The sequence below is a fragment of the Falco biarmicus genome, chromosome 15 (genome assembly GCF_023638135.1).
Source record: "Falco biarmicus isolate bFalBia1 chromosome 15, bFalBia1.pri, whole genome shotgun sequence".
Classification (NCBI taxonomy): Eukaryota; Metazoa; Chordata; class Aves; order Falconiformes; family Falconidae; genus Falco; species Falco biarmicus.
This window is the reverse complement of record NC_079302.1, coordinates 16,136,862-16,208,492: the sequence shown is the minus strand read 5'-3', so window position 1 is coordinate 16,208,492 and position 71,631 is coordinate 16,136,862. Positions and strand designations below refer to the sequence as shown.

The following is a 71,631-nucleotide window of genomic DNA, read 5'->3' as shown; positions in this document are numbered from 1 at the left end:
TCTGAATGGGCTTGGAGGACTGAGGGCCATGCATTTAATCTTCACTGGGGCCTTTCTCCCTCGTTTTGCCACTCTTTGGCCACACCAGCCACCTTATGAATATGGGAGTCTGAGATTTAGAAAATGGGTACCCAGCTTGAAGCCTAGACCCCACAACAAAACATTTTCTACCTTTTCAGAAGCATATAGAAGGCTGAGACAAATAATAATTTAGTTTGTTTGTGCTAAGGGCTAGGCCAAATGAAAGATCTAACCCATGCTTCCACACCTTAAGTGGGTGCAAACTGCACCAATTCAATGCAGAACACAGGATTGCTGGAGTTTCCTGTGCTCCTGTACACTTACCCATATCAGAAGTGACTAGTTCTGCGTGAACGTACGAAGAGACTGCACATTACGTAGCTCCTGAAGTGCAGTATGATTTTGTTTATTAAGGTAGAATTCAGAATGGCCCAGACTGAGCTCTTCTGCCTTAGGTGCAACTCCCTCTGATTACGGGCTGGTGGTAGAGTGTACCTAGTGCCTGCAGTTCTCAGTTCCTCACAAGTGCGATTCAACGAGGTATCTGAAGCACCACTAGCTCCATGAAGTACTTTACCAAATAGGGTCCTGAAAGACATCAGTTCCTTAAATGCCAGTTTGGCCTGCTGAGGGAGCAGTGGTTTCAATCCGCATCTGATGAGAGGATTCAAATTGTCGGTTCAGTGGGAGATTCTTTCTGTTGTAGGGATGCAGAGCTCGGAGGACCTCACTCATGCTCAGTGGTCTTGTAATTCAATGTTACACACTTGATAAGCACTGCTTTGCAAGCCTCAAGGCTAATTTACATGTTACCACCAAAATATCTGATTTTTATTTTGCTCGTAAAAATACTGTACAGGCATCATTGCATGTCATTGCAAATGGTTTGTATCAGTGATGCTTGGGTGACTCTCAACATTACTAAAAGCTGTACATAATTACTGCTAAAAAGCCCCATACAGAACCAATAATACTTCCTCTACAATAGCTATTTTATGACTAAGATGGCTTTCCTGATGTGACTGACAATGCTAGGATCACAAATGAGCAGCCTGCCAGCAAATAAAGAATAGCTTTTTGGGGAAACAAAGTAGTTTGATTCAATTATGGCATTACATGTGTAATTAAAGTGTATGTCACTTTTCCAAGAGCTGCCCGTAATTCAAAAGTGTAAGACAGGGTGGGAGGAAGGAGAGAAAGTAGATAGGAGCTCGTTCTAAGAATGGTGATAGGTATGATGCCAATATAAGGTATTTACTTGTGCATTTAAATGCTTTATGTTGTAAAAGTTGCTTTTATTGATTTGGGCCACATAACTCATGTTAGTTTTCATATGATGCATGAGTGAAAAGAGAAGAAACTTCTCAAGGGTCTGGGATCCATTTAGCACATAGACCATTATCAGTTTCTCGTTCTAAGGAGGTCATTCCACAGGTAACATTTCAGTGCAGGCATATCAGATGGACTGAACTGCCTTTTCTTACAATTCACTGTTTCTTTAATACCTATTTGACTGACTTCAAAGCAATGCTAAAGCACTGCACCATTTATTGGAATATATTAATAATAATACATTAGAGTTTCATTCACTAGATTCCAGCTCTTAGAAGAATAAACAACCTTGTGCAGATGCAGAAAAAAGAAATATTAGATGACTTACCCACAGTCTGCAGCAGGTGAGTGGAAGAATTAGAAATAGAACCTCTGGCCTCTGGCCTTTCCTCCAAATCATCTCTTCTGTGTTTGTGCCACAGTAAAATGATTTTGCATATGTCCTGTCTCAGAAATATGAAAAATATATGCAATATGCAAAGCAGCCAATTGCGCTGCCTTTTGGAATATATCATCATTTATGAAAGGTGCATCCTTAAGTCTAAACAGATTGTGTGCAATTAATTGCAAACTGTCAAAGAGACTACAGCACTTTACTGCCAATTTGTAAGTAAAACCTAGTATGCAAAAGGGCTTAGGCAAGTGAGGTGAGTTTCTGTGGATAAAGGAAAGGCAATGCGCAAATGCAGTGCAACATAATTTTTACACTCCAGCCTTTAAGAATTTTGCTGACCCTATAAGAAAGCAGTGTGGTGCAGAGTCATTGAATGCAGCCAGGCTCTTCCATAGGTAATATTTTACATAGCCCAAATGAAGAAATCCCAGCTTACTTGAAAAGCTAAAAGAATAAAGAGAGTCATCAAGTGCAAAAAGAAAAATATATTTTTAATTGAAATCTTGCTAAAACACATTAGCACTTTTGTACCCTAAAGATGTGCCGAATGATGGTGGTAACGTGTGGATTGTTCCAAATACAGGGGACTGCAAACAAAGCAGATTCCCTCTAAGTCCTGATTCTGACCCTCAAATGATCTTTGTTATAAATATGCTCATCCTGGTGGCTGGCCAATACCTGACTCGATTCCTTATCCAGTGCTGTCTAGCTCCCTTTGTATCACTGCTGTTACCATCCTATATCTCATTGTTCCCCTCCATAATATTCAATAAATACAATATGTTTGGTGCCACGGCTGATCTGCTGAAGCACTCAGTGACCGGCCCAGTGACTCAGGCTTAGTCTCAGCTTCAAAAGAAAAATGATGATGCCTGTCTTTCTAGGTTTGAACCCCTCTGGTGAAGAGCATTCTCAAATGTAATACAGACCTTCAGTAATTACTGAAACAGCAGTTTGTCACAAGCTGCTGGCGGCACTGACAGACAATCTGCTTGTGGGTATAGTTAGAGAAAGGAATATGTAAGAAAATATTTGTGACAGGCTTAACTTGGAAAATTTTGTGTGTGTATGTGGAGGCAGCGTAGATGGAGAATTAGGTACCCATATTCATCAACAGTTCGTTCCACCTCTCTGATATTTAATATATATGCAAAAATTACTCCAGTATAAATGGGAATTTGGCCCAAGTAGTAGTCACAACTACATGAAGTGCAATTTGTATCTCCGCTGAAGTTCACGCACAGCAGTTCCCAGAACAAGTAGATTTGGCCCTTGGGAAAGAGTAGAACTGCCTATACATCGCAGTCACCCTCTACACTGGTGCCACTGAGGGGGTCCTTGCGATGCTCAGTAAATAAAAAAATCCCTTCTCCATTCCCCTGAGCCTTGTAGCAGGCACAGAGCTTACTGCAACATACAGGCGCTTCCCTGTGCTCCGTGAACCTGAAAAAAATGGAAATCTGTAAGTCCACTCTTCGTGTGAAGCAGCTCTCTTTATTCTTTTTCTCCCCTTATCTTGTAGTGCAAATGCAAGTCCCAGAAATGGCATAAAACATCTGAATCCCGGGATGGTGAGGGAAATTCAAGGTTGAGAGAAGATGAAAGAAAAAAATGGACTCTCTGCCTGATAGGCTTTGGATGGAGCTTTGCAGGGAATCGGGACTCCAAAGGATGCTGTGGCAGGGGGGGACCTGCCCACACAGGGGGAATGCAGACCCAGCTTGCTGCAAAACCAGAGATCTGGCAGTGAGAGGAGGGAATGTGCTGCTTGACCCAAGCCAAAATAATAATGATGACACTTTGTTTCACAGCTTAGTACTGAAACAATTTTGCTCCAATTAGTAAACTGAAGACATTTTGTTTTCTCTGAGATACATTGTCTTCTCCCCAAACTAAATTATTATACTTCCTTTCAGGATTGTTGTTGAACTAGATTGCACTTGGCTCTAGGTACAGAAGGTTTCCTTCGGAAATCATTACCGAGTTTATGGCACAAACAGCTATGTCCTTCCAGCCTTTATAAATCCATGTGTCCACAGCCCCTCGTTTGTTATTTTGTTTGTTGCAGTGCTGGAGCCTGCTCACATTTCACCAGCAAAGGCTCTCGTCTCCAGCTATCATCCTTTCCCTCTCGTGTCACTCAAGCCCCGTGCCTTGCAGCCTGCCTGCCGCCGAGGTCAGAGCAGAGCCGCTGGCGCTGGCTCCTGCCAGGGGCCCGACACACCAGGCACCCGCTCGGCCCCCCAGGACCTACTGGTGCCAGCACAAACTGGGCTCCCCAGCGCTGCCGGCAGCCAAAGGGGATTTTGCCTGGATGAGTACTGGAGGATGGGGCTCTCATTGAGCCACAAACAACTCTAGATACCGGTAGCATTCAGAAGATGGAAATTAGCTATATTACAATTTCAGTAAGCAGCAGATGAACACCATATGTAGGGACCCCCCCTTTCTGAACAGCTAACCCATACATGGTGAGAATGTGGTGAGCCTCGGAACAGTCCAGCTTTAGCCCTTGATCATGTTCATTAGTTATTTTGATGTGATGAATGCAAGAGATGACTATATATAAAAAGTAGAGTTCAATAAGCTGTATGGAACAGTGCTTGTATGTTGGCTTACAGGTTTATCCTACAGTTACTAGGCTCATCGTTTCTAGCTGTAAGTCATGAGAATTTGGTTGGTACTCAGGGTTTTGCCCTCCCTTTCCCCTCTCTCTGCCACTGAAGTCATCATTTTCAGCTGAAAATTTTTAAGCATTATCTTTACCTGTAGTTGCCAGTGTCTGTAAGAGCTCGACTCCATTCCTCTTACCGCTGCCTCTGCAGGTGCTCCTGGAAGGCGAGGAGGAGACCTCCACCGCCTGTGCCTCTTGCCATGTGACGCTGCAGTTCCCTGGCTCTGGTGAGGTACCAGCGTGCCGAGCTGAGCAGCACTGACACTATCCTGTGATACTAACATGTACGTCATGTAATGCTTGTTTGTCACAAATGTTTTGGAGGGCAGAATAGGGAGTGAGAACGGGGAGAGCCTATTGTCTTCTTTGGAGACAGCCTTCCTCCTCTGTCGTCCCTTGACATCTACCCCTCACAACAGGCTTGTGCGCTTCTCTCCCCTGCAAAGGCCCTACTCCTTTTAGAAAAGGCTTCCAGAAGGATACCAACAGCACTGAAATCCCACTCGGTCTGCTTGGTTTTTACCAGCCCTCCTCTATTGCCCTGCAAGAACAGAGAAGAATATTTTCCCTGCTCTCTGGAGTGAAGTCCTCCATTACCTTGTCATGAAAGAAGACAGGCTGTTTGGTAGCTAAGGAAAAATGCTGACTTTAAACCTGAGATAAGGCTCTATCATTTACACTAATGAGCTCACTGGTGGGGATTTTGTAAAATTTTATGATAAAAAGTAGCTGTAGTCAGTGTTTGATGGAATTTAGTATTTTACTTTTTTGCTGAAAATACACATAACTACTAATAATTTTCCCATCTAAACCTAGAGAGAAATAAATACAGCGAGAATTGTCCCAGTAGAAGTTCAAAGATCTTGTAAGTAATCCATTATTTTAAAGATTTATTCTTTAACCACAGGTTGGTCTAAATTCTGCTATAGACACATTTAACTGGTTGAATAACAAATTAGTTACTCAGAAGGAAGAGCCCTTAATGAAATATTAATATCAGGATTTTAATTGCTGGCAACTTATGGTTAAAAGTTAACCCCCTAGATCCGATATTCATCACTGCCCTGTCAGATTTTGATTTCCGATGGAAGCACGCTCTGGGATGCACGCTGGGGTGCCCTGTAATAGTTTCTGTGCCAGGTACCACATATGTCCAATATGTGGAATGAAAAAGGGGAGGTATCTGATAGCCTTTGTTATCATACAGTGTCAGAGCAGTAAATGACAAGTGTTAAGAAAATCTCCCAGGTACTGTAGATTACAAGGACCTAGACCGTTCTCTTCAGAACCAGAATAAATGAGTGTGGCTGGAAAGGGTAACCCTGCTACTATAAAACTAGAAAAAATGGAAAAAAGCAAAGGGGTGAGAGTAAGCAGAGAGGAATAGAGATGTCTCCATCTGAAAAGCTGGAAAACACTCAAGTTTGGCATCCATGCGAGACATGAATGAAATTCCAACTTGTTTTCTCTCCCACTCTGTTATTTTTGCAGCCTACCCACTCCATTTGAGGTGTTTAAACTCCACAGAGTCCCTAGTCCAATGCCTGGAAAAGCTGGCCAGAGATGCAATACAATGCATGGACTTCATTGTGTGTGACCACTCACTGCTGTGTGCAGACAAGAAATAAGCCCTTCCGAGATATTCCATGTGCTGGTCGCACGCCTGCAGCCTTGTTTTCTACCCAGGGGCAGGTGTGTTTCTGCAGGTGCCTCAGCCACCTCATCCTCCTAACAGTCATGGTTTTGACTCATCACTTTGATAGCAATTTGGGAAGGGGTGCTGGGCTGTATGGTAGGCGCAAATCCCAGAGCAGGAATAGCAGAACAGTAAGCATTGAACGTGGAGACTGGGATGTGGGTTTACTGCTGCTGAAAAGAAAAGGACAGACAAAAGTAAGAAAGTCTGTAGCAGGTAGGAGAAAAATGTATGGAAGGTTTACAAGAGGGACAGCTGGTTTATGGGCTGTTACTGATGTAGTTTCTAACTGCAGGCACTGGGAATACAGGAAAAAAAAGACAGACCAACAAAGAGGATCAGTGTGGAAGACTGCAGAGTGGCTGGGAAACTGGTCTTGCATGCGAGTGATCACAATTACTATCATCTTTCAAGAACAAATTATATTTTTCACAAAAAATATTGTCAAATCCATAGCTCTTCTATCTTTGTCTTGATATGGCTCATCACAAGAGCTAATTTTCCTGGTACCTAAAAGTTTGTGTCTGCTCATCTCCTTCCTGGCTAGCATCCCTCCATTCTATACCCATCGTTTCGTACCTAATACAGAAGTGCTGAAGTGTTGCTACTTCTTTTTGAGAAGAGCAGCCGCTAGAGGGAAGGATGAACACGGAGAAGTTCCCCACAGCACCTCTGGTGCTTCCTCCGTAAGTAAAAAAATTTCAGAATTTTACCTAGCATTTGTAAGGGGCCTGGTTTATCCTTTCAGAGAAAATATATTGAATGACATTATTTTTAGTATTGCAGTTTCACCGTATCTCCTGAAACACAGCCAAAATTACGGGCCAGGAAAAAAAAAATCATTGGCTAAATTACTCAGAGAAGATTGGATTACCTGTTCAAACAGAGCTCTTAATTCTGCACATAAATAGAATCCACAAATACATGAGTACTGCAGTAGAAGATAAAGCCAGCCAACAGCCCCTAATAAGCCCTAATTATTAGGAGTTTCAGTTAACATTTGGACAGCTTTGGTCTTAATTCTTTTAAGTCTGAAGAGGCAGTGTGACCGAGGTGGCCACATTTACAATTACAGCGAGCACACACGCTGTTCCAACCCATGCTGGCTTTAGCTGAGTTCTCTGGCAGCTTGGGTTGGGATTTTGCCCTGTTAAAATATAATTACCTATCTGAATGGTGACTAATTTCCAATTTGAGTTATTTATTTGTAAGAAAGCACTTGTTTTGATAAAAGTCTATAACAAGAAAACCAAATGAGGCTCCTGACCTTGGCATCATCACTCACTTAGAAATTTTTTGTATCTGAAAGAAAACCTGCTAATATCCCATCCAAGTAATGAATTAACTTGCATGTTACCAGTAAATACAACAACAGAGATCTATCTGTAAAGCAGACAGCTTTTAAGATGAGACTGAAATTCAATGTTACTTCAAAAAAAAATGAAAAAGAAAAAGAAAAAAGAAAAGCTTGACAGCACTATACTACATATGGACAATTATGGTTCTGTACACCAGAATGTTTAGTAGTTGTCTTAAGGATGGTTTTCAAATATCCTTAGCAGTGAGCTAATATTCTTTCCCAGTGTAAAAGTTACCTTATTTTATATATATATATATATGGGAGATTAGAAGTCAAATACTGTATTGCAGGCACTCAATAAAAAGCAGCAGTCGTCATCCACATTATCTTAATAAAATGTGTTGTTCTTCAAAATACACAAACCCCAATTTCTGTGCAGCCCAATGAACCTTCAAGGTAGACAATTTTATATTCATGTACTGCTGCAATCCCCACTTTGGTTAAGATTGTGTAACAGTTTCCCCTTTGATCTTCTGTTTGCAGCTACCCATATCCATCAAAAATGCCCACTTCTAAGACTGAGATTTGCCACGACTGCAAACTGGAAAAGGTGAGGTTTTATTTCAACATTTTATCACAATCTTCTTTTTGAACAATTCAAAACACATGAAGGTACAGAGAAAACCCTAAGCTTATTTTGTTTGATATTCTCTGGCTAGAAGTGAGATTGAAAGTAAAAATCAGAACTATTTTTCTGTAGGAAGGAGTGTGTGATTAATTTTGGGAAGCAATCTGGTTTCGTTTGATCAAATAAAATTACAGAACATTTGGACGTGAACATACACAAATAATCACCTGGCAGTTATTCTCAGGTGCCCACCTTGGAGTGCATATGCACTCTTTGGGTGCCCATGCTCCTGATGAGTTTTACCCTCAGTGATGCCATCTTTCTCCTGCAAGCACAAGTGATCACAAGATCTCTTTGGATCCCTGGTGGTGTCCTCCCCTGGCACCTGAACCAGCCTGCCTGTACCATTCTCTGTCCTTTCTCTGCTGTGTATGACCTGCGCTGACAAGACTGTGGCACGAAAGTCTCTGCGGCCTTTCTTATTCTACAGGGTGTGGAACGTTACAGATAATTTCGGCTGGATGGCACCTTAACAGTTCATCTGCTCCTGCTGTGCACACTCTCACTGAACTCAGTCTGCTCTTTGAGATACCTTAATTGCTTGCTGTGGAAGCTGAAGGTGACACCATAAGCAAATCACCATAAATACATGCAAACCTCTCTTACAACAGCAAATCAGATGGTTGTAGATAGTGCACAGTGTGAATCAGCAAGAGCAGTTTTGCTCTAAATCTCATTCTCGCACATCTTCAGACTTTGTACAGAATCCCAGCAGATGCTTGGGAAGACAAGTATCTTAAGTTTATATGGGCATATATAAATCCCTGAATTGCTTTTTGCTGTTTATACTTTATAAACTAATACAGCAGTGAACAAACTGCATTTTCAGAACTGTGAACAAACTGCATTTCATATAAGTTATCCAGTTACGGGCCAGACCTTGCATTTCTTACTCAAGAAGGATTAAATCAAAAGGCAAGTAGTCTGTGAAAAGGTGGTTTTATACACAGCTAGCTAACCTCTTGATAAATTATTCTCTCAAAGGAAAAATAAAGGTTTCCAGTAGATTTCTCAGTACTTGTTTTCAGAGCAACTTACACTGGCCCCTCTTAGAGGCTTTCTTCCTAAGTGAAGCTAAAGTTAAATGTCTAGTGAGACTGAGTTTCTAAGGATAATTTTCCTAAAATAGGATTAAGGCTCACCAACAGTGTAATGCAGGGCAGGTAATGTTGCTGCTGCTCGTGATTTAAACTGCTCTGTGGCTAAACTGTATTTTGGTTTCTACAGATAACAGTTCAATACCTCCGAGCTTCAAACTTGCTTCTGTAAGAGGTAAAAACCAGGTTATTTTGGTCTCTCCATATTTTTTTTTCTGGAACAAAATAAACAACCCTCTCATCATCTGAGCAGAATAGTAACCAGTCCTGAAGCAGTTCTTCAGAGACTTGTGAGGATCATTCCATTACATTTTTTCCCTCCAGATTATTTCCAGGTTGTTTGTTATGGTTGGGTTTTGGTTTTTTTTTTTTTTTTTGCTTTAAGCATGGGTGAAACATTAGGGGAGTCCTAGAAACTAATAGTCTGTGTGGTTGATCTGTCAACATCAACATCATGGCTAGTTACTGTGCAATGGACATTTTCTCCATATCCACAAAAGTATTTCTTAAAAGCAAATGTCAAACAAATGAAGAGCTCTGCTTGACAAATAACATTAATTTCAGTCTAGTATCTATGACATCTATTGCAGTTTGTTAATACCTTGAAAGCGTTCCCCTTGTATCTGAATAACAATTGCCCTGCTGTATCTCAATGACATTGATTAACAAGGCAGTTTGTAATTAGACCGGGTAATGTAATTCCTGGCCCTCTGTAAACATCTGGATTTGCAAATCTGCACTCCTAGCTTGGGAGCTTTCTGCCACACATCACTAATTATGCTGCGTTCTTATATATCAGTGCCTACATCCTCCTGCTGAGCATCTCTTCTTTGTTCCCAGTACGAGTCAGAGGCTGTTGTCAATACAGAGAAAATCAACATAACTGCCTAACGCTGCATGTGATATTTAATGAAAATGAAGTAATGTCTAATTTGCATGGCTGGTGTTAGTTCATTAAAGCCAGAACTGCTGAAGCTGAGTGCTACAGTGCTAGTCAAGTGCGCAAGACTGATTGTCCATGGCAACGATAGTGTCTGGCACAGAAAACTTTGCATCCCTCCCTGCCTGCCTGCCCGCCTCCTGTGTGAGGAAGAGGGCTTCTGGTAAAAGTGGGAGACTTGTTCGTTTTTTCAGGCCCATCTGTTCTTGTTCTTTCTGTGAGCTCTGTCCATCAGAGCCTGCGAAGCGGTCAAGGCAGCTGGGGGCGGAAGGCCCACCCTGCCTCCTGGCAGGGGGGCCACCACACAGCATCCAGGACAACTTCCAGCTCGGAAAGGAAACCCCTCCTGGATTCAAAGCTACAAATAACAAGCTCCGTAGCACAAGAGGATTGACTCCTTGTCATGCACAAGAAGTGTCTTAAAAGAGAAATATATGAGTAGTTTTTACATAAACAAGAGCCCTGTATGTTGAAGGACTACACAGTCAAGCACAGAACATACAAGGGCAGAGCTGTGCTCCTTCAGCTCCCATCTCCCCATGTCACTTCACCAATGCTGACAAGGATGCAAAATGCTCATTTTTGCCGATTTTTATTTGTTTAGCCTTACGAGCACCCCTTAGAAATACTTAGGAATATTTATTCTATTTTTTAAATAGTTTCTGATTCTGACCTTGGACCCAGTTAAGAAGGCCAGCAGTGATAATACATAATACATCATAAGCGTAAGTCTTAAAAGTAAAACCTAACACGCCTTCTAGTTGTGGCTCCACCCACTCAGTTTATCTTATTTTCTACTTCTCAGAAGTGCTGTTTTTTCTATTTTATTATCACTCCAGCTCCTTTCTGACCACTTTCCTTCCCCTTTACCCAATTTGCCACTGCACTGGTTTCCAGTCTGCTTCACTGCTGAATGTCTAAAATAAAGTGTGTGGGGGGGTGGGTGGTCCTTGCCATGTCCTGTCCCCTCACAACCAGCCAGAGCCAAGCCACTGGCAACCGCCGATCCTTCACCTGCTGCTGCCCCAGCAACTTAACAGACATGCATTTAACTTAGCGGGGCAGTCACAGGAATAAAGTTTTATTTGTAGAAGAGAGCAGTTTGCCAGGTAAAGTCTTACGAATCACACAATCAGAACAGCACAGTAACATAAAGCCTTTACCAAAATTCATAATTATTTGCACCGGAGCCCAGTTTTGGATGGTAGTCAATTTTCCAGAGAAGATGCTACAAACTCCGTATAAGTTTTTCTCTCTGAATATAAGTTTAGTTTTGCAAACAAGAGCTGCCAGTTAGAGAAGTATTTTGCTCCAGTGCTTTGTTTCTAACGGTTTATCGGTAAAGCTCTTCTCTTGCAATCCCGGGTTATGATTTTTTGATAGCACATCCAGAAGGAACACGGGTCCGATGTCCACCAAGAGAAAGCCATCAGCACCCTGGGAAGTGCCAGCGGCCTTAGAATTCTAAGCGCGCTGCGGGCCGCAGCCACCGGGGCAGGGCGCGGAGCACCGGCCGGGCAGACGCCGGGGGCGTGACCGGCCGCACCGGCCGCGGGCCCCGGGGAAGGCTCGCTGCGCTTTGAAAGTTTCCTGCCCCGTGAGCCCGGCCGGAGCCGCAGCGCTCGGTTCCTCCCCCGGGGCGCGAGCGAGGCGGCGGAGGAGACTCGGCCACGCCGGCAAGGGAGCGACCTGCGGCGGGGAGGGCCGGGGCCGGGCCCGCCCCTGCTCGGAGCGCACCCGGTGGCGCCCCTCCCGCCCGCGGCCGGCGGCCGGTCCCCGTCGCGCCGCGCGGCCGCCCGCGCGCTTCCAGCCTTCCCCGCCCAGGCGCGAAGCGGGGCCGCAGCGGCGGGCCGCCCCCCGGGCCCCCGGCCGGGTTTCGCCGCTCCCGGCCGCCCGGCCTGCCGCGGGCCTCGCCGCTCCGCTCCCCGTCCCCGCCGCGCCGTCCCGGCCCCGCGCGGTGCCGCCGCGCCCCGGCGCTCCTACCTGCGCGGTGCGGTGCGGTGCGGTGCGGGCGGCTGTTCGGCACCTGCTCCCGCGCCCGCGCCCGCGCCGCCTAACAAAAGCGGCGGCGTCAGGTGGCGGCGGGCGGACTGCGCGGCCATTGGCGGCGGCGGCGCGCGGCGGGCGCCGGTTGGGCCGGGCGCGGCGGAGGCGGGCGCGGGGCGCTGACGCCAGCGCGGGGCCGGTGGGGAGGCGGGGCCGCGCCCCGCGCCGTCTTTGTGCTCGCCGGCAGCCCCGGCAGCGCCGCCGCCTCCCGCCGCCTCCGTCAGCCCCGCGCGGCGCGGCGGGCGGCTCCGCACCGCACCGCACCGCACCGCACCGCTCCACAGCGCTCCGCTCGGCCCCGCACCGCCCTGCCCCGCCCCGCCGCGCTCCGCGCCGCGCTATGAGTGCCGGCGCTCCCGTGCCTCCTCGCCGCCGCTTCCCACCCGGCGGGGCGCTCTCGGCCCCGCTCTGAAAGCGCGGCCGGGCAGGGAGCGAGCGGAGCGGAGCCCAGACGTGCCGCCCGGCGCGGAGCGGCGCGGAGCGAAGGGAGCGCGGCGCCATGCGGGGCCCGGGGCTGGGGCTGGGGCTGGGGCTGCTGCTGGGCGCGGCGTGGCTGGCGTGCGGGCAGAACGAGACGGAGCCCATCGTGCTGGAGGGGAAGTGCCTCGTGGTGTGCGACTCCAACCCCACCTCCGACCCCACCGGCACGGCGCTCGGCATCTCCGTGCGCTCCGGCAGCGCCAAGGTCGCCTTCTCCGCCATCCGCAGCACCAACCACGAGCCCTCCGAGATGAGCAACCGCACCATGATCATCTACTTCGACCAGGTGGGGCGGGCGCAGCGGGGCTCCGGGCGCGCCGCCGCGGGAGAAGTTGCCGGGGACAGTGGCGGGGCCGGGCCGGGGACGCGCCGCCCCGCGGGGCCCGGCACGGGGGACGGGGGTGGGCGCTGGGGACCGGGGGCGGCCGCGGGGCAGCGGGGCTGGGCGGCGGCGGGGGCCCCGCCGAGGTGCTGACGGTGCCCTTCCCTTCCAGGTACTAGTGAATATCGGCAGCAACTTCGACTCGGAGCGGAGCACTTTCATCTCGCCCAGGAAAGGCATTTACAGTTTCAATTTTCACGTGGTGAAAGTGTACAACAGGCAAACCATCCAGGTCAGCCGCCAGCGCCGCGCTCCGCGGGCACGGCGGGAGGGAGCGGCCCGGGTCCGCGGCCCGGCGGGGGCGGGCGGCGGGGCGGGCACCTGCCCCCCGGCCGCCGCCGGGAGCACCGACCTCCCGGCGCTTCCCCGCCCGAGGGGACGGAGCCCAGAGGGCCGCGCAGCCCCCTGGGCCTCCGCCCGGCCCCGGCCCGCCTAAGCCGTCCCGGGACGGGAGGGCAGGGCCCGCGGGCTGCCCCGAGCCGAGCGGCGCGTCCCTGCGCGGAGCCCTGGGTGCCGCGGCCCCCGTGGGCTGGACGCCCACGCCCGGGTGGCAGAAGCCTTCCGATGGATCTGGGGGACAGGGAGGCGGCCACGGCACGGATACTGTAATGAATATAGCTCCGTGGGTATGCGGCTGCCCTATACGCGCCATTTGTCTGTGGTTCAGTGCATACGCGCCTCCAGGTAGGGACGATAAATTACCGGCCCGAAGCCAGGTAGCACGACCTAGATGGGAAATGTGTCTGCGCAGCGATGCACGTTGCAAAGGTGAATGCACAGCTGTATAGCACCCTTCTGGTGTAAGCGGCTTCACACACCTGGGTTGGGCAGGTAGTGCATTATTAATGTGGGGTATGCAGTCCCGGGATCATTAATGTGAGCCAAGCGGAGCTTATTGACTGTACCGTGGCATATTGTCTTTGCCGCCTAACAAAGGAAAACTACCTCTTGAATACACTTCAAACGCTCTGACTCTGGCGGCTGTGGCTCTGCTCCTCGCTGTCTCTGAGGTTTCGCATAAAGCCATCTTTCAATAAGTACGAGCAGACCTCTTTTCATAGCCTGAAAACACAGGCACCCTATTGAAATCTTCAAAATAGGATCAATGTCCTGTTTTATATGCACCGGGTGTTTTGATGTGTTTGTCTAAAACAGCAGTGAAAGGCTTCTTCCTTTGGAGTACATACCTTAGCTGGGTTCAGATTGATACTTCATTTTTATGGGGCTGGAGTTTCAGCTGTCAAAAGAGGCCTTTTCTTAACTAAGCGTTTCGCCTGCCAGGCGAGCCCCAGCGGTGTCGTTTTCTGACTCTAATTGACGGAGAGCTTTGTTTTATCTTGCTCTTTAGGTGAGTTTGATGCTAAATGGGTGGCCAGTGATTTCTGCCTTTGCAGGGGACCAAGATGTGACCCGAGAAGCTGCTAGCAATGGAGTCCTGATTCAGATGGAAAAAGGAGACAGAGCTTATCTAAAACTGGAGAGAGGAAACTTGATGGGTGGCTGGAAGTATTCAACATTCTCTGGATTTCTAGTGTTCCCGCTTTAAATCACTTCTCGTCCAAGGAAAGGGAGAGATCTCGTACAAATTCCTGAGTCCTAGCTGGGTTTAAAGAGTCGTGGACAGCAGACTTTTTACATTCAAATATTAAAGAAGCTAAATCCTGCTTAGGTTTGTGTACACCTGCTTTGAAGAATTACTACTTATTTTTCTTGTGTTGCAGCCAACAGGCGGGAGACACTATAATTGATCAAATCCCCATTTATATTCTTCTCTCTCCTCCCACAAAATTAGTTCCCATCTCCGTGTCACTGGTGTAATCTGCCATTGTTCCCCCATGGTTTCTGCCACAGACGAGTAGACTTTAGATATTTCCATTGTCCTTTACAGCATATTTTGTAGTTTTGTTTTTAAAACATGTTAATCTTGACTCTTTCTCTGAGTTTAACTTTTAAAAACAACAAAAAACAAAAAGCAAAGTATTTTTGAATACATGGATGCCATGATGGAAGGGAAAATGCAATTCTTGCTGTGTACTGGCTGGCAAAAGGAAAAATTTCTACATGAAGAACTATTCACAGCCAAGGCTGACCAGAGTATTTCAATATTTCTATGTAATTCTGAGTGATTGTGAAATTTAAGGCTGCTAAATGTTTTGATGCTTGTTTTGCTCTTGTACAATGTGGCCCAACTAAATGCCAGGAAGTATATTGAACTTTTACTATTACTCTGTAATATATGTGTGAATATCGAAAATTAATTTTTGCTTTAATTCAATAAAGTTTAAATGGGACTTTTATTTTTCTTAACCGGAAATAAGGTTTCTCAATAGAGGGAGGCAGGGGGAGAAGGCTCGGCGTGGCCCCGGGGCTGCGGCAGTGGGGAAGGACCGTGGCGGGGGGTCCCGGGGGCGGCCGCAGGGCCCCGCGCAGCCCCCGCCTGCCCTGCGCGGGGCCCCGCCGGTCAGCGCGGGCGCGCAACCCCCGCGGGCGGTGCCGGCAGCCCGAGCGGATCGTCGCTAGGAAGTTTCCCGCCGCCTCTTCTATCCGCTTCTTTATAGCATTTATCTGTATTATATTCTATAAACCAGATCGCATTTTATACGGCCGTCTAAAAATACCTGACAATGTATACTTTGATGCTAGTATTATTTATTTGCTAGTATTATTTTGTTTACGGTCTTTTAAAGATGTAAATGCTATAATTTTGCAGTACTAAAAAGAGATTACTACTTTTATTAAAAGGTGCGTACGAGGATTTCGATTGTATCTAAACTTTAATGTCAAACAAACCGGTGAAACGACCCCCCGGGCTGCGCGCGGCCGCCCCGCGCCCTGGCTGCGGCACCGGCCGAGTCGCACGAGCCCCCGGCTCCGGGAGGGATTTAATGAGCTCCGAGGGGGGAGGGGAGGGTTAACACGAGCACAATAAGCAGCGCTCCTCGCTTTATTCACAGGTTGTGCCCTGGGAAGGGGCCGGCAGGGCCGCCTCACGGGCCCGGCCCTCCGCGCCGCGTTGCGCGGGGGCGGCCGGCGGGGAGCGGAGCGGGGCCGGCCCGGGCTCTGCCTACGCCGGGGGCGGCCGCGGCACCGCCGGTCCAGGCGAGAGGCACCAGCCGCGCGTCAGCACCTGCCCCTCAGTCGCCTGCGGGGCCAGAACGCCCTGTCCCCCCCGCGGCTGCCGACTGGCGCACGTCGCGATTCGTGGCCGCGCAGCAGCGGGGAAGGCGCGGGCCGGCCCCGCCAGCCGCCCGCCGGGAGCCCGGCACCTGCGGCCGCGGGCCAGGAGCCGGGCGGGGAAACGGCTGAGATTCACGAAGAAGGGTTTAATAACGGGCTGCCTTCACCTGGAGTCATAACCTGCTCGAGACAGCCCGCACCTCGGGTCCTCCGGGCTGCAGGCTCCCCTCTCAGTACCAGGCACTTTAATGCGACTTTCCCCTGCAGCCTGCCCGGGCTGCCGCCCCCCGCCCGGCCCCGCCGCCCCGGCAGCGCTCCCCACGGGCCGCGGGCATGGGGAAGCCGCTCCCGCCCCCCGTGACCACGGCGAGGGGGCAAAGTGAGCCAAAAAAACCCCAAAAAACAAAACCCACCAACAAACAAACAAACAAACGCAAGGGGAAACAAAAACTACCGGGCTGCAGGAGAAACGACGGCTGCCCTGTGCCCTCAGCCGCCCCGAGCGCCGGGCTGCGGCCCCGGCCGGCCCACCGCGGGGATGCCCCGGCAAGCGCCGCAGGTGCAGGGCTGAGGGTGCTGATGCATGTCCTTGTTTGGTTTTTTCCCCCTCCCTTAACGCGAAGCAAATAAACCCCCCACCTTTCGCTTAAAGTTTTCCCCTGGTTGTGAGTGTCTCATTAATATTGTGCAGCTGGAAATGGTATTATCCTCAGTCGCAGCAAATCGCTGCTCTGCGGCTGTTAAAAAACGCCGCCGCGGCTGCCCGAAGAAACGCCGTCTGTTCCGCGCCCGCGCAGCCAGCCCCTTCAGCCCTGCGCACCGCGCTGCTCTCGGGCGGAGCCGGGCCGCGGCCAGGGGATACCGGCCCCGCGGCCGCCTCGGGGAGGTAAAGCCGCCACAGCGCGCTCGGCCGGGCCCGGGAGTCCCCGCCCCGGCCCCGCAGCTCGCTCCCGCCCCGGCTGCCCGGGGGGGAGGGCGCGTCCCGCTGCCTGCCCGCACCGCCCGGAGCTGGCGTGGCGGCGGGGAGCGCGTCCGGGCTGCCGCCGGGTGACGGGCTTCGGCGACGGGCTGTGACTGACCCAACTCCCTCAGCCCCGTCCCTGCGCCCCGCGGCCAGAGGCGTGGGGCCGGCCCTGGGAGCGGAGGGCCGCGACGCACCCTGGCGTCCGGCGGCGGGGAGCCGTTACCGCGGCGCCTCCCGGGGGTCGGGGGAGCAGCACCGGGCCGTGCCCCCGGGCACAGAGGGAGCGCTGCCCGTGCTCGTAGCCATCTCCACGCGTGGCCGGTGCTTTCGCCCCGTGTTTAAGGTGGGAAACCGTGACACGAGCGTTTCGTTTTGGCGGGCTCGGCGATCGCCGAGGGACGGGGCCGCCCGGCGGGCGGGGCTCACGTGCTGCCGCCAGGCGAGGCGCCGCCATTTTGCTCGGCGGCTGCCGCCGGGCCTCGGGAGCCGTGGGCACCTCGGGGGTTTTGCAGGAGGAGAATGGCCTCCGAGGGGACGGGCACGCCGAAGGAAACGGGACCCGGGTGCAAGCAGCCGCCGGCGTGGTGTGGGTAAGCGTGCCAGGCCGGTTCTGCCAGCCCGCCCGTGGATGCACTCGCTTGGCTGCTGAGGCGGCCCCGCAGGCCGGGCCGCCATTTTGAGTAGGCAAAGCCAGCCACGGCCTCTGGGCCCGCAGCGGCTCTGGGCACTGCCAGCTGGGTGCTGTGGGGGCAGGAGAAGGTGAGGGACCGGCAGGGCCACGGCTGCCCTTGGCTTTGCTTGGCAGCCTCACCGTGACTGGTGAGCTGTGGGCAGTAGCCACTACAGGCGGTGGCGTGGGCCCGGTGGCCTGTCCCGCCTGCAGCACAGCGGCTCCTGCCAGGCTCCCTGCCACCGAGGGGTCCCTCGTGGGGGGACCATGTGCCCTCAGGGCTCTGGCGGCCCCGTACCCAGCCCCCGCAGCTGCGGTACTGCTGAGCCCGCTCCTGGGCATGCGCCCGAGCTTCCCCCAGATGTGAGCAGCTACTGCTCTGTATGCAGCTTTAATGTGTTTTTCAGTTGATGTAGGTAATGTCTGATTGAATTTATTGCTGATTAGCGTTGAGCATCGGTTTACACAACAAGAAATTATGTTTCGTTCAGTTCATTAGCATGACTAGTGTTTGGTTTATGAGCATATCACTAATGGTAATGACCAGAGTTGATTGATTTCTAATGTGAATATAATTACACAATGTAGGGGAATTAGAGGAAAAAAATCCACATTTTTAATTGTTGGGTTTTTAGGGAGTGCGTGTGGGGGTGATGGGGTAGGAAGGGAGAGAAGCAAGCCAACTAACTCGCTTCTGCACAAGCAATGTGAATGTAAAGATTAATAACTCCAGCAGGAGACAGCGAGTTTGGCCCTAAAGAAGGGAAAGTCAAATGCAGTTAATTCTGGGAATAGCTAATGCACACTCTGCAGAACATAATTTCCCCTCTTCTAGCCCCCCGGTACGGCTCGAAGCCCAGTAAGTTCGCTTGGAAGAGCCGCTCCCGAGGAGCCAGCAGAGGCAGGGCTTCGTGCATGGCCGGGCAGCCGGCTCCCTCCAGCCCCCGGCTGCGCGGCGGGCTCGGCGCGGCGGCAGAGCCGCTGCCGGGCGGAGGGGAGGGCTGCGCGGCTGCCGGGGTCACAGCGAGCCGCTCGCTCTGCTGCGGGATCTTGGGCGGCAGCGGCTGTGCCGCCCCTGGCGGGGAGCGCCTCGCCTGACCCGCTGCCGCGATCCGTTTTGGGAGGGGGAGATGGACGCCGCAAATGCTGGCCGAGCCTGGCTGGAGCAGGGTGAAGGGCTGCGACAGGTAAGGGGGGCGAAGGGCGCGGCGTGGGCCGGCCACCTGGTGGGGTTTTAGGGGCTGGGAGAGGGGACGGTACTGTGGGGGCTGGAGGAGAGCAAGTCGGAAGCAGTTTGTGTGCATCATCTGTGTTCTGTATCCCTGAGGGCGACCTCTGGAACTGTCCTTTCTGCTTAAATGAAAAGGTGGCCTGAAGGGGAACGATCAGCGTTTTGCTGGAGGCACCTTCAGTGGCTTGTGCAGGGGGAGAGGGGGAAGGCTGAGGTTCTGTGGGAACCCCTGTAGTGCAGAAATCCCAGCAGTGGGGCTGAGCTCACAGAACTGGTTTTCTTGCCTCCCCTTGGGCAGGGTCAGTGGGGTAAGCACAGAGTGTACTCTGGCAGCTAAGGGTTGCCAAAAGGCCTCTCTTGTTGCTTGCCCGGAATAAAAAGAGGCCTTGCATTTTTTGTGGAGAGGGAAATAAGCTGTGTGCCTTGCTGTGGGAGAAGAGGGCTCAGTAAGGCTAGCAATAATCAGTCTCTGTGTCTTAGGGCATTGCTTCTCTCTGTGCTCTCAACACTCTTGCTGGAAACCCAGCATGGACTTGAGGCTGTGTTGCCTGCACCCGGGGTTATCTGAATCAGGTGCGTTTCCCCTGCCTTCCACTATCACCTCCAAGCTTCCTAGGATACAAGGCAACGGGGTCCCTCTGGTCCAGTGGTCCTGGGTCAGTGGCAATGTTCATCCCTGTGTAAACAGCTGTGCGCATCTGGGTGCAGAGCTTGCTCCATCTCCCCCATTGCAACTTTGAGCCTTCAGCTGGACAAGTGAGGAAGATGATGCCGTTTGCCCTTCTGCAGCTTTATACCTGTGTTGGTGGGAAGATGTAGTATGTTTCTCCAGTTGCATTTCGTTTCTTACAGTATGGGATTCCTAAAATGAATCTTGCTGTTCTGAGCTTAGGGCACGTCTGGGATGCTGGGAAGTCCTGTTTGGGGAATTCTCCTTTAGGAGAGAGCTGTGGAGCTATTGGAGAATGGTTCTAGCATTGTATGGGCACCTAGGCTTGTAAAAAAGTTTCCAAGGGTCTCCTGCCTCTTGTGCCTAGATTCACTAACGAAAGTGGGTTCAGTGTCATGAGTTTTCCTTGCAGAATGTTACTTGTAGCACTGTTGTTATTAGTGACCTCTTAATTTTCATTCTGATGTAGTGTAGCAAGTCATACATATTTGTATCTTATCCTCATCCTTCTCTTGTGCCTCCTTGCTGTATTTTGGAGAGTAGTTCTAGTTGGGCGAGACTGTGAAATTCTGCAAAGCTGTCAGAAGAAAGAAGACCTTGAGGAAGAGATGTTGGCGGAGTCTGAGGAAAATGAAGACAGTTGTGAATAATTGTCATTCATATTAGTAATTTGTTGTGTACAGTATGCTAGGAGAAATACCAGTGCATCAATTTCAGTTATATTTCTAATCGGAAGTGTTGAAGATTTCTTGCCAGATATCCAGCAGCAGTGCCGTTTTAATATTTTTTTTCCTTGTCTGTACAACACTTATTCAAGGACTAGAGGATCACAGGAGGGCTCCTGCTTTGTTTGCAATTAATAGTCATTCAGCTTGTAGTGGCAATTCTCATTTCATTGTTGCACTTCATGCTAATAAATTTTAATGTTCTTTCAATGTTGTGGGCTTCAGGGTCATTCAAGTCAGGGCCATCTTCTATGAGCTGCTTCTGTACTGACAGTGTTTCCCAATTTTGTCAGTACTAAACAACCCTTTTTAAAAGATAAATATTGTAGTGGAAAATAAACATAATTGCAACTTTTTCTGTTACAAAAAACCCCATGCCACTAATTGCATGATAGTTGTTCTTGTTGGTGCTGTCAGAAAAATGCTGAATCTTTAAAAAAAATAAAAATCTGAACATGTTATATTGCTCACCCTAACACATGTAAAACACTGCAGGATATGGGTCACACTGCCTTATCTGCTACCCTGGTAAATACTCTTTCCACTGAAAGAATGGAGAAGCATTTTATTTTTTCCCATGCGTGTGGTATTGTTCCTGATTTCATAATTGTTAAAATCTGGTCTACAGGACTTGAATTGTCAAGGGTCAGTTCTCCTTCCTAGTTTGATTCTCCTCAGATTCTTGGACATACATTGAGTCATCTTTTAAAATTATTGATCGGCATGGATCCATAACTCCATTCTAAATGTTTTTATAATTTCTTTACCTGGTTTTGTATTTCCCAGCTGTCAACACAGCTGAATTTCCCTATGATTCTGTCTGTTGAGGTGTGGGGAAAGAGAAGCTTCTGATGTCTTTTTTTTTTTTTTTTTTTTTTAAATCTGGTTTTATTTTTCTTTCCCTGTGTCCTTTGAGTGATTAATCTCACTATTTTGGTCTTCGAAGAGCCTTTCCAAAGGCTTGATTGTGCTTACAACCCAGAGGATTGCAGCCTCTAGTTTTGAAATGGCAGGACTGGTTCTATCCAGAATAGTGAGATGAAGCTCAGCAGTTATTGCATACATAACAGAAATACTAATACAGGTAGCCACGCAGTTTATCATGTGGTCAACCTCTTGCAGTGATATGCTGAGCAGAGAGATATTCACTGGGTTTCCTGTAATATTCCCTGGTCCCTAATGTGGCTTGATTAACCTAATTGAGAGCCCTGCTAGGAATTCAGCACCATTAATATACATAAACTTACTAGCTTTGCATTTAGCTTATTGCATACATGAAAAATTGCACAGCTCTGACCAAACTCAGAATTAAATTGTTTTCCCAGACTGAGCTGGGACAGCACTGAGTCTTGAAGCACTGGTTTAACATAACATTTTGACCTGTGAAAGTCATATTTATTTTCCTAATGTACATAGTGGAAAGACTTCATTGGCTAGAAAGGGCTTTAGAACAGATACATTGATAGAAAAATCAGCTTCTCTCTATAATGGGAAGAGGAGGATCTTTCATTATTAAAGTAGAGGTGCCAGGGCTCAGTTTTCAAGATAGGGTTTTAAATTCCAGTGGGTAGTTAAATGAGATTTTTCTGCTGACGTAAATTTGCATAGCTGTGTTGCAGTGCAGATTCCTGCAACTTATTTTTCCTGTGGGATCTTACGGCAGAAACCAGGGAACAGTGTTGTTACAGAAATACGTCCCAGTCTTTTACCTCAGTTGTTCCAGGCAGCAGGTAGACTTGCACGAGACAAGGTTTCTTTGGACAACTAGAACTTTGCAAGCAGTGTATCCATATTTTTTCTCCCATTTTATTTTCATTTGCCCTGTGGCCTTACGTAACACAACCAAATTCTTCTGGCTGTGTTTTCAAGATCATGTAAAACTTCTGGATAACTGTGGAGGCATTTAATAGTTTCAGTGGCAAACACATGGTAGAAAGATGCCATTGTCCCAAAGTTAGGATGACTAGGATAGCTTTTTGAAAATAACTGGAATGTCACAGGGCCATAGCTGTCCAGTGTTATCTGGTGATGGCCATGCTAACTTCCATCAGTCTAAGGCTTTGGGTGCATAACCTGTTTTAGTCCTGTGACAAACTTTGCATACTTAAAATATTTATATTTTATTAAAGATGCAGAAGAAGAAGAAAAACAATTGAAAGCATTGGAACTTAAGATACCAAGTAAGGTATTAGCGTCAATAACATCTGTTACTATTTTCTCTTGAAATGTTAGATGGTTTTATAAAGAAGCCATGTCCCCTCTGTCTACCAGGGGTCTTCTAGATGGTACTGTTGATTTGAATACTTGTCTTGTGTGGGAAAGGAAACAGTTGAAATGTTCTGGAGCTGTTTTTAAGACAAAACAAGTGGAGTGCATACAAAACCATGGAGAACACGGTATCAAGGACAGAAGTACAGTTTTTGTTTCAGACACGTTTGTGTCTTGATGGCTGAGATGGTCATAGTATAAAGTTGTGCTGGCTCCTCTCTGAAACCAGGCAAACTGATGCTCGGGTTTGCTAGGCCAGCTAGTCAGTACCTGCAGGTTTGGTCATGACTGCTTTATGCTAATAAAGGTGGTAATGCAGCCATGTCCCTTTGGTTACACTTCAGCAGCTGGGAGGATGAATGAGTCCTGTATGACCACAGATCAACTGCAGAATGATGATTTTAGTGTAATGTTTAAGCATGTTTTTAATGGTTGCCCGTTTTGTAATGTGTTTTGGGCAAAGCTGGAAGATGTTGCAAATCCAGTGTTGGGGTGTTGTTTCCAAATTGATGCAATTAGGAGCTGGTCTCATTAATGTTGTTAATGTCAGCATGTTCCAAAGAAGGGAGGGGTGTTTATTCAGGTTGGTTTCACATATATTCACTTAATTTGAAGTTGTGTGAGTGTATTTTATATTTTCTGAATATATCTGTCACATCCTACCTTGATGGTGACAGCATATCATACCGCACTGCGTTTCTCTTAGTGTATCTACAGTAGTGTCTAATGAACACTCCTGCACAAAGGCTGTTGTACATAGTGCAGCTGAGTGAGTTCCTGTCTGACTCTGTTGCTTTTCACTCAGCCCTTTACCTTTGCAGTTTGTGGAAATTTCCCTCCTGTTACACTGTGGCCAGGTTACAGCTAACCCTATGTCTATTCTTGGGACCAGAGGAGGAATGCAAGACACTTCTTTCTGCGTCAGTACAGCAGGAAAGCATTTTTGCAAGCTTGAAGCAAAGAGACTGTTACATGGTGGGAAGCACTAAGCACTTCAGAGCAAGCAAGGTAAGGTCTGGCCGCACATGACCATTTGCAGGAGAGTTTTAAACCCTTTGCCACAGCAATTTACATTTTTGCCTGTGACATTGGTAATGTGCTGTAGAAGTACAGTCCTTTATATCTTGAGATATTTTTTGTGCATTCCTTCTGATGCAGTTGCTCATCTGCTGAGTTTCCTCTGTAAGTTGTGCAGCTTTTCAGTTCTAATTGGTTTAGCCATCTTTCTTCTCATAAATCCCAATACTTCGGCCTTGCCAACCAGGAGGCGACCCTCTTGGCTGTGTTAACTCGGTTTGTGCCTGCCTCTTTGTTTATCTACTTCCTGTCGTCTCTGAGATTAACTTAAAATAATTCTTTCCTTTAGTAGCCCTTTCCAGTTTTCTGCACTACCTTTATAGGTTGTTCATGCTGTGCTTTTCCTTTTCTAACTTAATTTTTTTTCTTGTTTAGAAGAACCCTGTTGGTATACGGTATTAGGATCTCTGCTGGAAACCAGTAATATGTTAATTCTGGCTGAAGTATTGGCTCCCTACATCTCTTATTGGTTTCTCAGGAAATGATGGCGATAGATACCCATATATATAGTTACTCTGTTGAGAAACCTACATTTTTGCAAAACACTTAAGAATGTGCTTGATGTGAAAAATATGTTCACCCAGTTGAAAGCAACAAGGTGCTTCATGTTCTTAAAGTTAAAGCACTTAAGCATAAGCTTACCAGCCGTGCGTGCCTTCAGGCTAGATAATAGAAGTATGAGGGTTGTTTTGTATTTAAATCAGCAGATAAAAGTGGCCTTTTAAACATCATTTTAGAAGGAATCACAGGCAAGAGTCGGCTACTTTTAAGGTGGATCTTGACAAGATGGCAAATGTGTGTTTGTGAAGACAAGACAAATGTGGGGCTTGTTCTGTGTTTACATTTAAGCCCAAGTTAGTAAGTTTGTTTCTTTGACTAATAAGTTATTTTATTAAACATTACTTTATCGACCCTGGTTGACATACTGCTATGTTGTGAAGGGCAGTAACAAAACTGATGAAGAGAAGTTTGATCTACGTTGGAAACTTAGGCAAATAGGCGAGGTTTGGTTTCTGTGTCTGTTTTACCAAGGAGGTAAATTGTACCTGTCTTTGGCTGGCATGGTTTACTTTGTTATCTGTACAGGATAGGACAGTAACTCTCCCCATTTATGCATGGCGTAACAGCTCAAAAGAATTACCCAATTGGTAGCTCCTTAAATAAGCATCCATCCAGGTTCATGACTGACCATGAAGTTTCTCATGGTTCAGAGTTTAATGTTACAAGGGAATAAAATACCTTTCACTAAATGATAGTGAAAGCACAGTAGGAGGTATTTTGTTCAGGGAATACAAGCTATTGTCCTACCCTCGTCCAGAAGGCAACATACATCACGCAGAAGATGTCTTCCTTACATTCTAGCTAAATCAATGTTATTTCTTCCAGAATACTGCTGCTTCCGTTCCTAGAGATAAAAAAAACATAGCTCACTGTCAGTAGATAATTCTTCCTCTTGGGCTTTCTGTCCTTGACCAGTAGAAGTGTTTATGTTTCTTAGACAAGGAAGACTTTCTTTATCCCTGGAAGATTAAATTGCCTTGCTGGCAAATCTGGCTCACTAAAGAAACAGAGGAGGAAGAGCAGATAGGGAAGAAATAGAAAAGAAAATAATTTCAGTCTATCTTTACAGTGTGCTATTGTTAGGATATCAATTACTATCATATATCACTTATATCGCAAACTTGTCATAGCTTGGGATATTTCTTTTTTTTTTTTTTTTTTTTTCCTCTTCAAGTAGTAGAAAATATATCAATTATCCATAGGAAGGCTTTTTATTGCTGGACTCATCATTAAGGTATAGCCATGATGCACAAAGGGATTTACTTTTTAACATCCAATTCAGAAGGATAAGTATTAAAAGATCATATTTTTTTTTTTAATCCATTTGTGCATTCCATGGGAATAATTGCAGAAAATAGTGCCCTTTTCAACTTTCTCAGTTGGCACTGCTCTGTTTTAAGTGCTGTGACCTTGCACTACAGAATGGCTAAGAGTGGTAGGTTAAGCAGTGTATTTTATAACTGTGGGCTCTGATTTAACACTGTAACACTCCTTCTGATGAGTGCAGAGTGCATTCAGTTACTGTAAACATGAGTTTTCCAGAATGGTGTGTAGAAGTAGAAAGAAGGTTAATGAACTGGGAAAAAAAATACTGCTTCTCTAATTGACAGAAAGGTCTGCAGGGAGTCAGCCGGGCTGCACACAGGTGAGGCAAGCAGGCTGTGGTCTGTGATCCTGGGTGGTGGTTAGTTATTGATGGCTGATTACCAAGAGACAGCTGCAGTGTGTTTAGCTCTTAGCAGTGTTTTTTTTGCTTCCACTGCAATCAGACATCAACTTGCAAACTTTAGATATGGATCTTCCCTTTTCTCAGTGATGCGGGAACAAGAGCTGACTTAACTTATGTTCCTTGGAGCCCAGGTATTCATCCCACCCTTAGAAGGACAATGCAGGTCCATCACTACAGTGCTTGCAGGACCTTCTGAGAGCAGCTCCTGTCCCAGAGGCTTTGCTTTCAAGCTTCAGCATTGACTGTGGCCAAAGCAAGTTTGTCAGAAGGGCTCCCAGCTCTCACTGGGAGCAGAAGACAGAGGGTGGATAATGAATAGAGCTAAAAGGTGAGAGGTGTCTTTTACTTCAGCTCTCCTTTGGTCAAGTTCTCCCTCCTTGATCTACCTAGTTCTTAACCTAGAGTCACTTCCCTATTTCCTTTCAATTAGAGCTCAGTCCTACTTTTCTGTCCCTTCCAGTTTGTGGAGTTTAATCCTCTCAATTCTTTTTCACTTGTATTTCTTCTTTTCTTTCATGACTCAGGATTTTTTTTCCCCCCTTTTCCTTCATGCTATGTCATTTCTTCTGGCTGGAACAGTGTCCTCCTTTTCTGAAAGGAAAAAATCAGTCCAGCAGGAGGATTAAAGGAGATTTTAAAATAAATTCATAGGGAGTCTCAACCCCGTGCAAAAACCGGAAGAAAATGGCAGTGAGTTTCAAATAAAGTGAGCTTTATTTTTGTACAGTGTAATCTAATTCATAATGTTATCAATATGTATAAAAGCGTAAAGAAAAGACGGCAGTAGGGGTTACAAAAAACATAATAAAATCAAAAGCCTTATAAAAGGTATAAAATTAAACTTCAAGATACTGTGGAAAAGGAGAAAGGGCCAGGGCCAGAACCATACATTGCAGGCTATTCTTGAAGAAAAAAACAGCTTTGGAAGGATCTAAAAGTGAAGCCAAAAGATGGAGGCTTGTCAAACTGGCAAAAGAGAAGCCCGTCTAAGCCAGTTCTAGCTGAATAGTTTAGGAACTGAGGAGGAAAGGAATGTTAAGCAATTTTTGTTTATGTTGTATGCGGAAAGAAAATAATCACAAACTTTCTTCTAGGTGAAGGGGATCAGAGAAGTGCTGTCAATTTGACTTTAGTGTTGAGACTTTAAAAAATAAAAAAACCCAACCTCTCGACTTTCTCTTCAAACTTCCTCTCTGTCTTTAAATAACATCACCCCCACCACCCCCTGCCAAATTAAAGATTTCAATAACGATCAGTCAAAAGGACAGATTCTTCTTTAAGCTTACTGTGTTAGAGGTTAGACCACAGATTCTCTTCCCCCGTGATGAACATGATTAAAAGCATTGGGATTCCTTTTCATACCAGAGTGGAAAGCAAATAATGCAATGGAGAACCACATCAGTAATGCTCTACTCTTAACACTGCATTTCATACCAGCTGCAGCTGCTATTAGCAGGGTAAAGATCTGGATAACCTCTATCCATTTTCGCCAAAGTGGAACTGGTTCTGCCACCCGTTCAGGCCTACAACTTGTGGCATGGGCACAATGCCTTGAAGGCTTACGACCTTTTGCTTGAAATAAAAGCAGAACTGAATGAGATTTTGATGAGAGAACATCAATAAGATAATGACAAGTTGCATCAAGAGATACACCGTTTATTTTCTCTGTCATAGGCATGGTTACCATTATTTTGCCCTGAAGACTGTTTTCAGGTTATTGGACTCTACGTAAGTTGCTTTGCGAGTGTATTTTATAAAGGCAGATGATGATTTGCATCGGTTCTTGTGTAGGAATCTGCTTCGTTACATAATACAGCTGTTACCTGAACTGTTCTGCCTAGGGCCTGTGCAGCATTATGGATCATTACATTTGAAACGAGGAATGCTTTTTTCAGTTACACGACTAAGCAAGTGGTGAAGTGGGTGAATCTTTCCTTATGACTTGTAAGGGAAAGGTTGCTGTTCCCAGTTAGCTAAACTGTTCTGACTCCAGAATGGACTCAGTTTGGGAAGTGATGAAGAAACCTTAGACAAAACCAATGGATTTATAATTTTATTAATACCTTGGGTTGTTCCCGAGTCAGAGCTGTTACTTCTACTTGGGCCTAACAATGCTTACTTTTTTCTGATGCTAGAAAAATGTTAGGCACCTAAGACTAACGCATGTTACTAGTATTAGGCTATTCAAGACTTGTCAAATAAGCAAATTCCTAGTTTGGCTTTTCATAACTCAGATGTTTAATTTTACTGTTGTGTTTTCAGAATACCATCTTAGTAAGCTGGTTCGTTTGTGTTTGAGTTACTTCTAAATCTTCTTCTGCTGAAACAAGGGAATGGAGATATCTATCCCAGGCTAGGGAAGTAAAGAACAGAATCTGTGACCATTCCCTGGCAGGCCCTGGTCAGGCCTGTGTGTCAGGCGTGGTTTTCAACCCCCCCAGACCCCCTGATGTAATTTTCAGCTCTTGTGTGATACCACCTGCTAATAGGAACTGCTCTTGCAGAGTTCTTCTAGCCATAATAACATGCACATTGTGTAAGAATAAAAACAGCTCAGCTTTATTACGTGGCTTGCATGCCTGGTAATGAATAGAAGGAAGGTGCACTCCTTCACGAACAGCAAAATTTAATATAGTCTCTTCCTGGAGTTGCACCAGTGGGACTGAAAGTTTATCTCAGCATTCCAAGGGCAATAAAAATCTAAATTTAAACTGAAACCTCTTACTGGGGCAGGAGTACCCAGAGGCTATGTACTGTTCAAACTTTGTTTAGGTCATAACTGCTTATGTAAAGTTAGTTTATACCAGCTAGTTAGGTTTTATGGTTTTGAGCAGTACCTCTGTTACTCGGAGAGACACAGCAAGTGGAGAGGATGCATCTGAAAGTTCAGCTCTGCTTTACTATTGCATTTAATTTAGCATCTTACTGTTTATGCACAGCTATGTGAAGAAATCCATAGCTCTTAACATTCATTCTGCAGACATCTTTAAATGTACTCTAATTCATTCCCATACTTAAACATCTCAGATAGTTGGGATTTAAGGTCAGTATGAAAGGAGGAGGTGCAGAAGATACCAGGTGAAGGCTGGCTATGGCAGGTAAACTCTTCGTTAGCTATGAACACAGATTGGAAAGACTGAGTATGAAAAGTAACCAGATGCTGGCCAGTGGGCTCTCGGTTCAGAGTTTTTCTGGTCCGCTGGTGGCTTGTTCTCTTTGCATGTAGTTTTAAAGCTGGGGATAGGAAGAGGAGAAACTCAAATTCTATTTCTGTAACATGAATATGAGTAAGACAGGATAAGGGAATCTGTTGGAGGTTTTCCTGAGGTCACATGAACAATCTGGTGGCAGGGACATCTGTGAAACACCATATGAGATTATAAATTGCCACAGCCAGTATTCCCAAACCCTTACTAGCTCTCTTCCTTCTGGAAAGGGTGTGACTCTTGGATTTAGCCACTGTGAAGGAGAAGTGGGTGTTGGAGGGCCATAGGAGGGGGGGTAGTTTTGGCGAGAAAGCTTGAGGGGAAGCATTATTCTTGCTTAGTGGCATTTTCTAGCCATTTCCCAGCCATTTTCCATCTCTGCATCTCACTTACATACATAGGAATGCAACCATGCTTCTGCAGAGCATGCAGGGAGGAAGGGATGGAGAGCAGGTTTCAGCACAGTTGAGCTTTAGGACACAAATGCTTTCTCCATTGTGGCTTGCAAAATCTGTCAGCCTGACTTAGCAGAATTGAACATTTCAACTTTTCTTGGAGCGGATATTGATGTGAGCAGCCATGGGATGTGAAAAGTGCTGGAGCTCTGACTTCTGCGAGAGAAACTGCAAATTTCCAAGCGTTTAAAATGCAGTTTCTGGGTGACTTGGCTAATGATTAAAGTTAGCAGCACATGTTTATTTACTCTCAGTTTGTTCATTCTTTGAAATAGTTGTGCTATGGGAAGCATGCCCAGTATCTTTAAGGTATTTGATATGATAATGAAGATTAGGAATTACAGTGAATCAGACTAAATTACATAAAAATACCTATTGTTACTCAAGAAAGGTGAAAAAAAAATGTTTCAGCATGTTGGAAGACTAATATGCATGTGATATAATCTCCAAAACTGACAGTCTCTAAACTTATGGATAAGTACACAAAGAAAATAGTTGAAGAGAAGTCCTTGCCTTTTATAAATGTCAAGATATATTTACAAATCACCTTATGTAGTCTCCTGATAAATGTGCCAACTTCTTTTTGTTTCTTCTGCATCTTAACTGCCAGTCCCTCTTTTCCATCAGCTCCTGTTTTATGTACCATTTGTCAGTTTTACCTGCCTTCCCAGATCTACTTAGATTTCCTTTCATCTTTTGATAATCTGCTTCACCATGACTACTGCATCCTTCTGATTTCCTACACTTTTTGCATTCACTGGCTTCCAGCCATTAGCATTGCAAATTTCTTTTCAGTCCCATAAAAGTGTTTTAATACAGTTATAGGGTCTAGTCCTTTGTTGTTTGTGCACTGAAATTCCCACTAGTCAGGTTTCTTTTGGTGGGCAGGCATGCAGGGTTTCCCCTGATGGTCTGTTGTTGTCCAGGCTAACAGAGCCACAGCTGACTCAGCTTTCCTGAAAACTGAGAATTGCAACATACTTTCTTCTTTTCCTTGTCTATCCCACCTTACACATACTACATTCAAAGTTTTCTTGTTAGTTTTATTACAGCATTTTTATAAGATCGTTTGTCCTCACCGAGGCAGCTTTCCAGGCATGAGCAAATGTTAAGCTATTCCTAAGATGCATGCATGCATGTTTCGGCAGTACTTACCACCGTGATCTTAAAAGATAAATATTGTTACTTTTAACCATGGACATGCTAGAGCCTTTTGAACGAAATGTTGCTGGATTGGATTGTGTTAAGATCGGACAAACACCTAGATGTTTCTAATCTTCCCCAAATTTATGGGGGTATTTATAAGAAAAAAGGTTTTTGCTTCTGTTAAGTATCTTCTACATGAGTAACTTTTGCTCTGACCCTAACTTTCTGGGAGCTGTAGAAAATACAAATTTTCAAAGCAAATGAAACGCAAGTTACAGCCTTATAAGCTTCTCTGGGACATGGCTGTTTCTCTTAACTCACTGGAGACATTGCTTCGGGGAAAAAAAATGTATTTGTTCTCTGTGGCACTTGGTTTTTTTGGCTTCCTTGAAACAGCCGGTTAAGGAGCTAGTTGGTTCTGATGGCAATAGCAGTTGCATTTTTGTACTTTGTTGCAACGAAGTATCTGACTGTGGTTTTAAAAAATGTGAGAGAGAAATCACAGCATGGGTAACATTTCTGTTGTATGTTAAACAACTTCTTCACTCCTTTGCTTCACAAAGGCACCTAAACAATTCCATACTGATAATTTAAAGCTGTTGGTATCATAATCAAGTACTCTTCTGTTCTTACTTGCATGGCTTGCAATAACTTTTTGGATTTCTTCATAATTATTCCATAGTCTTCATATTGCATGTTCTTCTCCATAGTCTCATGGACTGATTTTTACTCACAGGACCAACAGTTTCAGCTCCTTATCTTTTTGAAAGATTTATTACGCAAGAGAAAACACAAAGAAGAGAATTTACAAATGGGACTGTGCGCACAGGAATACATAGTGAGATTTGCAAAGGCCTAGTTAAATGTTCTAGTAGCCACATGAACATGTTACAAAGATTTTGTAATGCCTGTTGATTTTATGTGATCATGGTGCAATGTGTGCTACAAATATATTCCTCAGGGAACATGTAGAGAAGGTGCAGTTAGTTACTACTTGCTGTTAAAAATCACAGAGCTACTAGAAAAAGAAAAATAATCAGCTTTAGTATCTTTTATGTTCTCTTAAATGATATTATAGTAATTATATTTTAATACACAAGTTCTTGGTAGGTCATTAGTGGTGTAACTGTGCATATATGTGCCTGCTTCAGAAAACAATTCAGTCTATAATCTCATAATGTTGAATTCTACCTAGCAGTTTTGTTTGAACTTAATTTCTTTTTCTTCTAATGCTGTTACCCTGAGAGTTATGAGACAGGCATCAGCTGACAGCACCAGAGGAAGGATAGGTATTGGCAATGGCATAAAAGCAGAAGGGGAGGAAAAAGAATAGCTATTGTAGCATTTATCAGTATTCTATTAATAGTCTGCTCAGACACAACTCTGGAATAAAATAGACATTCATACTGCAATTTCTTTCAAAGGTTGAAGCTATTCATCTGCTTGGTTACAAGACAAAAGCCTAAACCTTCCAGATATTATAGCGGTTTTATTGTATCATTATATTAAGCAGATACACCTTAAAAAAACATTGCCTTAGGTGCATATATTCGACCCCATTCCCTCTGGAGGGAATGCAGATATGGACACCCATCCCTTCTAGAGTGCTTTTTAAAATAGTGTCTTTACATGTGAAAAAAAAAATGGTCTATAGCCAGATATTCCAAGCAGGTAACAGGGGCAAGAAGCTTTTAGTTTAGGGCTTGTTTGACCACCCGTTGAAGTGTACAGAAGGACTGTTGTTTTTTCCAAGGAGTTTTTATTGTTTTGGTGAAGGAACGTGGTTTTGCTGTGTGTAACCATGTAGGGATATGCTCCACAAGAGCTTACTCTTTTTACTGTACAAGAGACTTGAGCAACAGGGTGGGAAAGGTGTCCAGAGACAGCAGTGAAGCCTGTGAGTTCAGAAACCCACTGGACGTACTGCTGTGTGAATGTACGTAAAATATCCATGGAGGCCTTTGTGATCCTGATTCTGGGTGGCAGCTGTGCTGTTATCCGTGCTCTCTTTCAGTGCCCTTAGTGAACATACACTTTTTAGGCTGAAATAGAAATCCTTATTCACAAAAGTGATGCACTCGGGGTTTCTAGGGGAGGATAGTCTAGATCCTGGTCTGGATTCAGACCATCTAACTTGGGTATCTAAGACATCTGGATTAGGAGCTTGGGAGCACTCTCATGTGGAGACCATCTGACTTGGCCTCTGCAGATGTCTCACTGTTTCACCTTGACATTACATTTCTAGGGCTGCTGCTTTCCTAAATTAGGGACCTCACCAACGTGCTGTCTGTTAGGGGAATGACATTGGGCTTTGTTGTGTAGTGGGTTATACTGGCAAGCTTGTCAACCCCAGGTCAGGGGGGATAAGAGAGGGGAAAAAAACCCCAACCCCCCAAAATGGGTCAGGCACTTGTTGGCTTTGCATTAGCAGACCTGTGACCTATTGCTAGTTTTCTATTGGAAGCATTGCACTTACAAACTTAAAAGTCAACATTTTCTTTGAGGTTGATGGGCTTCGGATTTTGTCCAAGGTCTTACTTAAAATAGCTCATTTCCTCCTTTGGTACAATGTGATTGTTAAGTGGGGAGAAAGGATTTTGGTGAACGATATAGGTTGTCAGAGATGGCGTTTCAGAGTATCCAAAAATGCTCCTCAAAATGTGTTACAGTTACCCAACATTTTCCTCAGGAAAAGCAGGGGATTCATTAAAAACTTAAATGCTTTTCATGTACTCTAATATTTCACTTTTCTGTTAGTGAAGTCAGTCAGTCTGGTTTGTTTCAAGTTTTAAGATGTGTAGGGAAGTTTAAAAATTAAAAAACCCCAACATTTTGGATTGCAAAAACAAGCTATTATTTTAAATTATGGTTGAGAAAATAAGCTAGAATATTTAACTCATTTAGAAAAGCTGTATTTTCTTACAAATATTTAAACTAATAAATTTGCTCTTTTGAGAAATTGTGTATTCTGAAACGAAACTGCCATTTAATTTTCAGTTGGAATAGTTTATTGTTACAGTTGTTGACCAGAGACAGTTAACTGGGATCCTTGATAAAACCTATTTAGTCAAAATATTAGAACACTGAAGTGGGTTCAGATTACATTAGAAAGCACTTGTCATGTTCAAGATTATTGACAGAGAAAGAAAGATGAAAAAATAAGTAATACCATATCAGTATTCCCATTTGTGTAGTCTGCAGTCAGTCATGTGTGTTTAGATTTATGCAAGCTAAGTGAGAACATTTAAAGAAAACACTGCTTTCAGGTGGAGTGATTTTCAACGCTTAAATTTAAGGGTGATAATTGCATTGTTTTTTTTTTAAGGACAAGCAGTATTTAGTGACTGTAATAATTACAGTAAGGTCTTCTAGTTTTTTGCTGTTCTCACTAGCCAGGCCTTGAAGGGAAATATTTTGTGTGCACGTTTCTGTTGTCTGCCTTGTGTCAGAAAATGCATGTAAAATGCTACCGAGTCTGACACCTACTTTGTCTCCAGTGTTTTCCGTGTGTAAATGACTACCCAGCTGCATGGAAATAGAAGAAATGTCTCCCGTTTCAAACAAAACTTCCAGCCTTCTGGGGGTTACTCTCCATTGAAGTTAATGGAAGGGAATGTAACTGGGCTTGTTTTGTATGAGATAAACTGGCATGAGAAAATCTGAGAGATGAACTTGGCTCTCCTTTTTTGGTGTAAGTTTCTTGCAAGTGAAATGCATAGATGCAATTAAATTAACCCCACTGCCAACCGATTCATGTATGAGGGGTTTTGCCATACAATTTTTTGGATCCAGTTTTATGGACAACATTGAGCTTTGTACTGTCTCAAAGTCCTGAGAGCAAGCTTTTTGTCTTAGATAGCTGAAGTAAAGAGAGACACAGTTCTAACTATGAATGAAGATTTTAAGATTTAACATTAAAAAGGTAAAACAGAAACCCAGTTCCAAGAGAGTAAGCTTTGCTGGATGCACTTTTGTATTGCAATATTGTAGAAAAATCGCTCACTAGAATTTTTTTAACACAGAAGCATAAGAAGATAATTTCCTTTTTTGACATGCTTTACCTTTGGAAAGTTACTGGGCTGTTGACAGGTACAACAAGACATGTGCTATGCTTACATGCTATTAGTGCTTTAGGCTTTGAAAAATGTCTAATGCATTGGCATATCTGACAATTTAGGGTATTAGTTAACAGTAAGACTCTGTAAATAGAGTGAATTTTAGCTACAACTGCTGACTTGAGCATTCAGTCAACATTTGCAATACAGAACTGAACTATATACAACAAATAATGCCATTTTATGCTATAGAGATGGAAGTTGGCGTTACAGTATGTATGGTTCAGTCTGAGAGCAATGGTAATTGCAATATATTGAAGTTTTGCATTGTAATAAAAATAGAGACCATTAGTGGATACCATTTATGTCATTAGTATTTAGTGGCTGTGTGTTGCAGCTTTTTTAGTGCTCATAAAACTGTCTCTGCTTGCAGATATGTGACAGCAGTGGTATAAATTTAAATGTTTAGAAATCCATAAGACATAAAATATAGATAGTAAATAGGGGCATAACATTATAGACAGAACCTTAATAATTTGGCACACAAATGTTTATATATTTGCATGTCTAGTGTGGAGATTAGCATAATGGTGATCATGTTTATACTACGGAAGAACTTGATTACACAGAGAATAACAAATAAGGTAAAAGCAGCAGAGAATTCTTCCAGGTCCCCAGGAGGGAATTGGTGATATTGGAAGGTACATCCTCTACAGACATCTGGTGGGATATTGATTTTTCTCTTTATAGACTTTTTACTAGTTACAACACCTGTTCCACTAACTAGTATTACAGTTGTTCTTAAGAAGTGATTATGTTAATTAACCAATAAAGAAAAGAAAATAAGGTTGTTAGGGAACCCTAAGATAGAGATTCGCCTGCGCTTCTTTAACAGTAACGGAGCCAGCCAGCGTAGGGAAGGTCATGGAAATGTCTAGACCGAAAGAGCTACCTCTTGTCAGGAATGTGGAGGCTGTTGTGAGGTCAGTGAAGGAGCTGGCTGAGGGAAGATGTCTTTGGAGGATGGGGTGGGAAGGAGTCCAGGAATATAGCACAGGAGGATTTCCTGTGTTCCACGTGAGCCAAGCGTGCAAGCCACATTGGGCTTCCCAGTGTAAGATTGTTCAAGAAATTCAAGAAATTGGGAAGCCTATTTGATTTCTGTGTAGAAGATCTCTGGGTAAGCTGTCGTCTTCCTTTGATCTAAGGAATGTCACTTGGATTCTGCTGGCAGTTACTCTAGGATCTTCGAGGTTCCCACCAGGGCTGATTTGTCCTTAGGAAGTTCCCACCAGGGTTGATCTTCCTTTAAGAGACTACCCATTGTGCTTTACTGTCCCTGGTTTCTGTGTCAGTGACAGACTTGAAGCAAGAGATTCTGAGACTTGTCTTCTGCACACCCCATCCCCATCTTCTTCAGCTCTGACCTTTACATCCTGGAAACACCCCGGAGGTTTGTCACAGAGCTCTCGGGGGATTTGGAAATCAAATTACACAGCGCTAAGGGAGAACACAGAAAACTATAAAAACACTTCAGTCATTATGAGTTAAGTGACGGGAAGCAGTGCTAGAGACTGAATGTTTCCAATTAATTTTCCTTTCAGAGCCCCTTTTCTCAACATTTTTAAGTCTCAGTGTGTACAAATGCTTTGGCAACGTTAGTTGTGTCTTTCAGAAGAAAAGAAAACCTTTGATAAACCTTCTGAATCTCTTGACTAAATAATGATAGTGCCCTGACTTTTTTGGATCTTTGTGGTTGGGTGGGAAAGATGATTGTGGGAATGTACATTTGCAGAAAGCTTATGGCTTACATGGGTAGTTTTTCAGGAGCTCAAGTAATAAGCAGAAGTGAAACATAAGCTTTCTGTACAGTGAATATAAATAATTCTTTCTGTGCCTCCTAGTATTTCTTACAATCTTAACGTTGAGAAGTGTTAAACTGGAAATGTTACTGTTCTTTACAAAACATATTTTTGTCTGTTTATCCATTCAAAACAGACTAAAATGTAAATCTGTAAAATGCTTTCCATCTTCAAAGCAGCTATTTATATTCATCTAAATTCTGAAATCTTTTTGAAACTTTCATTTTTATTTCTGATTGTGGGATTCAGTGTCGCTTCTTAGCACACTGAATACTGATGGCTTTGAACATTATGGTATGGCACAAAGCGATAACTTGGCAGTGCGTGCCACCCTGCTGAGAGACAATTCTGAAGAAAAGTGATTTTTATGCTGGGGTTTGGGCTGATTTTAGAATTAGGGGAAATATTAAAAGAGCATTGAAAAAACCTTTTAATTCCTCTGTATGCTAATAAATTGCTTTTGCTACCTCAGTTATCCAAGTAACAGCTACGTGAGAGCAGAGGCTGCTTTCTGAGGCCATTGTCTACATAGAACTGTACTAAAGCCACTAAGGGGTTGAAATCATAATACAGGTGAACAGATGAGTTTTGTGGTAGAGTGTTATGTTTGACTGGGTCTGTGCACACTTATCAAAAGCATATGTAAAGGAAGAAGAGTATTAGAAAGAGAAGTGGGCTTTCTGAAACCTATTGTGTCGTAAGGTAGAAGGCAGAAGACTGGGTCTCTGGCAAAACCTGGGTGAATCTGAAAAAATGCCATACTTCATGGTAGTTGTATTGGAATAATTGTAGTAACTGTAGTTACCGTAAAGCCTGATACTAAATCTGAGTGTAGCATATTCCTTTAAGGAGGACAAGCAGATGTAATGTTTTGAGTTGGAAATGAATATTGAAATTGTGGTACTTTAAAGTACCTGTAAAGCAGATTTTCTTATTCTTGATGATGTGTTTTCTCTTCCTGTATTTTCTTACCTGTGTTTTTTAAGTTCACTTTTTTTTCTGACTGCTAGGTGATACTTGCTATCTAGTCGCTCTCTTGGACTTCCTTATATCTTGCAGGTCAACAGTATATTATCCCAGATTCTTACAGGGCATTCAGCCTTATTAGGTTACCCAAATTACTACAGGTCACAGCTGAGATGCATTAGTGGAATTTAATAGGAAAGCTTGCCCAGTAGAGGCTCTGCTGTTCTTACTGCTTGTTATTGCTTTCATAAGAAGCACAGGAGATTATTGAAAGATATGTTTATAAAATATACAGTGCGGTACAGCTACACACCAGGTTTATGCCAAATTAGGTCTTGAACCTGAATGGATTTGGGTGTTTGCTGCAGTGTAGATTACAGTTCATGGTGTGACCTCACACATGTAGGTTGGCCTCCTCCTGGTTTATTTAATCCGTCTGCAAAATTGAGAAAAACAAGTAAAACAAGTAACTCCATGAAAAAAACAGGTATGCATCTGGGCTCAACTGTCCTGGGTAAATAAATGACAGAGAAGGCAGTTCCTCAACTGAAAGGATAATAAAGAGGAAACATAAGTCCTTCTGTCTCCTACACACATTTATCATTAACTTAGTGGGTACTGTGTTTACATTTATTGGGTATGTTTAGTCTCACTGGACTTCCAGCAGAACAGATGTGGGATCATTGTCTTTTCCTGCAGTTCGGTACATGAGAAGCACTATGTGGTTAGTCTTATTGGAACGAACATAGGCAGCAGGCTTTAGTGACTTGTGAATGAATCAATAAAGCATGTTCCTGTAGGTTTCCGAATTGTCTCTTTCATTAAGAATGGAATTGGACAGCAAAAGATCAATTTTTGTGGCGAATCAGAGGGTTCATTTAGACTGTTGATCTTTGGAGTCATAAGGCTTCATGAAAAATATTATACAGGATTTAAACTGCAACAAGAATCATAAATAGTTTAAATGTCCTTTTTCAGAGCACTTTTGTGAACTCCGAATCATGAGACCTGATCTTTAGCAATCCCTACCGTTGACTAAATCAGTGGAAAGCTGTTAAGCTCCCACAGCTGAGGAACATGGCTCATGGAGTGGCTGACGTGTCTGGTAAGAGACAGTTGGGAAAGGAAGTGTTCACAACATGTTACTGTTGTCTGAGGATGTGACTGAGAATCAGGTCTTTGTATATTGTAATTGCTTACAACAGCTCTTGACGATTGAGATGTATGATGTAATTAAACTCTGCTTGAAATGCAGTCATGCTTTCGAATCACCTAAAGTAGTGATTACAGGTATGGAACAGGCTTAAGTTTTGGCAGAGAGATGTTTTAAATCTACATATTTTTGCGTTGTCACCATGTGGCTCTGAAGTTCTGAAGAAACTTACCTTCACAGATGTTGTTCATCTGAAAATTCTTTCCCTGCGTGGCATATACAGACTTAATTGAGTGTGGTAGTACACCTTGACAGTATGCTTTTAGGATGGTATAACTTGCTTACGGATAATGCAATATTCATCTTGGAACCTCTGCTTTTGGGACACACATGTGCCTTTCTAGTGTTTTGAACCAAAGTTAGTCTCATGGGCAGACTCGGGGCAGACAAGGGCAGTGCTGCATTTGCAGTTCTTGTTCAGTAGGAATTTGTATTTCTAAATTCTGAGGGAGCTGGGGAAACATGGATGAGCTGCAGTGCTGAGCCTAGGTAAAAGTCAGCTGAATCAAAATCAAGAGCAGCATCAACAGTAATACTTAGAAGCACAGAGTTTTATTAGGAGTTGGTAAATTGCCAGGCATTACTTTCCACAGTGTTGTAAGACGTTGGCCATTAATAAGTTGCTACATATTCCAAAGCAAGGCTAAACCAAATACATTATCATAATACAGATCACCACCTGTTATGTATACATAGCTTTAGCTTGCATCTGTGTACCTGCAGAAAGTAACAGTGTTCTCCAGGAATTCTCTTGAGAGGCAGTTACATTAATTTTCTAGTAATTACAATGTAAGAATTGATTCATATTGCCTGTGTACAAAGAGTTTATGAATCATTCATTGCTTGGTGGAAACCTGAATCTTGATTCTGCCCTGTTGTTCCCTCCTTGGGGCACCTGTATTGGCACCCTTCTTGGCTGCAGAAGCATGTAGCGTTAGGTTAATCCTTGGAGGATGCTCATAAGTGCAAGACATACAAAATTAAAATGTTACAGCGCTGCTTGTGGTGCAGTAGTAGTTGCTGGTGGTGCAGTGCCTTAGTGGGTGGGTTTCTCGTTCAGTTTTCTGTTAAACAGTCATGATTTGTAATACTTTATTGTTGCATCGCAAGCCTCAGTGGTCAGGAACTTATTAAGGATGGGTGAACTTTGCAGGATCTAGAGGTGTGGCTAAGGTAGCAGAAAGCTGAATAGTTTTTTAGAGTGTAATGAGAGGTGTACTTCTCTCTCTTGTGTTTTCAGGGGTAAATATTTCCCTTTTCAGTTTTTGCAGGATACCTTATCATCCAGGAGTTAGGAGGCAGTGAGCCGAAGCTATGTGCTTTCTGCCTAGAACAGAGCATTCCTTAGCTGGGACGAACATCAGCAGATGTTTCTGAGGAGCTTTCCTAAGCAGGGCTTTAATACTGTCTTTGATGTCCAGAGGAGAATGCAGCTTCAGCAGTGTAGAAATCTCTGAAGCAATTAATAATCTAATGGCCATGATTAAGGGTCTGTCACACAGGAGAGTAAGGGAGGAGTAAGAGACTGATCATTATTCATTGTCATGTTTACAGAAGAAGTTATACAGCTCTCACTGGAGACAAACTGATAGCTGTCACTCTGGAGGACAATTTTTGCACTTGGCCAAGGTGAATTGGTGTACATTATTTGTTTTGGTTTTCACAGGTTCCTTTGCAAAGGCGGCCCAGAAACTGAAGACTTTATTCTTTCTCACTCAAGAAAAAATACCTATTCAAGTCAGCAAGTAGTTTCATTGAATGAGGGCAGTGAAGCTAGCCCGTAGTGGAATGTTTTTTTAAAAGAGAGGCGAGTGGTATTTTGATTTCAGAACTTGAGTGTGGTTAAATGAAGGGAAATGGAAAATGTGGTAAGTGGGTTGCCCTAAAATGAAAACCACCCCTCAGAGGTGTGGGCAAGTGCAGTCTGTGCTAAACTAGTCATCATCTCCCTGTGAGAGTGCCCCAGAAAGGACTCTGTTTGCATCTGTTCAGGACAAACATCGGGGATGGCTTTGATTCTGGACTTTGATGAGTCCTTCAGGGTAAAAAGACATGCCAAGGATGGGAGTGAACACATGCAATTGCCCGCGTGTTTCTGAATGGTGGAATTGCTCATCCCTCCGAGTTCAGCTCACCCAGGTTGTGGTGTGCCAGCACCTCCCTGGGACCAAAGCAGGGACTGCCAGAGCACCGTGCCGCAGGGCAGGCAGCTTGGGGAGTGACAGCCTGACAAGCTCAACTGAGAAGGCATTGCTTTTAAGTGTGGGGTAATAAATGCTAGTGTAAACTGATGAGAGGGGATGATGGATTTTCCATTTACAGATTAAGTCTCAAATTATTTGAGGAAGATGTGTTTTAGTCAGATAGGAGTTGTGGGGATTGATGCAGAAGTAACTGAGTAAAAACTGAATAGGAGGTCAGACCAGAATGGCTGATGGCCCCTTTAGGTGTTAACATTTTTTAAACTGTTAAACTGAAACCTCTCTACATTAGGGTTTGGATAGCACATCTCAGTGGACTTGTAAACATCCCAGGTGGCATTACAGTTTCAAATGGGATTGTACTGTTTGCGTGAAGCCATGTTGCATGCCTGAGGACAGTTGGCCTTATAGTCCTTGCTTGTGTAAACACAGATATTCAAACTGGACACGAGCAGTTAAAAAGACAGATGTGTTGTGGATGAATAGAAAAAGTCAGTGAATATTAAAAAATACCAGACTCTCATAGAAGGATAATAATGTTTTTTGGCTTCAGTTCCACAGATGGGCATTTAAAGCTCTGATGTAAATCCTACTGAAGCGAGGGGCTGAGGCAGTTCTGCTGACTTCAGGGGGATCATTTTGAAGAATGGGGGTAAGTGATTCTTAGTGGACTGTGACAGAGAATTGTGCTACTGACAACACAGTCATCTTTTCTATCTAAGGCTCTTTTTCAAGCCCTGGTAAAAATTGAACCATAAATGAAAGTACATGGTAAGAACTTGGTGAAATGAAAAAATCCAGAATGAATGTTTTGACTCTTCTGGTTCCCCTTCCTCCATTAAATCTTGTGCGAGCTTTGTACGAGCCTAGGAAATACACATGGAAGCGGTTCGCCGTTAGTGATGAGCAGTGCTGTGGAGCTGTAGGGTGATTAGGGCCTTGACTGAAATTCGCCAGAGTGAAATGATGCCACTGTCTGGATACAAATGTTTTCTAAAGCTTGTCCTTTGGGTTGATACTTTGGTAAAACAGAACACCCTGCCAGCAATGTTGAACTATGCTGTTTCAATGTTCTTAGGCTGAAGTTCATCAGTTAGAGAGGCGTATTTTAACTTTATGTATAGAAAAATAAAGTGTTTCAATTTAAGAGATCATGTTAAAGTAAAAAAAAAAAAAAAAAAACCAACCAAAAAAAACCCCCAAAGCATTTACCCAAACTAAAATTCTTTTGCCACTTCATTTCGTGGAACCATGGAGCCCCTCAGGCATTTACAGTGTTTTGAGGTGGCCTTCTTACTTAAACAGAACACTTGGTGACTTCCCAGCTCTGCCTTACAGGTTCATGGGCTGGTGTGCTTCACAGTTACCACAAGAATTAGTTGGAGACCATGGCAATTAAATATGATTATGGATTATTATCATATTCTAAATACTAAATGATTCTGACAAATATTCTCAGAGAGATTTGAAAACTGACCTGCACACTGTGCACTGCATTTGCTTACATATTTAGGCTACTGGTATTTCTGGGAAGCTATAGTTTATTAATTCATTATTATTTTATTGATGTTCAATTGATGTCTTATTAAATGTAAATTAGATATTTGGGAATAATAATTTAGTGGGATGAGGCAGGTGAGATTCCCCCAGGATAGGTTGTAATGAAGCTTCAGATTGTTAATAATCCTACACTCATAAATAAATTATTAAGGGTGAAACGAATGCAAGAATACTGAAATAAGCTATGAAAATGTTAAGTGGTGGTGAACAGACACATAATTTGCTGGGAGATCTGTGTGATAATGTACATTTGGCACTAAGTCACGTAAGTCAGTCATGTCAGTGCTCCCCACTCCTTCCAACCATTTAATATTTTGCCATGTCTCTACTCGTCCTACCCCATTATTATGCCATGCCATTCTGTTCACAGGCATTTTGCTTTGCATGGGAACAGTGTTAATTTAATACACTCAGCTGACCTCGGTGGCACTGAAGTGACACAGCAGCAGCAGTCCAGAGTGCTGCAGTATATCCTGCTGTTAGCAGAACTCTTGGGGAGACCATGTACTTTTCTGGACAGTTGTCTGCGAACTCTTTTGGGAAAAGCTGGGGGGAGCTGGCTCTTCGACCACACTGTAAGTGTCAAGAAGGACACATCCTCTCACTTAGCTCTCATCTTTTCCTTGGAAGACATATTTTTCTTGAAGAGTTAAGAAAAGACAGAATAGAGAACCTACTGTTACATAAGAAAAGAAGGGATGTATAGAAGGAGAGGATTCTGTTAGTGTAAGTATTGGTTGGTGCTTTGGTTTTTTGGATGCCCAGCATCCTGCAAAAGTCTTAAGAAATCCAAAACCCCCATTTCTTCAGTAAAAACGTCACCGCTATCCCAGCCTTCAAAGACAGAGCTAAATCGCAAGGGAATACTCTGTGTCTGTCTTTTGCACTCGCTGCAGCGGGAACTGCAAAAACTCAGCACTTTGTGAAATGCTGCTGGTAATTTGAAGAGTTAAGTGATGTCGCAGGTTAGTGAATGTAAAGAAGCTTAGTGCCTAAAACTAATTTCCTGGTATTTCTGTCAGTGGAAGTAAGAGATACACAGAATTCTGAAAATCTGGCCCTATGGCTCTAGTGTTACATGTAAGTAGCGGTGACGGAGGAATTCAGATAGGGATTCGGTTGTACCCAATACGGAATTTTGTCCCAAATTCATTTTGGGTAGCTTGATGTCGCTTCTGTAACGTTAAAGCTGAGGGCACTCTTGCTACTCATGGTGGTTTTGATAAAAAGCTCAATTAAATTTTTTTAGAAAATTAACAAAGGGGTGGCTTAGTCACCGGCTTAGACTTTCACCTAAAATTCTGTTCCAGGAATTTGATGGTTATTGAATGGCCTGAAGGGTTGCAAACTAGAATTTTGGCATAATACAAGGTACAGAAAAAAGACAAATATGCTGCTTTTCTGATGAAAGACCTTGGTTGCTAGGAAGAGAGTATTCAAGTGTTTGCTTATGTTTTGCTGGGGTTTTAACAGTCTGGAATAAATAGGTAACACTGTGCCTTTTAAATAATGTTTTCTTGAATAGTCAAGCTATAACCTAATGAAATTAAGTAATCACATTTCCTTAAAAATTGAGAATTACAGTATCTCTGTAATTAAAGTGCTGTATATGTCAAACAGAAATCTGCTGGCTAATACATTTTTATATGCTTTTGTAATTGGAGGTTTTTAAATCATCTTGCATGATTTATTATCTTTTTTATATATATATAAAATCGTTATAACATATATATAACAAATATATGTTAATTAATCATTATATTAACAGCTTGAATGTTGAAAACCAGAAAATTCTGATGCCTCGCCCTAGCAGGGTAAGGACAGAGAGGTTATTTGTGTGATTTTGCAGCATCCATAGCAGAATAATGTTCTTTTTGTGAACGGTTGTTCCTGTGCATCTGCCAGGAGACCCATGGATATGGAAAACAAATCCAGCTTGAATCATTTGCCACTTTTTCCCTGATGTGCCAGTGTGATCTGGTGGCACTGTTGGCAAGTTCCTGTACCTACAGTCACTGTCGCTTTTCTGGGGAGCCGTGTTAAGCAATTGCTTTGGTCACCAGGTGCTTGTCCCTCCTCCACTTGCCTGCACAGGCTGGTCTTGGAAGAAGGTCCTGCCCTGCTCTTGATGTTGTTTGCACGGTCCCCACATTTCTTGTGGCTCGATGTCAGCACGACAAAAAACCCTTCCCAGGCTCTGCTTGCCGCCACGGATGTAGGAGCGCTGTGAGAGATGAATAAATGGTTTGTAAGATCCCTTCCACTTTCTCATTTAGGAATTAGAGAAGTCTTGAGGCTAGTTCCACGCTTGGGGCTGTTTTCTTGTCCTGCAAGAAAATAAGAAATAAATTACTTCAAACACAGCACCACGTTCTGCAGCTTTTATGCAGACAGAGGTGCTGTTGTAATTGCAGTTTATCTGCCTGTGTAAGAACTGCAAGATTAAATAGGCATTAAGTAGGCATTTAAGCTGTTTGGGGCCCGACATCCATCCCTCTGGTGTGTGTACATAAAGCTCGGCTGATGGAACGCGGCAAACATCCTGCAGCCTCCAGACACACCTAAAAATCGGTGCTTCTGCATTTGCCCTTGTCTCCCTTTAAACTGCTACTGCTGTTGCTGCACATCTTTATTCAGAGTTACATCTAGCGAGGTGGGAGTAGAGGGTAACATTTGTAGTAATTGGTAATCAAAATGAAAGAGGAAACAACGAAAAGGCCTATAATGCAAGATGATCATGAAGTGCCAAATAAAATTTGCGAAAGGTGTTCCTTCTAAATTAGACGGAGGCAGCATTTTGTCAGATTGATACCGCCTCAGTGACTCCAGTACAGCCTTGGTAGCTTTTGGCTAACAAATGAGAAGGGTTGTGGTATGCCCTGTGATTAAAACAATAAGACCAAAGAACACAGGGAATTAGTAACCCTTGACTGTGGTCAGGAATCCCTGTAAAACTAGGATTGGCAATGTCCAAGAGTTGGAGCTGATACAAATCACATATATGGCCTGATGAGCTATGAAGCCAGCCTCATAGATCAGTCACAGCCAGAAGTGCACAGCTTAACAGCAAACTGAGCTCAGCAGTAAATATTACAGCTCAAGGAGTACATGCCCTGGTGCTCGGGGATGGTAATGGAAAAGCATCTATTGACTTCATTTGGAGTTCGAGCTGCCTGTTAGAGGAAGTGCACTAAGTGTCTAACCCAGCTGTTGCCCATCTTTATCTGCACATTTTACCCAGTCAGATTCATTTAATTACCAATATAATAATGTGTTCTCGCTGCAACTTAACACTACAATATATTTTAACTCGATGTTACTGCGGTGCAGCTGTAAGTCAAATACTGTGTTTTATTTTAAAATACAAGGTGGGAATAGAGAAAGCAGGTGTCATACAACAGAGGGGCAACCTCGTAATAGCAAATGGCATTTCAGTTAAATTTTCAGAGGGGGAATGATATTCTAGGTGTTTTCTGTATTAAAATATTGTAGTAGCTTGTTGACAGAAGCAAACAGCTCATGGCTTCTTACCTGCTTTTTGTTAGACTTCACTGTGCAATAGCAGTCCTTGACTCCGGCAGAACGCTTCTTCGTCTGCGGAGATGAAGGCCTCGTAGAGTAAGCAAACCTTAAAAACATACCCCAAGCCCAAAGAAACAGTCTTTGGACTGGGATCCAGGTATCCTGGTTCATAGCCAGAACAACTTACACTCAAGACCAGACTAGATGTGCCTGTAGTAGCTCCTAGAAGGGAAGAGTCATACATATGCATGCGTATGAACCTGTGAGCTGGTAACCTCACACCTTGCTGAAGACAGCTCTGCAGCAGGAAGGTGCATCACGGCTGCATTTTTCATCAGGAGACTATGTTATTTTTTGCTGCAACAACTGTATATAACCCGACAATTTTTCTCTCCAGTCTCTTGGGTTAACTTTTATCCGTGGTTGAGTTTAGAATCCCCAAATGATTATGTAATAGGTACAAAACACCTGATAATATAACAGGCCTCTTCTAATTTTTTTTAAAGCTGCATTAATGTAGCTCCTTAGGTGTCATTGTGTCTTTTTCAGCATCACTCCATTGTGAATCATGCACAGACAGCAGCGAGAGAACAGAACCTACCGCAGCCTGTGAGCAGCAAGGAATTTCAGCTGGATGACTGCATAAGGGTTTTGCAAGGCCGCCAGTAATTTTTTATATTCAGAGTTAAATAGAGCAATAAGATGGAATTTAAGCTTTAGTGCAATGGATTGCGGCTCTTCAGTCAATCAAATTATAGTTCAATCAGTTCATTTTAATCACTTCTCTGGAGAGAAGTAAACCCCTATGTTGAAGAATATGCAGCAATTTTATTGATGGAAAGTTTAATTGTTTCATTTTTCCTTACCGTCTGTAACACACTAGACTTTTAATCAGTGGGAACTGAAGTTATAATGAAGTAAAGTCCACTTTCCACAGTTCACAACTAGCTGAAAATAATTGGGTTGAGACTCCCATCCAGACAGTGTAATGCCTCTGGCATTTTCCTGAAAACTACACTTAATTGCTTTGCTGATGTTGTTAAGTGGTCCTGAGGGGGATGAAGTAGTAAAGCTGCCCACATATGCAGGGAAACAATACACAAAAAATGTCTTACAAGGTCCTTAAAGGAGGACCAACTAGTGACTAAAAGACAATATATGGCTTTTTTTCTTTCCTTTTCTATACTAGAGAGAGCACACAGGAGAGACTGACAAAATAAACTGTGGAAATTCTATGAACACTAACAGTATTTTTATTTAAGGACAGAAGGCTTGGGACTAGAAGTACAGAAGACATCAAGGAAGACCTCTTGCAATCAAACCTGCAACTTAAGGCTAGCCCAGCTCAATTGGCATCTTTATGCTGAACGCCGGTTCGCACTGCCTGCTTGCAGCACTTTGGGCTGAGGAACAGATGTACTCTTGTCCCCGGGGAGGGCGGACAGCTTGCGCTCTGCGCTCTGCAGTGGCAGGATGCGAGCCAGCTAGGAGCTGAAAGCCTTGTCCGGGCATCAGTGGGACCAGCGATCGCACCCCGTTAGGCTCTAAATGTAAGCAGAGAAGGAACAACATTTTGGAATTTCTCTTTAGTGCATTTGTGGGAAACCCTCCTCAGCTGAATGGTGTTGGTTTAAAATTATGAATTAACTGCTAGACTTAAGGATATTCTGATGCAGAAATGTGTTAGTTATTTAATATAGAAAAATATTTATTCAGGACACATGAATTAGGTAGTGACCATGAACTTGAATTCAGGGTTGGAGCTGTTTTGAGGAAGGCAAGGACAATAGGGCTAATTTAGCTTAAAGCGATTGTTGGGGTTTTTTCTCCTTGTTTACTTACATATGCAGATGCAGTAAAGTGTCTCTCAGCAGCCTGACCTTCCTTAGCTGGTATCTGTGTAAACTTCCGTATGGCCTTTGCTTATTTTATTCTTGCTTTCCCAGGCTCTGAGCTGAACAACTTTTTAGAAAGGGATGTGGGCAAAATTTAGGCATTGAATTCTAAAGCTGAAATCTTAACCCCGTGTCTGTCCCTGGGAGCACCTCAAGAGCCTCCAAGTTGGTACCTTAAATTTTGGCCGACAGAGCTCTCCCACCACCTGAAATGATGCTTTTTCTGCCGAAACATGCTTAAGTCTAGACAGGACTTGAGTGCCTTGGCATGTAGCCCCATGTTAGCCTGACCAATCCCCATAATATTAATGAGCTTTAATGCCTGTTCTCCTGTGGCAGAATAGTCGCCTCCCATGTGCTGGAACTGCCAACCATATGCCAAGGAGATCAAGCCGTCAGTTTTGAGACTAGCGCTGGGAGTAGCCTGCTGTGTCTCATTTACTCTGCTGGCCTGGTGCTGGGAGAGTGGCTCTGCAGCAGCAGTAGCTGCGCTCTACTGTTCCTGGGGTCCCTTTCTGAGAGGTGTAACAGAGTATGGAATGGTTCTAGCAAATGCAGCAACTGAAGAACTGCACTGTGACAACTGGTGGGAGACTGCTTGGGCTTTGTACACTTACTGATGCTGAAGGACTGCAGGAACCAGGGCAGATCTTCACTGCAGAGGGGAAAAAAACCAACCTGATGTGGCCGGCTGAAATTCGCCACTACGCGTGGTCTGGCTGTTTTAGAGGGTATTTTTTCCTGACCCTTCTTTTTGGTCAGGGTCGCTATCCCAGAAGGAGGATAGAAGGTGCTCCCTGGAACTGGATGCCATTTCTCAGCAGAGCTACTTGCTGGGTCTCACGTGCTTTTAAAGTCTACTGTGGGCCTGAATGGAAACAAGAGCGAGCGAATGATTTGACACACATTCTCCTGATTGGACATACTGTATGCTTACAACACGGTATGTCCCCCAGAAGTCCAAAATACATGTTCCTGAACAGGCACAAATCTGACTGTTCCCCTGATAAATTGTACGTGTGGAAAGATATAATTTGTGTGGTTGTCATCAAACCCAACGTATGTATTCATTTGTGGAAGCATGTCAGACACCATATGTCAGTAATATGCCTTTGATATGTTGGTGTCTGAATCATTTTAACAGCTGAATGGCATATGTGTAAATATAAACATCTGTCCTATGTTTGTACTGTCTGTATTTATATTTTTCTCTTGACTAAGACTTTGATTCAAACCCAGGAAAAGTGTGGGATTCATCCTATTTTTAAAGAAATCCAGTATTTGTAGTATTTCAGCATGTGACCAATTTTTTTTTTTTTTTTTTTATATCTAGATGAGAAGGGGATTCAAAAGAAATTTTTTTCCCTTTTGGTAACTGGAACAAACTCATTTTTCAGGTAAAATAAAAATTTGGTGTTACTAGAAGTTTGTTAAATGAGAAGATTATTGTTTTAGTGTTGGGTAGGTTCTGTAATGTATGGATTTACTGAAAAGCAATCCAGTAAGAGTGGTGCATTAAACCACGATAACAGTAAGTTGGTTTTGTCCAGAAACTTTTCTGGTGCAGTCAAAGAACTTGCAGCGTAATAAATTACTTAATAAAGGAATGGAATAATACCCTATGTTTGTTAGGCTATTTATTTTACATGGGTGAAACTGAAAATCAGTGTCACAACAAAGGGATTCAAAAAGCAGTTACTGCAGCTCATCCATCAGGTGAGCCGCTGGAACACCAGTCGGGATGCCGCAGCCAGCCTGGAAGGTGCAGTTTGGTCAAAAGTAAGGAACAATATCTAATTATTATAGCAAAATGACAAGAGACAGTGTGAACCAACTGGGAGTGCCTGGAGAGTTTAGAGATGAGTGGCTAATGCTAAAGTGCAGGAGGCGCTTAGGAAAGTGCAAAGTGAGCAGCCGTGTTGGACTCACCAGCGTGGTGGCTGGAAGGCTCCAGAAGGAAGCGGCTCCAGAAGGAAGCAACCCCAGCGATGAGCTGCACGCCAACAGCGGTGAGTACTGCTGCTGTAAATGCTTCAGCAGAGCAGGCACTTGCTGTCACGAGCCCCACGGCTGCTGGTTTCTACCTTTCGTTAAGGGCTCACCCAACTTAGTGGCGAGTAACAAATGTCAGCTCTTGGTGGTCTCACTGCGGTCTGGTCTTCGTATGCTGTTTGCTTAGCTTGGGCCTTAAAAAAAAAACCAAGACAGCTGTCACATCTAACACAAGAAAATTAAACCTGTCTAAATCCCAGAGCTCCACATCACTGTCACAGCGCCGTAGCATTCCGTAGCCACAGCCGCCAGCCCAGCCCAGCCCAGGCCTGGGAGGCCGAGTGCTGCTGGAGCCGCCAGCCGGGCAGGGCAGGGGGATGCGCCACCGGCGCCCCCGGCGCAGCTGCGGCAGTGGCCGAGCCGGGGCCGGGGCCGGGCCCTGGCAGTCAGTGCCACCTGGTGGCACTTCACGAGATTCAAACGCCCCGAGCTACAGCGGCTGCCGGCGTCCTCAGGGTCGGCCACGGGTCGAAAAAATTGCACGTGGTAAAACGGTACAAAGCGCGGCGAGGGTACGTACGTCTGGCCAGGGCTCGGGCCGTTGTGCGTGGAGCTGCTCGTGGCACCTGAGCAGCTGGCGAGGCGAACGCCCGCTGAGGGCGGCTCCCTGGCGGTGCACGCGGCCTGCATGTAATTATAAAGCCTGAGAACAGATGGAAAATTTTGCAGCGTCGAAAGCCTGCTCCTTACGCGCCGCATCCTGCCCTGTGCGAGAGACGCAGCCAGGTGCTGCGGCTGCCTTGCTCCCTCGCGGTGAGCTGCTGCAGCTGGGGTGGCCGCAGCGCATCCCTGTGGGCCTGTAGGCGCGTGTTAAGGGGGTGCGGGAGCTGACACCCCCTTCCCCATGCCCAGGAGCCGCGGGCAGGTGCTGGCTGCTTTTACGAGAGCAGCGCACCTGGATTTGCTGCGCTGCTAGCCGCAGGCACGGCAGTCAAGGCAGGGTTGTGCTTGAAACGATGACACCCCAAAAGCACCAAGCCACAATGAAGCTCTGAGAGCGGCGTGAGCTTGCTTTTCCGACTGGCTGCTTCTGCGGCACTGGCACAGCGGCACCGAAACTTCCCCTCAGACACTGTCGCTCCTTCCTGGCACCAGCCTTAGCCTGGGCCCATGGAGGCAGCTGCTGCTACCGACGCAGTTTTTAAAAAAAAGAACTTCCCTCCACATCCGCCTAAACGGGTGGAAAAACCTGTAACACCTAAGCCTTCATGTTATCATTGGATTTATGTGCAAACCATATAAAATAAAAATAAGTAAATAAGTATATTTATCTACTATATAAAACTATATGTCATACAAACATAGAAAGTAAGTCCTATATAAACTATTAATACAAGTAACATACAAGTGCAAGGTAAGTAACGTAAAATATGCATATAAATATATATAAATATATAGCATATATTATATAAATGCATAAGTTACAATTATTTTTTATAAGTATATATATAATGCATGTCTGTGTGTATATATATATATAAATATAAAAGCTGCTTTTTCCTCTTATTGACGGCTGCATTATTGGAAAAAGACATATATTGTTCCTAGCATTGCAACATTTGTTGCATTAAAAGGAAGGAAATAATAGCAACTTGGACAAGATTTAAATGAGACCTTTGAGGCCTGTTCACAGTCAGATGGTAGCTGGCTGTACACCGGGGAGGTGTTACTCCTTCACTGCATCAAAGGATGCTGGAGGAAGGTAGCCAGACTCTTGCCTGCTTGTAGGTAACACAACAGCTCACTAACACCTTTAATTCTTCCTTGTTTTTACCTACTTTGAGGCTGTTCAAGCAACCCAGACATTTCCCACAAAGGCGTTTTGAGAGTGCTTACAGCGTGGTAACAAAGTTGGTCTTATTTCTACCTTCTGCTGTCTCCACTTCTGTCAAGTATTCAGAGATCTGGTTTTTTTGTTTCTGTGACTCTTAAACTCCTGTATTTTTAATTCTTGAGTTAAAACCAAATGTATATATATTTTTAAGAGAATGCAATGTTATTTTTAGCAAACTTCTGAAAACAAAATCACTTTCGCGCTACACACATTCCACTCAAAGACTTGAGCCTTTATGTTCATCCAGTATAATTTTAGTACTTAAACAGTGGGCCTTTCTCAGAGACTACTGCTTTGCTGGAAAGTAAAGTTAGATACAATTACCAAGTACAGTTGTGGATTTGCTTTAGGTTTATAGCAGGGCACTGCAATAACTGTTACAACCTCTTTTTTGAGGACAGAAGAAATGCTATTCTGTCAGACAGCCAAAAGTTCTAGTACATACAAGAAGTCAATTAGCAGTAAATTAGAAACTGATTTTTCCATTTTAATGTGAACACACACACACACAAAAATTGTATAAGATTATAATTGCACCTTCCTGAACTATCACTGTGGTTTATTACATGTACGACTGTTAGATTTGCTCCAGTTTGAACAAGGCAATTCCTGAGTTTCATTTTCCAAACTAGGCAAGCCGTGCTTTTATCTTATATTAGGGTAAGCTGCGTTATTAAATGCAAATAACCTTACAAATAGCTTGTAGTGATTATTCAAATTACAAAATAATTGATTGCAATTGCTTCTTTTCCTAAGAAGGATGAAAGCAAATAATACTTCTTGCAAGTGTTTCTAATTTTCAGTACTTTGTATAGACTTCTGTCTGTCTACTGAACTCTCACTGTAAGTCTGTCTTAGCTATTTCCCCTCTTCATGTTGTAAATGAGATTTGGGTTTTTTTTACTAAGATTTATTTTTTTCTCACTCATTTCCTGTCCCAGTAGCAAGGGACAGGACATGTTTGAGGTTTTTTTCCTAAAGGGCTTGATTTTGTTCTATTTTCACATACAAAAAACCCCGCTAAGCCATCTCAGAGGGGATGGTACCTGCCTGGATTCCCACTACCTTTCTCTGGTGGAGGTATGTTTAAGCATTATTTTGTTGCTCATTAGGGAACCATTAGATGTAGCTGCAGTGTGACTGGGAAGGGACCACCTTCTTATGGAGCCATAAGATACCTACAGCCTCTTTCATCACGTAACTGGGGGATTCCGTACCCTGCAACAGTCGTGGAAGGAGCAGAAGCAGAAAATACTGCACTGCCGAGGGGTGAAATACAAATCAAGTTTGAGGTTTGAATACCAGATGCACCCAAACACTGGTGTTCTCAGCACGGCCTCGCCATTTTCAGAAATACAATATAGATGAGCAGTCACATTTCATGGGTTCACGTGTTTCTCATTTTAGAGTGTGGTCTCTGGCTTTGGAGAGGCCCTGGTTTTGTAACATCCCAAATCATAAGGCAGTCAAAAATGACACTCCGGCTTCACTCTCCGAATGCAACATTTCCTCCCATTCCTTCACCTTACAAAGCCGGTCACAAAAAGTCCTGTTTTGCCTATAGGATTCATTACTGCGTTATAGCTCCTTATATTAGACTAGGTTTTCAAGTTAGCCCTTAGAGAGATTGCACTTCTACTTTGTAATGATTTTACCATTGGAAAAGTTCATCTGGAAAGATGCCTGGAAAACAATGAAGCCACTAGGGGAATTCTTTTCTTCTTGAAGTATCTATCACTCCATGGTAGAAGAATCAGAGGGATGCGTGAAGCTTGCTACATCCTCTGTCAATCTTTTGTTTGATTATTACATTATCAAGTTGCTTGCACTGTGAGAGATTAAAACAGTTAGGTAAGTGCAAAGCACAGTTACCGAGCACTTTGAGTAGAAGAAGTCTGACATCAAACTAGTTTTTGAAGTGCAGAACTACTGAGCTTTCACTTTGTCACACAAGCAGATGTTGCTGGAGGCAAGGAGGAAAGGAGTGATGCATTTTTTTTTTACTTGGCTGCTGAACCTTGCACTACCCAAAGAACCAGACACTGCGTGCAGCTGCTGGTTAGATGCCTTTCAAACCTCTCTTCTGCCTAAGGGCTATCAGATGTGCGGCTTGGGCGAAGGGATGGATTTTCCCATTGTGCATCTCTCTAACTTGAGGACATGCTGCTCACTGCAGTGAGTGAGTGGTTGGGCTGCTTTAGATCAGGGGAGAGCTTTGTTAATTTAGGAGACTGACAATATTATTCTTCCCTTTTGCTCTACTTTAAGGAGAGTTCTGCCCAGTGTGGGAACAAGCTACTAATGAGCAGAGATGAAATATCTCATCTAGGGAGGAAGACTTCACCCTGGATACAATTATTCAAAATCACGGTGCAGGTTAATTTAGCTTGGAAGATCCAACCAAAACTGTTTGCCGTACATGTTACTTTTTGATAACTGAGGCCTGCCATATGTACAGGCCACCTTTTAGTTCAGTGGGGATTTGTCCACAGGGAGATCCTTAATTCTGGTGCCTTTCCTATCCCATTACCTGGATGTCTATTTATGCTGCAGAATCCAAGAAACATCTAGTAAGTAACTCTCCAGGCCCAATGAACTGGCCAGGGACCCTGGGTCTCTAGGTAATTACACTTATGCCTCTCACTGTCGAAGTAAAAAAGGTGCTTCGCTCTCTTATTTGTACTGATCTTTAAGTAAAGCTACAAGGAAATATTATGCCATTTTTAACAGATGTGAAATTAATGTACAGGCTTTGTGATACAGGATGCCAGAGGTTTTGACAAGCATCAGTAGAACTGCACCCATCTCCCTCAAACACAATAAGCTGTATGTCATTTCCTACAGATTTTCTTCTGTCCATATATACTTCCACTGCTATGATGTATATCTCCTTGTAATAGTGTCCAAAATACCATGCCGGAAATTTTTTTCTTGTGTACCTTCCAGACCTATGAAGGTTTGAGCTGGTGGCATGCTGGGGGCAGCAATACTCACCCACGTAGCTTCCACAGCCCTGTATTAGCACAGACCCGGTGTGCCACGGGGGGAGCAGGCAGCAAGGCTGGAACTTGCGAAGGAACGTGGGTGTTGGAGGGTGAACTAGTGCGAATGCCATAGTTACAGAAGTGAGAGTTCGTTTAGGAAAGTTCATTTGAGAACAAATCCTGTACAAGACTGTAATGGTACAAAGAGGTGCACCTCAGAGCAGAAACCCTTCTCTGAAGAAATATGGACCATAATATTTTCTACTTAATCCATAGTCTCTTTTCAAGTAGAGAAAGGCTATAGAGTAGGCTATGCCTACTTCCAAAACAATTATGCTATATTGTTAAGATTTTTTGTTTACAAATAAATAAATATTAGACATCGGAATTTTATATAAAATTATTTTTTTCCCCCAGATATGTTTACGGCCATGCCTTTTCCTATTACATATTATTATTAGCGTCCTCATGATCGATTATTAACAAAATCTTACTGAAAGCCCTGTTAGATAGGGAGAAACATGAAAATCTCAAGAAACAAGGTACCTGACTTCCAAACAGAATGCCTGCATAAAACCAAACCTCATTAGGGAGAAGTCCTCCAGGCAAATACCCTCTCATTATTTATTGTTATGGTTTACTGAAGCTTCCTCAGTGTAATTCACAATGGTATTTTAAATAAATCTCTATATGGCAAATGTGATATTCCTGCATCTAAGCAGCAGGGTTAGCTGAAAGCTGAACAAGACCAAAATTTCACATTTTCGGGACTCATAAACAGCTTAGAGCCTGACAGTAACACAACAAGAAGCAAATATATGACTGACAACATACGGCTGAGAAGTAAGGTACCACTGACTGTACAACGTAATAATGAAACAGCAAGAGTGCAGATCAAAAGCAAGTAGCAAACACGGGTTGGTAGTGAAGAATTATTTACAGTGAGGAACTTCTCTATAGGAGAAGGATGGTGCTGTTTGGTTAACATTTAAGGCATGAAGGCCTTGGATTTAAGGCTTTGCTTCCCATCCTTTGTCCTGGCTTCTAGAGGGTCAGCTGGGCCTAGGGTCTCAAATGTTTTGAGGCACTCTGATGTCCTCAAGGATCTGGTCTAAGTCTCCTAGAGCTCAGCTGCTTATCTGGAAATTACAGATACTAGAGCTTCTCTTTCTTGTAGGGTTGCTGGTGAAGGAGAGGGTGCTGAAGACTGGGCAGGGTTTATCAAATGGTTTTGCTATGGAGCTTTTCAAGGGGATGAAAGTCTGAGGGATTTTCCTTACCAATCTTATCACATCAAAGGGTTAGCTAATGCTTATGCCTAGGGTGAAACGTGCACGGCCATGATTTCCATTTTGTATTGCACTAAGCTGCTGAGACCTGTTAAAGAAGCCCAAAATACCTCAGAAATTTCCTTCTCTGATTAGAAGAGGGTGAAGTTCTCTTGAAGAGGAAAACCCTCCGGTGCAATCTGTTTTTTCTCCTGCAGTTAAGTATTGGGCTGATTCAGCATCTGGGCCGATGTGCTGGTCCCTGGAAGCACTTGCTGTCGTGGCTTTTGAGGAGGCTGGAGGGGCAGGCAGCACAACAGAAAGTTTCTGTCCTCACCAGAGGGCACGCACGCAGGCCAGTGCTTGCCAGGGCAATGTCTCCTGGATCCCTTGCTTGGCTCAATGCACTGCATTTACTACTACCCATGAAAGAGTAATTCTCTTAAATTTTATATTTATCACTTTTGCATAACAAGGTTTCTTTATTAAGGTAATACTGTAGTCAAACAAATGTAAAACTGGATGAGGATAAAAAGTAAAATGACTGAAAAGGGCTTTTTTTTACTTAGTGTGTGATAGAAGGGGACATTAATACAAACAGATTGCTTTTTTTAGTGTACCTATTATAGAGTCATGCCCACTCTTTGCTGAATGCATACCTATGAGACTCTGTGTGTGTGCAATAAAACCCTTAGTTTATTAAGCATTTTTTTTCTATTCTGCTATGTCAGTCTAAATTCACTTTGAAGGCAGGAATGATGGAATTGTTCAATATATTGTGTGCAGAAGGTTACAACCTCTGCAATCGGCCCCTGAAACACCACTCTCGCTCTCCACTTCTGGGCAGCCAAAATGAATTATAAGGTAGCCTCATAAACCCACAACATTTTACTAACACCGAGGCCTCTGAATATGCAGTACTTGAGCATTTTGGTATTCTTTCTCACTTCCAAAGAATTTACAGTCTGTATAAGATTTCAAAGATGAAAATTGAACATATTTACGTTTACTGAAGCTATTTTTTAGTGAATCTTGTTTCTAAACCAGGTCTCAATCCTACAACAGTTCAAATGGGTGAATGGCCTTGTACTTCTTAAAAAAAGAAGTGCCGCTGATTTTGTATCCATTTACGTACATGTTTTGCAGGGGACACCTTACAGTTGCCATTACATCATCTAGCAGGAAGACACAGGTACATCTGCCCAAGTGCTGGACCGTGCTGTGGAGGACACACCACTACACTGGGGCACGCTCCTAACCTGAGGGGGTGAAATGATTTTGGTTCGAAAGAGGGACAGAAGGAATACCCTCAACAAAAATCTGGTACAAAAGTAACACTCAAATACCTTCCTCTGCACATGAAGATCCTCTGTTTAGAGGACTGACCCAGCCAAATTGAAACACCTAGTGTAAAGCCATCATCACTCCTCTGCATTTCCACACTAATTAAACCTAGTTTCCTCATTCTCCTAGAACATATGCAACAAATTATATCAACCACCACAAGAATGATCATCTCTTTTTGTCAGCTCTCTCTGGCAGCAGCTCTGCCTCCTGCCTGTGCTGTTAATAGCAGGGTAACTTCAAATAATCAATTATTTCTCTTCTACACACAATAGAGGCCTACACAACATCAGGAGGGCCCAAAAAGTGGTAATGAACAAGCAGAAAGTTAAGTTGCTGGAGTTTATCGCTGCTGGCCCTTGTTCTGTGGCATTTAAACACCAGAAGTTTAATAACGCTGCTGTGAATATGCAGTGCCCATGGGAGAACACGGTTTGCCAGACCCCTCTGTTAACATCACAAATCTAACTTGCTTATGGAACTTGAGAACATTCCCAGCAGGATCCTCTGAACAGATGTAACTTATATAATGTTTTAAAAAATAAAGCCTTATTTATTCATGCCTTGAAGGTACAGGGCCTTGAGGAAAATACGTTAACACGGCAAAAGGCCTAAAAGCCCAAGCTTTGCCTCTCTGTGCTCGGAGAGCACCGTCACCGAGCTGGGAAAAGCCAGGCTGTCCCACTCGCCAAACCTTGTCTCTGTTCTCTACGTGGACCAGTTTGTGCCTGCTGATAATCTGCTTCTTCCCAAGGGTTTCAGGTGTAGGGTTCCCTTTGATGCTAGACTCACTGCTGGGAGCAGCAAACCACTCCAGCTGTGGAGGAGCTACAATTACTCCCTGTAGTCAGCTACTCCATTTTGAACTCTAAAACTCTTTCCTTACATCGTCATTTCATTTTGGGTAGTTTTCCCCCTTCATCCTTTCTGATTTAAACCATGCCAGTCACGAAAGTTACAAATCAGATAGCCTGAGAGACATGCAATATTCCAATAGAAAATATACATGAATTCCTCATTCTTTGTAACATTTGCAACTAAAATGATACCAACGACCACACAACGATCTTTTCCTTCCGTCACCTCTCTCTGGCAGCTCTCTGCTTCCCACCTGGGCTGTTACTAGCAGGTAGCAGCCTCCGCCAGAGCCATGAGAGCACAGAAACCACCTGGCCCAGGGCTGAGGGGTGTCCTGGTCCGAGTGCATGTTGGTGCCAACGCTTCTGAAGATTTCAGCCTGTCTGGAGCATTTAAGCGTTACACCAGGCAGCTCAGTCTAGTAATGGTAACCTAAGCTACAAGCAGCAGGGAGGTATTTGTGCTGTGCTTTGCTTAGAGAAGCGTTCAGAGCCTGTGACACTGTCTGACACTGACTGATTAAGATACAGGTACTGTGGTGCTGTCAGAAAAGAAGAAAGAGAACTCGCAGTGCTATTGTTGCTCATGGATCTCCAGCAGAGCAGCAACCAGACACCAGTGTATAGCAGCATCGTGCTCTCCCACCTTTTCTGAGAATTACTGCCTAGCCAACCCTATAGCGATTAGGAACACACCATTTTTTTAAGACAGCCTGTCCCTCCACACAGACTCCAAAGACTGTATATCATAGGTGATTGAATCCTTATGACTGGGGAGGGGACTGTGACAGGAAGAGTTGAGGGAGGTGTGAGAAGGACAAAAACATGAACTCTGTAATGACTCTTATCAGGAAACCGTTAGGAAGGCTGCTGCTACAAGCAGGACCAGGACTTAACAGGGAAAGAAACAGAGCTGCCTAGCTATGGTACAGACAGAGACTAATCTTTGTTTTTCTCTGTGGCTTCTACTTGCCATCTTTAAAAAGTGCACATTCACATTTCTCCCCAAACCCCATTTTCTGGGTACCCACAAAGTTCATACCAGACTGTCAGTGTGAGTGGTGAAAAGGACTGCGTCGATAGGCAGAGACAACTGCCAGGCAGCCTAGGACCTGGAGCTAGAATTTTAGTTTAATTCCTAGGGCTTTTCCCAGTATAAGATGCAGGGTTTCCCCAGGTACTTTTTCATCCCATCTTTGCAAGGGATGAAATAATCATTTCCCTTTTCTTTGAGGGTGATGTTGAAGCCCTCAGGAAGAATAACGTATGCCTACCTAGGGTGTTAGATTTAGGGAAGCTCTTCAGCTCAGACTTACATTTTTGGCCTTCTGGAGACATCTCTTCTTACAGCCTATGCAGGCAGGAAGACAAGCAGTGGGAAGAGTTTCGGTTGTCCTCAGGAATGTGAGATCTCTGCAGACCTGTGGTTCTCTTACTCATTTGTGTGCCAAACCAGGTGTGCTTCTGTTGTCTGTGTGGTGCCAGAAATGTCCTTCTCCTCCATGAAGCAGAGGCCAGATGAAACCAGATTCTGCTCTTCGTTCCACCAGGGAGAAGGCACTTGGGCTTCCAGGAGCCTCTGTTCTCTGTCACAACTGGGCTATTTTCATCTAAGCTTTCTTAAAAAAATATTCAGTGGGGCAATTCACATTTTCCCTCCTGCTCTATCTAACAGAGCTGATTACTGCTAGGGTCAGGTGGTTACATGAGCTAATTAATATTCACAGGCAGCAGTAGGAAATAAGCACAAACCCCATCTCCTCAGCTTTAATTACAATATCAGTGCTATCAAATGCCATGAGGATACACCTCCCACATCAGCTCCAAACAATTTCAGATGTGTATACTAACAGGATCCACAACATCTTTAACTCATGATCTTCTGTCATTACAATATAATTACTCTAATGCATCTTTACTGTGCAAAGCCCGCCAAAGCTAACAACTGTTGAGTATACCATGTAATTATAGAATAGAGATGTTAATGTAAGCTTTCAGCTTACAGTGACTTGCAGCTTTTCTTTCAGTCCCATTATTCAACATTTGTAGGCAACCTGACTCCTACCTGCTCCCCTTCCTTCTCTATATTTACTTTATGAAACATTCATGTTATTCTAGCACTGAGAAGCCCCAGGTGACACTGACATCTCAGTGCGAATACAGCATAAGAGTCACTAAAGTAACAATAAATTGTCTCACCTTGGTTAGCTCTGTGGATATAGAAGAGAAATAGAGGAAGGTGAGTCAGGGAAGAGCAACTGTAGTTTGCACCTTGCTGAGCTGTAGGTGAGGATGTGGGCCTTGTGTAGTAGAAGTGGTAAAAGAGGTTAGGCAGAAAATGCTAGCTAATTAAGCTAGTGAATATCCCTTGATTAGGCACTGATGGAGGTCAGATGCAAAAGTCAGCTAGTTAGAGAGGGTGGGGTAAGCTTCAAAGGGTCTTTGTGGTGGAGAGAGATGTTTGTATTTTACAAGAGGTAAAGGATGAGCCAGAGGAATAACTTGTCAAACAATAAGCCATGAAGATGATTTTAGCCTCTCATTTCCACCACTGTAGAAAGTGAGGAGCAAAGTACACTACAAGAGGATTTTCAAGTGAGAACTAGCTGCAGACATAACTCACATCGCGCTATGCAATATATTCCAGTGTCTTTGCAGAGATTTACAAAACCCTCTCAGTACATCAATTTCATCAGTCCTTTACTTTTCTTAAATGGCAATCATTTTAAATTGTATAATAGCATTTATATTTGATATATTTGGCTTTCCATGTGATAACCCAGCAGTCACTATGATTAAAGGCATATGTTATCTAGACTTGAAAAAGAGTTAAACAGGAATGGCATTACATTGTCACCTCTCCAAGTTGTAATTGGTGTTTAACTGTAGCTCTGCAAGCAAACACAGAAAGACAAACAACAAAGAAACCTCTGGTTTGACTGAAAGCATCTAAGAGAGGAAAAACCAAGACAGATAATATATGAAGTTTCAGGGAAGAAGCATTCCTTTCCTGAAATGCTAAGGCCCTTCTTGAATGTGTGAGAGGTAAATCATGGCAAAAGTGAAGCTATTTCTTGGAGCAGTACTTCATCTCTGGGAAGTCATCTTTTGAATGGAAATGGAAATTAAGAGCTGCCAGGCTGATTTTTATCTCTGTAAATCACCTGTCAAATTCATACTGTATATGTTTGCTGGTGTTTTGTAATAGCCCAGTTAACTGTTGTTTGCATATCAACTGTTTTGTGTCCCAGTTGTTCGTAAAAGAATCATAAATATTTTGTGAAAGATATAAACATCACTTTCAACAGTAGAAACTATTGTTTTCCCAAACATCTCCCTCTATTCTTGGAGAAGATAAAAAAAAAAAATCCCTACAGAAAGATTTTTTTTTCAGCATCAGCTGACTGGAACATGGAGGAAGAGTTCCTGAGCCCAAGTACTTCCATGATAGTCGCTTTGTGTCTAAACCCAGGTAGTTTACCGTTAGGGGTGGCTCCAAGGCTGATCCCAGCCATGGAGAGATGGGGATAATGCAGTTTCAAGTTGCCTAGAAGCTGTGTTTGAATCCAGGATTTGACTCTTTACTAGGGGTACAAGGGCAATGCGTATAGTACAGTTTACACATGCAGTGTGTATAGTTCACACATGGAACTAGACAGAGTTTCTTAGAATGGACAGGGTTTTTAGTTTCACAGGGTGTCATCCCTAATTATAAGGAAGGCTCCCTGGGTCTGGAATGTTCAGGACGTTCCAGAATGGGAAAAGAAAATATTGTTCTACTTTAACATCATACTAGCACTGTCAGATGATTCATAGGCTCTGGAGAACACAGACATTACCAGCTCAGCACATCTATATACCAGTCACCATTTGTCATATATGAGTACTTCCCACAGTCCTAAGAAGGGATTTGTTTTGTGTATTATTTGCAGGAAATATAACAAACTTCATACTGAACAGCAAAATAAAAACAGCACTTGATTGTTTTATTGAATATTTGCCTATTTACTTGGGAAAACTTTACTTTAAGATTTTTTTTATACTGTCTAATAAAAGGACCCCCACAGCTGTCGTCTTTGTGGAGAAAAGCTGTCAACATCCAGTATAATTTTCTGCATATTGAGTGAAGTACTTGAAAGTCCCAGTTCCATTTTAATGTAAGATGCTCTCCCATTTGTATGCGGCTGGTGAGAGTAGTTTTATCCTCATTTTAAAAAGCCATATGATGGATTTCTTTCTTTAAACAAATACCGTCTCAAACTTTTCTTTTTTCTCTCTCTTTCCCCCAGCATACACCTTTCCTCTCTTGTTAGGCACCAGTGTGCTCAAATCACTGCACAGTGTTGACATCTTACATGTTTTACATAAAACAATGCCAGCACCACTTCCTTTTTGATGTCCCTGTGCCTGACCTGCTGGAATAATTCCCAGATTAACTGTTTATTAATGTAATTTTTTCAAAACAGTTGGTGGAGAAATTTCATTGTACTGCCTTGAATAAGGCCTTCACTATCCTTTTCTGAATTTTCTGATTCTGGGACTTGACAGCTTCTAACCCTAGGCAAAGCTTTCTCCAGTCCTGATCCTCCAAACACTTTACCATGCAGGAGTAGTCCTACTACAGCCAGAAGGCTAATGTTGGGTATTCAATACTCAGTACTCTTTCCTGTGTGAGTGGCAAGTTCATTTGCATCCTCAGGTGCTGCAGAGCAAGGTGTGCCCTGGTACAAGGATCCCAGGCACATTTTCCTACAAATGACCTGAAATGTAGCTTCTGCATGGCAAGAGCACAGGATTGCCATTGCACCTAGTCTGCATGGAGGGACACAAAGAGGGACAAGGTACCAACCTGCAGCATTGGCCACCCTCGCTTTTATGTATACACATACACTATATATTCCCTTGATTTCTAATGAAATTTGCTCATAACTGATTCCTGGATATTTATTGTGTGTTCTGAGAGCTGTAATTATTCTTATTTACCCACCAAGTACAAGCTGCGTCCTAGTTATATGCATATCAGAGGCTGTTAATCTAAAGTGCTGTTAGGTTTCTTCCACGTTGGCACAGGATGGAAGACCATTCAGTGCAAGCATAGTGACATTTCATAGCACCAGTCAGTTGTGCTCAGTCCTTCCACAACTGTGATGCAATGAAATGTTGTTGTTATGGGTAGCAGGGAGCATCTTTAACATCCACAGTTATTTTTAATGTCTCTGTCAATAGGAAAGAGTATAGCTGTTAAGGCACAGGAAGATTTTATGTAAGAGTCACAAAGTTTTGAACTCTCCACACACCATGACTGAACGCACTGTACATACACTTCAACACATCCTGACACTATAAAAGTCATGGTTAAAAAACAGGATATGTGAAGGTGATAGAACATTTAATGACTGTACTGTAAAGAATATACTACCAAGAATTAAATGCCAAACATTATCAGTCTCCCCCTCTGTATATACCACATCTCGCAGGCTGAGAATGACTAACCCAAACAACCTCAGATGGCAACCCACCAAGCAGACAGGTTTGGACTGATGTTAGAAATTCAGCGTGAAGCACTTGGTCCAAGGAGTGAGCACTGAGTAATTCCCCAGACAGTGCTTGGAGATGCTTTCAATCAAATTCAAGATCTCTGCTCCACATTTCTGTTTTGAATGAGAATAATAAAAAAGGATTCTCAAAATTTCCAATGGAATTAAAATTCTGAAAATTTTACATTGGAAAAATTAGGTATTTTTTTGTGACGATTATTTTGTCTGAAACAAATGGGGCCAACTGTACAAATCTTGGATGAACCTGGGAAACAACCCATTCTGAAAGCAGCAGACTTGGGAGCCTCAGGGCTCCTAGAGTTGTTTGTTCCTCACCTACGAGGAACCAGCTGACTGCTGGGGGTCCAAAAGAATGAGCCACTACTGGGCAAGCTTTCTAGGGATTCCAGGCTTCCACCTCCACAGGACAGGAGCTGGGGCAGTAGTTAAAGTATCCAAATTCTTTGAGGTGAATAGGGGAGTCAAAGCTGAAAAAGCCCTCACTTGGGTCAGAGACCTCAGAAATTCAGGGCTTCCAGCTCTACCAGAGAATCTGGAGGATATGTGAGTGCTGGGTTCAGCCTCTAGTTGAGCTGCAGGAAGCCTGCTAGGTGCCCTGGAGTCAGAGAAAGGCCACACAGAAGGTCTGCTGTGGAGCAATGAATAATAGAGACCTGACTATGTTTTGGCAGGGGGGAAAAAAAGAGAAGACTCCCCCCCCCCGCCCCAGACAATAAAAAACTCCCAAAGACCCACAGAATTTCCTGAGAAATATTTTTGTTTTCAGTAACTCAGCATTTTCTAATGAAGCATTGCTTACTGGAAAGGTTCTGCCTATTTCCAGCTGGTAGGGCATTATTCAGATGGACACAACACATTTTGGATGACATGAGGGAATGTTAAGTTTGGACATCTTGCCAAATTGCATCCTGGCAGTTAATTTCCTACTTATTTAAATCCACCTCACAACGTTAACAGAGTACATTTTTTTAGCTCCTATTCTATCTTTCAGCTCTTGTGCTGTTTAATATTTTCTGCATTTCATCTCCTGTGTAGTTGCATTTCCCTGAGTTCAGCGCTACATTAGAGAGTATGCTATCGGTATATATGTGAAAGAGAGCTTTGGGGTCTGTAAAATCATTTGGGTTACTGCAAGATCGTCAGTGCTACATAAAGAATTATTTTTAGTATCTGAGAAGTTTGTGCATAGCAAGGTGTAAACCTACACATAACATGACTAGTCTGTATGTCAAATTATTTTGTGTCATTATGGTGCATTACTGCATTACAGAGTAGCTGTTGTATTTTTCTGTCTCCCCAGGAACATTTCTTACTACAATGAGGGTACTGCATCAACTCCAACTAAGACCCAGGCCCCTATTGTGCCAGGCACTATAGCAACAGACAGTAAAAGGCAGTCCTTGTTCCTCAAGATGTTTCTGTCTAAACAGACGAGACATTGCCAGATATGTATCTTTTATTTTTCAGTTTATAACAGTTTCAAAATAACTTGGATAAAGAATAGGAATTGCAATGAATAGGTGGTAATAATACCAGCTGTGGGATAAACCCATGTGTAGGTGGGAAACCCCAAGCCAGTAAAAAAATCATGGGTGTAATCCTGAACGAACTGAAGTGACATGAAAACTCCTACTCACTTGAATGGGAGCAAGGATTTCCCCTTTCTGTTCCCATTTAATCAGGTACATGTCTGCATAGCACAATGCAGTGTTATACAGTGATATTTCCAGATTTGCTTGGTATTAAAAGTAGAATTGCAGTATTGACAAATTGCTCCTATCAGAGTAATAAACCCAAGCAGAGCACTGTGCTATTGCTGCTAGATGGCTTCTGGTACTCACTTAGCTCTTGCTTGCTGGTATTTCTGTGTGGTATTGCAAGGTGCCACGGCTCTGTTGTAGTTGGGTTTTTTCTATAGAACTCTCTAGGAACAAGTTACAGGCAGTGGGTTCACAAACCGCCTGGATTCACCAGTCTGTCACAAAAATGCCCACCTACCACTAATGGTAAGTTGAAGGATTAATTATGGTCTACAATACTTCACAGCCTCCAGTGCAGGGGCTATTTAGATGACAGTGAATTCCCTTAACATGGTGTATTTCTTGCCACAAATCCTTTCTCTGAGGGATAGAGACTAAAAATACTCCTCAGGTAGATCTTATAAACAGATGTATCCCCTGTTCTGATCTTGCTGATCTTGCTATGTTCTATGTTATTATTTACTTAAATTGCATAGCTCCCCAGCTCTAACAGGAGGCTCAGGTAACATTTTTTTATATATTTCTTTTGTAACCCATGCAATGCACATTAAAGCAGAGATAATCATGACTTCAGAGGCGCAGGTCTGTTTTTTGAACATTCTGACTATGAATTTAATATCATAGTTGTTTGACTGACGCTCATTTTGCACCCCTGAGTTTATCATAAGATTAACAGTCTTTATTATTTTGCAGAACAAGCAGTAGCACCTCACCAAGGGTATAATCACCTCAGTCAAAAAACAAATAAGCTTTTACTTAATGCGCTAAAAATATAGTTGAGAAACCTTCGATCTCAAGCCGTGTGATAAAATAGACCATGTTGACTGAGCAGATCAGCAGCTGCTGCTGTTCAGGCTCCTTCACCCTAACAATGCTTGTCTTTCTCTCTCCCCACCAAATTTAGAGATGATGTCAGTGTAGCCAACCCCAGGAGTTCAAAAATCAGAAGGCAAACCAAAATAGAATCACAGGATTGATATCAAAGGCATGGAAGTTATTGAAACTGAAGCGTATGATTTGGGGGGTCAGCTTTTAGATTTTTTAATTCATAGGAGACAGCCTTCTCCCTTCCAGTTGTCTGCTCAGTTCTCCTGGCTGTCTGATATGCCCTATTTCAGAGTGAGAGGCAACACAGGACAATGGGAAGCACAAAGGATTTGGAACCTATTTAAAGTTTATATAAAGCTCAATTCTCTGCCATATGTAAAGCCTTAATCCTGCAAATACCTTATCTGAATGCTCAACTTGATTCATACAAGCAGTCCCACGGAAACCAATGGGGGTCCTCTTGTACCTGAAGTTTGTCGCTTGTATGAGTTACTATTGCACGTCAGAAATGTTAGCCTGTGTCACAATATTAAGAATTAGCTAAGAATGAAGGAGTCTGTCTCTCAGTTTTCTCTGTGATCTTGAGCAAGTCCTGGATCATTCTATATCCCAGCTTCCTGCTCTTTAAAAAAGGGAGTAAAATTTGTCTCTACAAGGTACTTGGAAGCCTCCAGACAAAAGATAATAAAATTCAGATAATTAATATAATTTCTTCTGATGTAAATTGAATTCTAGCTAACACAACTGGAAAGAATGCATAAAAATCAGTGAAAAGTATTTAATAATTAGATTTCCTAGTAAAACCATACCCATAGAACTGGGCTTAATCCACTATGGATCAAGTTTGGTGCAGCAGCCAAGAAAAAGAGAGGACTTATTTTTCTCAGTGCTGAGATCATACTTCTCCTTTCACAAACTGCATGTTTTGCACTTCAGCAGGATAAGCAGGACCCTCTTCTGAAAACAAGTTCCTGGGAGTTAGAATCTGTCATATAGTTTATCAAGTTCTAAACTTTTTTTATCTTTTTCCTACCCAAAATGCTCAATTTCCTCCAAATTTAAATTTAAATTTAATTAATCCTAATTTAATCTATTTTGAATGTTAAGTCCAGTTTTTTGAGGCAACAGGAGTATGTTAAGATGAAATGGTTTGTTAGAAAAGTACTCATTTAAAATAATGGAAGACTTTCATCTTTTATTAAACATTTGAAATTACTAAAAGATACTACCTCAGAGCAGCTTAGTTTAAAGAGGCAAACTGATACATTCTGTTAATTAGACAATTAAAAAACTCATTTAGGTGTAAATAAGTCTAGGTCATTAAATCTTAATGAACAGCACCAAAATGAAACATCAGTCTACACTCTTTCTAGTAATGTTAATTCATGACCCCCAAAATTAATTAAAAATAGAATTAACATCAAAGACCCAAATTCCCCCTCCTGTTTTTAAAGAAAAAAGATGTGTTGTTTAGGAATAAGAAGTGTTATTTCTGCTTAGTCGTCCTTTTACACATTCTGTCTACAAGACTTTGTTCAAAGTTGGATGTACATCACCTATATTTTGATAATCAGTGATTTATTTGAATATTTTTAAAGCACAGCAAAAGCTAGCAGTGATGACCAGTGATGTTATCACTAATTCTCATGGTAACAAGAACAGACTATTTAAGTTAAATCACATATTGTGAATTAATGGCATAATAACAAGTCAAAAATGCTATTGGGCACAGCTGAAAACTCAAGGCCAAAAGGTTGTCTCCTGTTTAGGTTTTTAATGATTACCATCCTAAAAGTCATCTTCTCAATTGCTCACAGCTTTACAAGACAGGAAGTATTTAGACTGAAAGTTTCTAGGAAATTTCCAGGATTCTCAGGCTGGTTTTAGAAAGTTTCAGGAAAAAAAAATCTAGACAAATTTCAGAGAAGTTCAGCTATTTCCATGGACGGGGAACAAGCTATCCGATTTGTTTACAGAGGGATAAAAAGTTGTCTAGGAACATAAACTGGGAGAAGTCAATGCAAGGAGACTGAACACAGAATTGAGAGAAACTGGAAGTAGGCGCTAGAGTACAGCGCAGGCAGGGGCTGATGGGTCTAGAAGATGGATGCTGCAAGAGAAGCCTACAGATCCCGGACAGCTGCAAAGAATGAGACTGGACTGAGGGCAGAGAAGGGCAGGGGGTGAGCAGTGGGACAGAATCAACATCGAAAAGACTGTAGAGATCTTGAGAGAGGGACCTAAGTCCCAGGCATGGGCAAAACAGCCTGTGCTCACTCCAGCCTTAAGAACAAATCCCAAGGACACCAGAATCCCAACACTAGTGTAAAAGCAAGCAATAATTACCATGTATTTCCATATATATAGGTCACAGACCAAAAATAAAATTGTCTGCAGTATAGTAATTGGTGAAGATTCTTGCTTTTCCTTTGTATACCCTTTTAAAAAAAATTAAAAGTCCTTCCTTTTCCAGGTGTTTAAAATCAAGAGGATGTAGAAATGTCAGTTCTGTGCAGTACTAACCAGGCTGGCAATGCTGACACAACAGATGGGAAGGAAAGAAAGAACAGTGAAAATCGTTTGAAGGCTTTAAGGAAAAGGGATGATTTTAGGGTGGTAGCAGTGATAGGAGGTGAGCTGTGATGAGTGACTCTGGCAGAATGAAGGAAGGTTTATACTAACTCCCATCAGCAGGGATGCTGTCCAGCATCTGCAGGGACCTTCTTTGAGTCCAAAACAAGATTACATTTGCTTCCTGACTGAGCAACTGGTTGACATATGAACACATAAGAAGAAGGGGTTTGAAAATACAAAAATACTTTAATTGTTCTCACAGTTCCTAATTCATTTAAGTACGCTACACTAAAAAACAAAGGACTCCTACCTTTTCCTTATATTCAGCCTGAATGCCTGCTACAGAGATACCAATCTTCCCACAACAGTGAGAAGAATCTTTTTGCTGAAGGACTGTATTAAACATGGATGTTCCTGCACAGATAAAATGTATGTAAATTGCTCATTATTATATATGAAGATGTATTACAGTTATATAGGAGAAGTGATTGCTCCGACTGTACACATTTTTCAGAATAGTGTGACACATGCACAATCAAGCATGACATAAGAAAATTCATCAAAGAATATTTAAATATACCTTAGGGAGCCACTTAGTTTTCTGATGTTTTTACAGAAGGAAACCTAATTGCATCTACACTATGCAACTGTTTCAGAAGGGTTTATTTCCATTGGAGCTTTTATTTTTTTTAGGTAAACATTTTAAACAGTCTACTTAAAGAAACTGATAATAAAAATCAGAAAAGATTGAATGGTTTAAATATACTCAAGTTTATTCCATTTTAGCTATGCTTACTTGTTCCTACTGCTTTTTTGCTATATCAACAATGCATAGAAATTCTCATCCTGTCAGAGTGGTATCAGAGTGGATAGTAAAGGGCAATTTTTCTCACAAAGAGCTTACACCCTTTTCTAAGACTTAAAATTGAGATCTGACTAGTTATATAAAGTAACAGATTGAAATAGCTAACAACTCTTCTAGCAAACACAGTCAAGTTTGTTATACTAAACTTGGTTTTAACTAAGGCTATGAGGTTTTCATGTGAAATGGTATAGACACCATTTGAATTTAACATCCTAATTAACACCAGAAAACTCTGTAAACTTTCTAGACTGTTGTTGTCTTAGAAATTCTTTTACTTAGTTTTCAGAAATGTGCTGAAAGAACCAAATAAACACTTCTTTCTGTCGTGACTTACCCAACTCTGTGGTGGGGCTATGTGACAGACTGCAGTCCACAGTCTGATATGGTCAAATTTGACATCACTTGATGCTTTCTTATGTGGCTTTTTGAAGATTGTACCAACTGTACAGAAGTCCACGTGGACTCTGCTGGATTATATGATCATATAATTTATCCAAAAGAATATTTTGCGAAGATGATTTACTTCCTTGTTAAATCTGAAACAAGCGGTGATACCACTGATGTGTTTACACACTAAGTTCAAGTTTCTTCTTCTTTAGAACACTGTGGAGCACTTAAATTGGAATTCTTTGTTCCCCTTGGACAGGTGAAGATTGATTCCAGTGGTCTTCCAATCAGACTATAAATCAGGATAGTTGAGATTGACAACATTTCATTGGTATGAGCAAGAGTCAGATTATTCTTTGCCAAGCTATATGACAATGGAGCACCATTCTAATATTTCTAACTCTCTTACCACTTCACTATGGGTATTGTGACAGGATTTGTAATACCATTAAGCTGCGATGCCAAGAGCAATTCTTTTAAAGAGTGTGACACTGAATATAGGCTCTGGCAAATGATGCCTTCAGTTAGAAAGTATTAATGTGACAGAAATCTTCCAGAACCTTTTACAGAGAATATGTCTTGACCAAAAAGTGACAAAAGAGAAAATAGTGCTTGAACCTGTGCAACATATAGCATTGAGACAGAAAAATCTCAACTGAAAATGTCTTTTTGTGCAGTGTGAGAATTGATCTCACCGTCATTTATAGTAATGTAAATCACAAGGAACAACTGAAATTAGTGGAAACTACAGCTGTATAAATCAGGTGTCATATGAATAAAAAAGTTATAAGTTATTATTGGGTCACTTAGCTCTGCTCCATAGTTTTATTTTAGTCCTAACATTTATCAGCTTTGCTTGTCCAAACTAACTCTTAAAATAGAAATATCTTCCGCAGTTTGGCCACAATGGGCATCTGGATTGGGTATGCACAGAGCAAGTAATACAGTATTTGTCATAATGGGTCCATCTACTGTTCTACAGTTCCTCTCATACTTTATGTCTGTACTTTATATAGCCATAAACCATCTAACTGACTATGAAATGACAGTAAGAAAAAGAAAGAAGTGTTCCCTTTTCATCATATTTCTCTGACACATGAGATTTGATCATCTGTAT

At 43.2% G+C, this 71,631-nt stretch overlaps 2 protein-coding genes and 1 long non-coding RNA gene across 3 annotated transcripts; 2 read left to right on the top strand and 1 right to left on the bottom strand.

Annotated features, from left to right (window-relative positions):
• The first annotated feature begins 12,388 nt into the window (after positions 1-12,388).
• Positions 12,389-15,347, top strand: CBLN1 (cerebellin 1 precursor). Its single transcript, XM_056361158.1, has 3 exons — positions 12,389-12,954; positions 13,163-13,282; positions 14,399-15,347. Exons 1-3 carry the CDS (start codon positions 12,688-12,690, stop codon positions 14,594-14,596), a joined length of 585 nt encoding a protein of 194 aa, XP_056217133.1. The 5' UTR covers positions 12,389-12,687; the 3' UTR covers positions 14,597-15,347.
• Positions 15,348-17,315: 1,968 nt separating this feature from the next.
• LOC130159454 (nascent polypeptide-associated complex subunit alpha, muscle-specific form-like) lies at positions 17,316-18,203 on the bottom strand. The gene has a single exon (XM_056361121.1). The coding sequence runs from the start codon at positions 18,201-18,203 to the stop codon at positions 17,316-17,318; it is 888 nt and encodes a 295-aa protein (XP_056217096.1).
• A 566-nt stretch (positions 18,204-18,769) lies between these two features.
• Positions 18,770-49,820, top strand: LOC130159491 (uncharacterized). Its single transcript, XR_008825756.1, has 2 exons — positions 18,770-19,048; positions 41,780-49,820. It is a non-coding gene; the product is annotated as an uncharacterized LOC130159491 (long non-coding RNA).
• The last annotated feature ends 21,811 nt before the right edge of the window (positions 49,821-71,631 follow it).

Excerpts from the sequence above, each read along its gene's own strand:
- CBLN1 (XM_056361158.1), top strand. The coding sequence starts at position 12,688 with ATGCGGGGCCCGGGGCTGGGGCTGGGGCTGGGGCTGCTGCTGGGCGCG. Across the intron at positions 12,955-13,162 it reads TGATCATCTACTTCGACCAG|GTACTAGTGAATATCGGCAG; the intron begins GTGGGGCGGGCG and ends CTTCCCTTCCAG. Across the intron at positions 13,283-14,398 it reads ACAACAGGCAAACCATCCAG|GTGAGTTTGATGCTAAATGG; the intron begins GTCAGCCGCCAG and ends CTTGCTCTTTAG.
- LOC130159454 (XM_056361121.1), bottom strand. The coding sequence starts at position 18,203 with ATGCCCAGGAGCGGGCTCAGCAGTACCGCAGCTGCGGGGGCTGGGTAC.